Below are 72,089 nucleotides of genomic sequence, written 5' to 3' on the forward strand. Positions count from 1 at the left end.
ACACCAAAAACAAGGATTATGTACAGGTCAGGATCATGGTATCCCTGCGGACCTGCACTTCCACACTACTGTTCATCAGAAGTTGTTAGATATCACGGGGGATTCAGGAGGAGGCCAGGCATCAGCAGGTCCGTGCACCACAGGAAAAGTGCGTTTTCAGTCTGAAGCATTAACACAACACGATTTATTAAGGATTGATTGTATGATGGCATTGTCTCCAAAAAGGCCAGGCTTCTGAAATGTACTTTTTGAAAAAGCAACAAGACATTAATGAAGTCGTCAATCAAGCAAGAGGAGGAAACAAAGTTCTTCATAGCCTTGATTTAAGAATATCATAAATCAGATTTTAGCTGAAATAATGTGCGTGCGTGCGTGCGTGCGTGCGTGCGTGTGTGTGTGTGTAAAGAAAGAGCGGGGATTCAAGAAGGGTAACTCAAGGTAACTACAATTCTTAGAGAAAACTCTTAACAATACATAAAAAACCCATTGGTTCTTCAGGAATCATAAATCAATGCCCACAGCACCGAGAAACCTGCCATAAACCTGCTTCAGAAGTAAACATAAAAATGGCGTTGGCCAAGATCGTTAGAGAGAAGTAGTGGAGAAGAAACTAAGGCTGAAAATACTTTTGTTTCAAAACCAAACGCTGAATAATCAGCAGATTAATGGATATCTCTTTCTGTTTATGCTGATTGTAATCCAGAAATAAAAAATAAGAAAACATATTTCTCATATTTTTGTGTTACATTTATTCTCGGGAAAAATAATCCAAAAACGTGGAGAAACAGAAGATTAAAGACCTTCCTGAGTGGTGCGAGCTAAATACAGATTTTGCTAAGCAAAGACGGGATAAATAGTTTTGTAAAATTCAGCACAATCAGATTATTTATTATTTAATTTCAAGTTTTCCGTTTTCAGCCTGTAATCATAAGTCCTGCAAAATCTCGCCCCCGCGCGAGAATAAAGTGTTACATCATATCATCAGCCAATCAACATTAAGGATGTAATGCATCGAGTGGAGCGATGTTTATGTTTTCTTGGATGATTGTCATTTATTTTGCTCTAGAAGCAGGGATGGGCAAGCTACTTTTAATTTGTAGCCGGCTAGGCTACAGCTACTTTTTTCAAAATGTAGCCGGCTACACTACAGCTACAATTTTGCAAAAAGTAGCCAGCTACTTTGGGCTACTTTTAAAATGTAGCCAGCTTCTTTTGGCTACTTTTAAAAGCGTGATGTTATAACAAGTTAGCTGTAGCCAGCTGGCTGTAACAATATACACAAACATCAAACATACACACAAAACACTATATTACTTGCTTTACAAAGTTTTTATTATAATAATGAAACGGAGAACTGCGATATACCGACAATTTTATTTAGTGAATCCATAAATGCTTTCATTCATTCCTTGCCCCCTTCCTCCCCCGGCCTTTTTCACACAATAAGTACACGTATTTTACGATTATATTAAACATTTCTGGATCTTTTTCCTCATCCTGTTTTAGTGACAAAAGAAATTATATAAGTTTTCCGATAAACATTTGTTTTCTATAACTATTTGTTCCCTATTACTTAGAAATGAAAACTAACAGATGCTTAAGTATCAGGTACCTGGTGGAATTTTCAATAAGTAGGTTATGTGGTGATGAAAAATGTCAACCTCTTATCAAATACTGTGACAATGAACAAACAGACCATTGAAATAAATGAGTTTGCATGGAATATAAGTAAAACACTGCTTAATCTAATTTAGGCAAGCAGATCATAAGGCATTTTTTTCTAACACTGAGACTGAAAACAAAGAAAGGAACACAAACTAATTGTTTCCAAAAGCTGATAGGGTGAAAAGTATAGTCCTGGCATACTAGAATAGACTTTAATTATATAGTAGGATGTCAAATGTAGCATATAAACACTGAAATATATTTTTCAAAAATGATCTGATACAAGAATATTTTATTTTAAATCTTTAAGCTTGAATTTCTCTGTTTGTCGTTTTTGACATCCAGTCCTAAACTATAAAAACATATTTCTCAAGATTGGCTTGTGCTACAGCAGTAAAATTTTGCAGTTTTGTTTAGAAATGCATAAGCTACAAAGTGATGCATTTGAGAATATGGTATAAACATTACTTTTGATAAAATTAACATTTTTCTAAATATTTTCTAAATATTTAATTGCCACATTCACACTGAGTCGGGGGGTACCATGTCTGATTTTTTATATCTCCTAGAAATCTTGAGATATCAAAACGCCTTATGCATCAGTTTTCTTATCAGTGCCTCTAGTTTACAAAAAATCCAAAACCTTTGGTATATGACTTATGGTATTGTGTAAATTTCTTTCATCTACTTTTTTTAAAAACTTTTGTATCACGTGAATCCACAATTTACACAATACCACATACGATCATTTTAAAATAAAATAAATCTACATATTACTATAAAATTGTGATATTTTTAGTTCTGCTCCTTTTAAATCTGTGCAAAAGTGTAAACCAACACAAGGGCATAAATAATACTTCTTTTATATTTATTTCCTTCATCTCAGACTATACCCAATAACAATCAATCTCTCGATCCGATTGGTCAGTCCATGCGGTGGACATGAAACGCTAGAAGTTAGATGTCAACTGCTGCGCGCTTGTGGCGGCCGAATTTGGCCTGGAATGTTCAAGTGAGCGAGTACGCGTGCCTGAGTATAAGGTGTGCACTGTCAGCCCTGCTATTTATTCTCCCTCCCCTCGAACATTCTAGCACAGACATTCTATTTCGTCGCAATAAAGACATTTTGAACATCGCTACATTGTTGAACATCATTTCCTCCCTCGCGCAAAGACGAGACATTTTTACTGTGAACATTGCTACATTGTTGAACATCATTTCCTCCCTCGCACAAGACATTTTACTGTGAACATCGCTACATTGTTGAACATCATTTCCTCCCTCGCACAAAGACATTCTAGCTTTTACATTGCTGCCGTGCTGAACATTCTGGAATATAGATGCAAATCTACAACCCAAAGACATTATACTTTGTACACCACTAGAGTGCTACAGTCGTGAAAGTAGCCAACATGTAGCCAAGCTACAGCTACTTTCTAAAATGTAGCTACGGCTACAAGCTACTTTTTTTAATTTGTAGCCGGCTAAGCTACAAGCTACAAAATTTGTAGCCGGCTACAGTAGCTGTAGCTAGGCTACAGCTACTCCCCATCCCTGTCCAGAAGCGACAATGTTAAAAAAGTCTGCATAATCTTGAGTGACTAAGCCAGAGATGTTTTGGACCCTGAGGGTATGTGAGTGGTCGAGCACCCAAGTACCAGATGAAGATGTCGACAAAGAATGGCTTTGTAGTTAGGACGAGTTCGTAAAAGTAATCAATCTGCGGATGAATATCAAAGGAAAGAGATAAAACGTTTGTCGGGGAACATCTAAAGCTAGTGATAAAAGGAAGCAAAGCCAGAAAAAGTCCTTTACATTTTAAGGAACATTGTTTTATGTAATTGTAATGGAGGATTCACTGTATGCATATCACCATCATAATTTGAAGATCGTTCACAGCTAGTACTAACCATTGTGACATACTGAAATTAGATAACTTAGGCTTTTCATATATATGACTTGTGTAATGCAGCAACACTTGAAAGTAAACATCATCTTCCTACAGTTTTGTTAGAAACGTTTTGGATTAGTAGCTCTTTAATTTCAGTTATCCCAGACTCTCCACATAAACTATGGTGATTTCACATTCAGGTAAAATCTCATCTGTTTTCGTGATATTTTGTCCAAAACTGTAAGCACAGCATACACTACAAACATTTACTTGAGTTATGGCTCAAAAACATCTTCCAGTCTACATTCCTTAAATTTATTACATTTGGAAGCTTAAAAGATAGAACATATATTTGTATTTTAAAGTAAAGTAACATACAGTTCAACAACAGCATTTATATTGTTTTGTTTACTCTTACCAGTGTATTTGTTTGTCTGTACTTGCACTTTGTCACTCAGAAACGAAATAAGACACTGCAGCCATTGCAGCTACATCAGTTATAACATCTGTATCATGGCTGAATGAGACAGGAAAGCACTGAGAGAAATAAAATAAAAAAGAACCGGTCTGTCAACATTTTATCCATACTATGAAAAGACCGTTGTTTTCTGTTGGTTCTTGTCCATGTTGGATGCTGCTAGCAAGATATTTTCTGTGCAGCTTGTACAGACGCTGCGTTTAGCCATGTTCGCCACATACGCCCAGATGGCGATTGGAATAGTCTTTATTCAATGTAAATAGTAAAAATTTATTTTAATTTCATTAAAATTTTTTCCCTGGCAATTTTGTGATCGAAGTATTAACAAGTGTTACATGAAGGAATCTTTTGAACATAATGTGTTACTACTCGGGATATATAGTCTTTAAATGGTCGGATATGAGGACAGTTGGAAACGGTGGTACAGTACATGCCTGACGTTTTAGTCACGTGTTACCTCAAAGAGAAAATCTAATCTATTTTTTATGAAGTCTAGTCATTTTTTCCACGCTATTTAAACCATCAACGACTTCCGGTTTAGACGAATGACACGAAAGCCGCGAGGCATAGGGAACCAATCGACTGTCAAGGTTGTGTAACCACTTCCGCAACACGTGACCGAGTACGGCAATTTCATCACGGCCGCCGCGTGTTATCAAACCTCGATTCCCTGCTATTTGCCTCCAGTGCTTTCAAACCTCTTCCCCGAGGAATAGCGTAGGACTGATCCCATGAGTGCAGCCGTGGAGTTGGGTGGCGCTGGGTACACGTGGGAAAAACGGACAGAAACCTATTACAGAAAATTCTGGCTTTGTGAGTGCGTACGTACATGTGTACTGCATCTAAGAATCTCAGTGTATAAAATATTTTGTATTAGAGAATTCAATACCGGGATATTTTAGTACGAGGTGGAAAAAAATCAAGAAAAGCAGGAACGAGTGAAAAAAAATTCGTTTGTTGGACGTTCCAGCTACCGTACATGACACAATCGTGTTTTTAGAATTCTGTCATGCCACCATGCACTCTAACACGAGACTGCTTCTTCGATTGTATGGCAGATGCATATTTCTGTCTTGATTAATGCCAGTCATTTCTCAAACTTCACGAGTTTGTCAAACGTTAAGTCAGAGCTGTGTCCAGTCACGCACAGCTTAAAGAGCTGTTTCCTAGAATCAATGGCTTTGTCCATTTAAAGGATCTGGAGAAATGTTGTTGTAGCAATGCTGCTTACTTGTTTGCATATTGTTTTAATGAACATTTTTGTTGACAGATATCTTTGTTGTTGTTTCTAATTCTTGTAGTTAAATGGTGGTGTGAAGGTTAGGTAGAATAAAAACAATCAAGTGACACAGCTGATAAAATAATCTGAACAAAAATGTTAAAGACACATTAATTTTTTTTAGAAATTGTTTTACTTCCTTTTGGCGCCCATTGATCATCGCTTATAATCTTCACCGTTTTTCTGACGTCCACTCAGCCAATATTAATAAAGTAGGTTTTTTTAATATCTCTTTGATTTTCTCACCACCACCAATGTCAGCACCACTCCGGCAGTATCGCCACCATCAGAGCTGCCTTCACCTCCTCCCATATCGTCTCCTCCTCTCCCTACCCATCCAGTCGTTACTGTCTCCCCCGCCCCTCCAGTCCCCGGCAAGCGTGTGTGTTTGCTTTGCGTTATCAACCCCCTGTGGCGACAATGGCCGCTAAATTTCGAAACTATTGACAATCTGTCAGTGCTTGCAGGCTCATTGGATCGCTAACTTGCTGCAGATCGTGAAGAGCTGTTCTGTGCGGCCTTATATTTCTGCCTTTTGTTTTTAATCTTTGTGGCATTGAAAATGATACTTAAACCAGCTGATTTCCCACGAGACAATGTTTTGTCGCATTATTGCACATTTCACTCAAATGTTCTCCAGAACTTTTAAAGAAAAGGCTAAGCTGAGAGACAGAGAGAGAGAAAGAGAGAAATCTGCAGTATCTCACAAGGCATCCATTTGATTTCTTTAATTTTTTAATCAAACTTGAGAATGACGAGGCTGAAAGACCACACCAGAAATCGAACTGAGGTTAAAGAGAGAAACTCAAGAAACTGGGTCAGCATTGCATAATTTTGCTTTAATAAGCTTCTCCAGCATAAAACCCAGGTTTTTTTTTCGGTTGTTGTTAATAGTATCGTGCGCATCGCTGAGGGGAGAAAGTTGTTTCCGAGACGCATCTGATTTTGAGGAGAGAGAGAGAGGAAAAAATTGTTGAATGAACGTGAGAACGTTTTGGTTTCTGGGATACATCCATCACGCAGCCCACACTGTTATCAGAGCAGTCGTTAAATCAAAAATAATGTGCGCTTAACAGCAAATGTGAGGAGTCGTAATTCCGTGAAAGATATTTCTGGAAGTAGCAGCGTGCATGCAAGTCGTTTAAAAACAACAGTTTTCTTTCTTCGGCTAAAGGAAACAGATATCTTATTTCTCGATGAGCTACAGGGACTAACCAAAATTTTTGTCACTAAAAATGATCAGCGCAAGTGGTAGAGACATTTTAAAGTGGAGTGGGAATTAAAAAGAGTTTAAAAAATTTCAAAATATTAAATTAAATATGGGTTAGGGTTTGTGGTAAATCGATGAAGAGATATCAAATTTCAGAGATTGATTGCCTGCACTTTTTTGTTTGTTTGGAGTAAGCCTGCAAGTGAGAGATATTACTCATCGCATGTTGCCATGTCGGTGGCTTTTGCTGAGTCCATCGTCCTGAATGAGTCTGGACTTGTAGGTTCCACACCAGATCCAACTGTGGTGAATCTCGCGTTCATGTCTAAAAAGTTGATGTGAAAATTCAGAAAGAAGCAACGGTCGTAAAACTATTGTTATTTTATATCTCTTTTAATCTGCTGATGCCCATATTCTATTGAAAATACAGCATCTGCTAAGTGTATCCTTCGTCAAAACAATGCGAAGAACTGAAACAGAGGAAGGCAAGGAAATGGACGACTTAGCTTCAGCCAGTGTAAATAAATGGACGGATGGCCATAAAAGAAGGCAAACAAACGTTGTGCCAGGAGGGGGCTCAGCAAGTGCGGTGGGAGTTTATTAAATTTGTCATTGTCCACGAAGGCTACTCCTACCCACCTGCTGTGCCGTGGCCAGACCCAACACGATCGAATCTTGGACGGTCATTGGCGGCAGGCTGCTGATAAACTCGGTGCTTTAGTGAGCAGCCAGACGGCCCAGCTCCAGTCCTCCTGGAAATGGCCAAGCTTGTGATGCCGTGCATTGCTGCACATGTCATCAAGGATGAAGACTACCAGGTCTTTCTTGGTGGATGACGGTTGCTAATATGTGTTGAATTTTCTCCAGGGTAGTTGTCATCCTTGCTTGATCTTTCTTATGCTCATCTCAGGCTGCACGGATACTGTACATTTCATCTTCTTTAAAGATACAGACTAACTTTACTACCCAAACCCGCTCAAAAAAGTAGCAATCGTAACCGGAAAATATTGTTCGCAAACCAAAATGTCGTGGTTCACAATTTTCCATGTTTGACAACAGATCATGTTTCAAAATGATCTACAAAATGTAAGACCATGCGCTTAATTTGATTAAAATGATGGAGAAATATCGATGCATTCCAAAAGGTTGGGCATTGGGTGGAGGAGGGGAGTGTTCTTCAGGATGTACCGGCCTGTTTATCGTATTCTGTTTCAAGAATTTATTAAATGCTAAAAATTCAAGTAGCATGTCGAGATGATTTCAGTTTTTGATATGGAAGATCAGATCAGTTTCAAACAGTAATGACCGGAACTAGAAAAATGTCATCGGTTTCATAAGCCACTTGGGAGGGGGAGCGGAGTTCGTTGATAAAAAAATTCACAACAGGCCACTGGTCATCCACACGTAGGTTGTGCAGCACAAACATTGAGTCTTTCTTTCACAAATTTCTCTCAATCATACACCAAAACACTGTGTGTGTGTGTTTGATGCGATGGAAGGAAGAACAGAAGCAAGTCTTTCTGCGCGAGTTCTTGTTTCCTGCTGGATGCGTCTAACAATAGATCACGTGACAGAAGCGGAACCGGATGAAATACATTCCTTGTTTTTGCCAATTACTTCAGCACAAAGCTTGTGTTAAGCTCAGAAGCGATAAAAATCTGCAGCAGAAAGGTTCTTGTGTGTGATGTTTTGACAGGGTTAGGTTCCTCTGTCGATCGTTAGGGGTGAGCTGCCGGCCAAACAGATTGCGTTGCATAATCTGTATATTACTGCCATATATACGAGTCACTGTATATATATATGGCTTGATGACCAGATATATAACTATGCAAATGCATGACAGATACATTTCAGATAGCTATCAATAACGGCCATTGCAATAGGTTTATGATGTTATCCACTTAGTATTCTTTGGTGGAACTCTCATCTATTTTCAGTCTGTTTCCCTTAACAACATGTTTGCGTAAATTTCGACCTCTGGCCTTTTCCGGGGTTAGTTGTTACACATCTTCCGTTTTCTTTCCGGAAACATTTTCTTTCCTTTTTTTTTCTTTGGCTACAAGCCCGGAGGGTTAGAAAATGGGGGATACTAGAATTCTAGATATACTAGAATATACTAGAAACAAATATACCACAAAAATACGCAAGTGGCCTACATACTGACATTGTAGATATTCCTAACCCATTGCTACACTAACAGGAGGGTCCGTAGTGGACTCGACTCTGTACCAAGTAGCACCGAGAGGTCTGTGACTGGAGAACGGACCTTTTCTTCTGCCTCCATGAGAAATAATTACCTGATTTATCAGGGGTGGTAAACGCGGTGGAAGGAGAAGAATGGGCTCTGCCGTGTCCTAGACGCATCGAACCACTTCCATTCACTCTTACCTTCCTTACGACCACTAAGCTATGTCACTCGTTCTTACTTTACTGTGGCAATGATGTAGGGTAATGGCAGACAAACAGATTAGGGTGGGGCTTGCATGGAGAGAGACTTAACGAAACGAATAATTTTGCTAACAAATGTCTTTTGTTTCGAGGCCTGTGCGGTTCCTGTTCCTCCGGTGTCTGGACTGACCTTTGCATCCAAGATCCTACTTCTTTGTTTCCTTTTTTTTTTTTTTTTGGCAGGTTTGCACATTCCTTGAACTTCCTCACCTGCATGACTAGCCATGGTTTAGCATGCTGACATCGGTTTAAAATCCAGTCCAGCAATGGGTGGTTTTCACGTGACGTCATCAGTTTTTGCGAGCTGCTTCAGCGGCCATTTTTCCTCCCCTCTTAAAGCAGTGGTTACTGAAGCTTGCTGGCAACTGATCGGTTATCATGGTCGTCTGCGGCATAAAAAGGATGCGGAAACAAGCCCTGCAGTAACGAAATGTTCCTCTAGATGTATCTTTTCATAAGATACCCAAAATTATTTTGAACCAAGGCGACGAAACAAGAAAAACTTACAGAAGAACGACGTCGTCTGCTTTACCGAGAGGATATTACAACAGAAGAGAAGTGGAACAAAATACTTATCTGTTCGAAACACTTTGTTTGGCGGTAAGAAACCAGACGCTTTCCAAATTGCTAAAGTATTTAACGTTGTTCTGCATGTTGTACACATTGTGATAAATATTTTCTTCATTGTAGGTTGGTGACAGTTCACGTGATTTGAGTGAACATCAAAAAACAAGACTTGAATTATGCATGACCACGACTAATAAACTATAGCTATAGAGAGAGAGGATAAAAATGTTATTTCTTACTCCATTATTTTTCTTTTTAGACGTGTATTTGGTTTATTTTGTTTCAGTGCTGATTATTATTATTTTTTTGTAGTTAATATCACAAAAGATGTAATTCATGGGTTGTTTTATTCTTGTGTCTAGGAAAGCCAGCATATGTGAATTTCCGGAACAGCCCTTCCTGGCTTCCCACTCTACACTTGGGACATGAGCGATCAAGTACTTGCTCAGAAGCTGAGACTTAAAAAAACAGGTATTTGAGGCTTGTGTCTCGCAAAAGAAGTAATGCATCCGTCCCTACTCTACATACTGCAAGCAAGAATGGAAAATCAATCAGCAGTGACACAAGCCAGGAAGAAAAATTATGTGAAAGTGATTTTGGTTGCTCAAGTGCTTGCGAAGAAAGTTTACATGGTGACATAGAAGATTCCTGTTCAAATGATAAGAACACTCAAACAGATTTTGGTTGCTCAAGTGCTTGCAAAGAAAGTTTACATGGTGGCATAGAAGATTCATGTTCAAATGATCAGAACACTCAAACAGATTTGACTGGACTAAATATAGATGCTATCATGCAGGACTCTGAGACCAGACTTCTTGATTCAGTTAAAAACAGACAACATTGTTCTATTTATGAAAGACAGGTGTATGTTGAAGATGAAGCTAAAGTTCCATTCTACACAGGACTTCCTTCATTGGCAGTAATGGACCTTATTTTCAGAACGGTAGAGCCATACATGTCTAATCAAACACAGTCACTGTCCAAAGAGCAAGAGTTTTTGCTGTGTTTAATTAAGATCAGACTGGACTACCAATTCCAGGATATAGGGTATCAGCTGAAAGTATCCGTGTCAACTGTGCAAAGGAGTTTTCATAGAACTCTTGATGTACTTGTAGCACGGTTGTCTTTTTTGTTGCACTGGCCTTCAAGAGAAGCTCTGAAACTGTCTATGCCTATGTGCTTTAGAGAAAACTTTAAAGATAAAGTTGCTGTTATTGTTGACTGTTTTGAACTTGAAGCACAGAAACCATCGGGCCAAACCAATCAGATCCAAGTTTATTCCAACTATAAAAAATATCATTCTGCCAAATATCTGATTGGGATCACGCCACAAGGTTCAATCAGCTACATTTCAGATGCATTTGGTGGCAGGGCTTCAGACAAACACATCATTGAAAATACTTCTTTGTTGTCCAACTTGTTACCAGGAGATATAATTATGGCCGACAGAGGTTTCAACATTGAAGATGAAGTTCTTTTTTATCAAGCTAAATTAATAATTCCAGATTTTACCCATGGAAAAAAGCAACTTCACCCACTACAAGTTGAAAATTCGAGAAAAATAGCCTCTGTACGAATTCATGTTGAGAGAGTTATAGGCTTTGTTCGCAGAAAGTTTGGAATTTTGCAGTCTAAAGTGCCTATTGACCTGATGGCAACAAAGCCTGGTGATGATAATCCAGTCATAGACAAAATAGTTCGGCTTTGTTGCTGCATTGTAAATTTACATAAATCCACAGTGCCTATTGAGTAGCTATAGTGCAATTTTTTAGTTTGAAATCAGCATTTATTTTCAGAATGCATGCTTGCAATCTGTATATGTTTACATTACCAGAGAAGTTATTCTCAGATATAAAATGCACAATTACCTTACTGTACTTCGTGTTCTTTCGCACTTTATTTATAATAGCATGATGATATCCAACTGATCAGATAAGTTACTTGGTAAGTTGATGTGAAACTGTGAACAATATAGAATTTGTTCTTTGCTGGAGATGTCATGCTTTGTATGATGTTGATCAAAATATTTGCTGTTGACAGAATATTGTTAATATTTTTTGCTTATTAACAGGCTACTCAACATGTATAATTGAATCAAATGTTATTGTCATTTGAATGCAAATGCCGTTTGCTTCCTCAGAAGCTAATTCAGAGCAATATTGATGCCAGAGCTTCTTTGTGGATTTTAGATTACCTAACCAATAGTTCTTAGTAATCCATATCAGTGATGTTATTTAGATTGGGATTTTGATATGTTCCTTCTTACCCTGTAATGATTTTTTTATGTTATAGAACACAAAAATTTTCTGAAAAGAATTAATAAATATGCATTTGAATGTGCAAAAGTTCTTGTTTGATGTTAAAGAAGAAAGAAAGAAAAGGTGTGACTGGAGAGGGAGAGATTGGGGTAGCAAGCAATGAGTGAGAGGAGGTGAAACTGGACACTTAATGAAGGGGAGGAGGATTGTGTTTCTTATTGAAGGGAGAAGCCACTGCCGGGACAGTGTGTTTTAATAGGGAGAAGAGAAAAGGATTCCGAGAGAGGTGGACGCTTGTTTAAGAGTAGAGAGCCATTTGCTAGACAGTGTGTCTCACTAGTGTGTAAGAGATCGAGTACATTTTAGTTTGGAGGTTGTGTTAGTCGAAGTGTGATTGCCAAGACAGTGAGTTTTAATAGTAGATTCCGTGGATTTTTGTGATTGTGCTAGAAGAGCCATTGCCAAGACAGCGTGCTTCATAATGTGTAGAAGATTCCGTGGATTTTTGTGATTGTGTTAGAAGAACCATTGCCAAGACAGTGAGTTTGAATAGTAATAGATACAGGAATTTGTGTGATTGTGTTAGAGGAGACATTGCCAAGACAGTGAGTTTTAATAGTGTGCAAGGAGTTCGGTGGACTTGGTAAATGTGTTTGACGAAAGGAAGAGCCATTGTTATAGTGACTGTGTTTTCATAGGGTTTTTTATTTATTTATTTTTTTTTATCAATAAACATAGGCAGACGCGTATAGGCAAAATCGTTTTGTTTATTTGAGTGAAAGAGCACGCAATTGTCCGACTCCGCTGGTGTGCTCGAGAGACGCTAGCGGTGTCGTGACACAAGCCGATATAGAGCCGCTGAAGAAACGCGAAGCGTTAGGGAAGGAAGATGGCGAACAGTGCCTCGTTGCTAACGTGTGTATCACGTGAGTGAAAACGACCCATTGTCTAACACACCTACATCCCTAAGCCTTGTAAACTATATTTGTTTTTCTTTTTTTTCCTCTTAATTTATTTATTTTAGGGACGAAGCAGCAGCTCGCACTTTCGTTGTCTAAGATAATAGCATAATGAGCATTGTTCATCCGGGGTAGTCTTACTCCATGCAGTCTCCCATGGCTTCGCGGAGCCCTCACGTCAACGGTAACCAATCTAATTAAAAGACAGAATTTGTATCTCCACTCTCCTCTCCAGGATATGTAAATCTAATCGCTGGGGCGGTCAGCAGCTGCTAATGAATCGTTTTTGTCAGGACATTAGCTGAGAGGTCAGAGAGAGGAAACTGCGAGGGTAATGCGAAGCCTCTGAAAAAGTGGTTTTGTCTACGCATGTGTTTGTAACGGCAGGGCTTCCGGCTTCGTGATCTGCGCTTGGCTGAAATAGAGGAGAGAAAGACAAAAATGGCTTTAAGGAGCTGGGAAAATAAATACTTGTAGAACAAGGTGGCAGCTTTATTTCTTTCCTTTTGTCTCTTTCTCTCTCCTCACTTCTTCTACTTCTGTGCACGACTGTATGTTTGTATATGTATACCTTGTGTGCGGGTGTGTTGTCCAGACTGGGTGTTTCTGTGTTTTTGTTTGTGTGTGTGTGTGTGAAGATGTACAGTTTTTTTTCCAGAAAGGGCTTTTTCCGTAGCATTCTCTCTTCCTTACACTCTCGTCCCGTTCATTACAGTTTTTTAATGATGCTTGAGGTCCCCTCATCAACACATTGTGGACAGTGTGACTTATTGGTTCAGATCTCGTCTTTCGCACACACGATTTTTCTCTGTAGGAGACAGCGATTTGTTAGAGCTAGAAAAGAATGTGATACAGCCTTGGTTCCACCATCTTTCCTTTCCTCACTTTCTTACTCTGTTTTCGTGTTTAGATTTTAAAACAAATAAATAGTCACTTAGACGAATATTACGAAACAAAAACCAACACACGTACTTCTCATTATTCTAGCATAGCAGGAATGACGGTCTTACTAAGGTCATAGGTCACTGTCTTTTTGCAGGTCCCACCAGGACAAGGCTCGATGATGATGATGAAGGTTTCACCGAACTACCCTGCAGTGGAGTAAAACTATGACATATCAACTTGTTGTGTGCCAAAAACACATAGAAACTTCGCATCCAAGCAAACTTAATTAAAGATTAGTACAGTTTGGTACCCGATCAGCTCAAGGCCTCCCTGTAAGTAATCATTGGTAGTTTATCCTTGTTTGTATGATGGTCGTTTTATAACCTTATTCCTGCTCATACAGGTTGGTCCGTAAAGTCCAACTAATATTTCAAAAAATTCAAAATTTATTTTCGGTTTCAGATATTAGAACATCAACATTGGAAAAAAATATTGTTAAAATAATTATAGCACAACACTGGAACCAAACGTACAAAATTTTATTTTGAAAATAGACAGTTCGTAATATAGTGTTATATCGTGTTAATGTACAAATGTTTGAATGGGGTGTCCTGTCCGTGGGAAAAAAAATCAAGAAGGAGAAAGGTTCACCACTACTCATATTGAGACAAAGAAAATAGATTGTGCGTTCACAAAATGCATACATGCACTATTATCAAATAACGAATCAGCAACTATTCATCTAATTTATTGTGACATAATGGTTAATAATTCTGTTAACAAAACTTTCAATAAGTATATAGTTATTAATGCATTCTTACAAAAATTAAATAAATACTCAAAAATTATTAATCTTTTAAATAGTAGTGTGACTTTTGCCTCCCCTCCCCTCCCCTTTATCCGAATGGGAGAGCTGGGAACATGCAAACTACAGGTATCTATCGAAACTCGCGGATCTGACATTATTCTGGGCCTAGACAAAAATATCGATGTTGGAGGCTTACATTTCGCAAGCTGAGTGAGGTTATCTGCTGGGAGTTGGGGGACTGGTGTCTGGACATGGTTATAAAACATGCACTCTGCGGGACCTTTAACCTTCAGCACAGGAAGTCGTTAGGGAGTAGTTACTGCAATATTAGGTTTTGTCTGTCCTCTGTGGCTTGCAGTTCTCACTGTCGGTCCGTGAGCATTTTTCTGGGATAGTGGCTGATTGCAACAATCGATGCATTCGTCGACGAAAGTGTGTGAGTGAATCGAGTGTATGTGAATATTGCTTGTACATACCCAAAACTCATTTTATAGAGAATAACTATAGTAATCAATGCTAAAAACAATAAGAAATTAATATAAAATGAATATAAAATAATTAATATAAAGAGCTGCTGGCTCTGGAAACTTTCTTTGCTCCCATAATGGAAAAGGAAAGGGTTAACTTATTAACAAAGGAAACAACAGGGACTGCGAGATGTGAGCACGTGATTTTATATCACGTAAATTTTGAAACTGGAAAACTCAAAATAAACACATTAAACCGAATATTGCATTAGCAATATAATCACTTACATTTACCCAAGGTATTAGCACTCGCAACCAATAAAAAAAAAGCACAAAAACACAGGAAAGAAAAATTATTTGGTTAAACGCACGGGGTGATGTTCACACAACGAGAAACATCGCCACACTCACCAAGACAACACGTGGGTCACAACATTAGTAGTGAGGTCACGTGGGCACGCCGACAAAATCCGAGGCAACCGACGAAAATCGAGACAAAGTTTCGAGGAAAACCGAGGTTTAACTGTAATTTGTACTTTTTCTTGTCGTCGTCAGCCTGCACTTACTGTAACATCTACTTGCAACGCACGTGCAGCTCTCGACAACCACATCACAGCCTCCTCTTACCACATGACATGGGTTGTGCAGGAAAAAACCTGAGACAACTTTAAGCTGTTTGCGTGAGATAAGTAAGTGCCATATTTATGTTATACTCAGGTTCCCTGGGATACTGGGTCTGACGTCATCGCTGTACTCCTAGACTGACCACTAGTCACGCGCTTTCCTGTTTAATCCTGTCAGGACCGGTGTGAGCTTGAGTCTGCGAGTGTGTCCGTGTTGTCTACGTTAACGGTTGTGTGAAGTATCTCCCTCTGCCTCTGTGTGCGTGTGTGCGTGTGTATGTAGGAGGATGTGAGCGCGCTCGAGTGGAATCACTTCCCTTTTCAAAGACAATGCGGCGACAATGGCGATTGATATGTAGAAGTTGGAGTTTGCAGACCTGAGTCGTCCCATCAAGCATCGCGAGGAACATGGATCCGGGCAGCCTGCATCTGATGCACCTGTCATTTCCTTCCATCCTTAGCATTCACTGCATGAGATAAAATACTGAATACTGGATACCATTGTAATACAAAAAAGGGAGGCATCAAAGAATTGTTTGCAGAACGACGAATATAGTGAACAATTACCCAGAAAATTTTCAAAACACACACACAGGCACATGAACGCACAAAACTCGTGCGCGCACACGCAGACGTACACACACATACACTCTTGAATATATTCTTACTATGATCGCATGACAGTAGGTAACTGCACTATACAAAAACGACTAATTGGAGCGTTTCTAACTGGTCTCGCTCTCTGCACTTTCTGGAGTGAAAATAAACGGGGCTAATGGTGTGTAGTAGAATCCTCCATTGCGACGGGAGCCAGCCCAGACGACTGGGCAGCACGAGAGTAAAAGAGAGAGCTACTAGACTGACCCCCTGTCATGGCACTGCACTGAGAGTTGACAATTCCGTCAGCAAGAGGAAGCCAGCGGCACGGAGGGTTGGTAGGAGGGTGAGGGCAGCGACGGTAACGACCTTTCTCCCAACGGTGTCAGCTGCCCTTGCAAATCAGGATTTCACGTCTGGTGGCCCGCAAGAAGGCTCGGTTCTGGTGTGTGAGTGTGTGTGGGGAGGAGGGGAGGCAGGAGGAGGGAGGGTCAGGGTGGAGCTAACCCGGGCTTAGCTTCTCTCTCCCACACACCGACACTGTATCGTTACATCCCGGCTGCATCGATCTGGATGATACAGCATAAGCTAACAGTTTACCTACGCATGCACGCGCACGCGCACGCTTCACGCATTGTGATTTTGAACTGCCATACACACGCATATGATTGCTTCTTTCCTCTGCTCTCTCCTTCCTTAATTTGTTCATCATCTTCAACTCCTGCTTTCTTTATTCCCCCACTCTCATCTCTCTTTCTCTTTCCCCTCTTCCTTCCTTCTCAGCATCTTAAGTCTCTGTTAGCAGCAGCAGCAATAGGAGTTTGTATATTTTTACATTATCTTTCACAACCTGTTGACCAATTCTTTTATTGCAATTGCACTTTTTATTTTTTGTATTACATATGATTTATTTCTATGATCAGAGATAAAAAGTTTGGGAGTTTTTTTTTTTAGGACTAACACAGGACAAAAGTAAAGTATTAATAAAATGTTTGTTCACTGCCCTGAAGATAGCATCGTTCCTTTGTACGGTTTAGGAAAGTCGATTTCCTGTTCCTCCTTGCCTCGTTTCTCCCGCCGCCCTTCATATTAAGCGCGCAATGAGCTTGTGTCAGTAGGAAAACAAAGTGCCTGGCGGTACGAGAACTACTTTCTTCAAACCAAGTGATGGATTAAGTCATATTTACAACTTATCGATTCCAAGTGAAATTTTTAGACAAGACACCGCTGAAGAAGAAGAAAAAAAAGGCACAAAAAATTAATTTCCTTTTCTTACTCGTAATCATGATCGCAGCCAAATATTGAGGCATACTTTTGGAAGGTCTCAAATTTCACACTTTTATGCATATATTTCTCAGATATTTGTATTATAATGATTTATATATAAAGAGAGAGAGAGAAAGCGCATGTGACCTCTTTTGACTTTTAATCTCATTACCCTCGTAACAAGAACAACGCTCTCAGATTTGATTTTGAATTGTTTTGTAAAATATACCTTGTGATATTCGTCTGCATCATGATGGGCTCGCATATCACATAAAAATAAACAAAGACAGAATATAGAGCTCCTATAAGCCAGGTGTCAGTGCAGCTTGTCTCGCCACAGAACTGTGAACGTTCACGCTCACTCTCTGACTCAGTGCAGGTGTTCGGAGAGTCTGGTCACAGTGCACCGCTTCATTTCCCTCCCGTCGTCACGTGGTCATCGGAGCCGCTGCTAATGAGAAGGCGACTGCGCATGTCCGCACTCTCCAGTTACCATCTCACGCCTGACTGCACCTTCTGTGTGCTGGGCACGACTGACACGCGGACCTCTGTTTTGCTGGGTTTCCACAAACAAGAGATGGACTGTCGGAGCACTTTATTGACTTTTTTACGGCATTGGCGTTGCTACAGGTGTAAATGCAAGGTAGTGCCTCTAGGGGAAAGAGGAGTGGGGTTTGTGCGGACACCTCCGCTTTTGCAATTACAGCTGTAAATTTTTATATTCTTGCTTGGCACTTTCACGACACTTCGGGGTATATTTGCAGGACCACCTTTTAGCCAAAACGAACGAAATGCAGATGGTTTATCTTGATTGAATATTGTTCTGTGACATTAATATCTGCTTATTCCTAACAAAATATATGTATGAACTTATCAAGGAGATGGGAGCACTCACACACACATGGACTGAACCACACTCGCAAGCACGTGCACACACACACACACACCCCTCGACAAGAAGGTGGACTGACAGACAGGTACACAAGACCTGTCATCTGTGATGTCACGGAAGATAAAATGTCCGGCTTTAAACGCAGCCTAATATCATCGCCGGAAGCAGCCGCTGAAACTTTGGGTAGCAAACACTTGTCTGGCATGGTCTTCATTGAACGAGCGCACCCGGTGTCTGCAGCTTTCAACTGGATTCCAGAGACAAAGCTGGGGGTTCCTGCCGCCCTCCGCACGTATCTCCTGCCACGCAAAGGAAAAGTTTGGATCGGCATAAAATTCCGCATGCGCTATTAAGCTTCCCTGTAGAAAATTCTTGACGGTTGGCTGGGTTCCTAACTTAATAATGAGAGCAGAGCAGGAGGGTGCCAATACTTGAAGTCGTGATATATAATGTCGTGCTGCTGTTGGTGCCGCGCCAATCAATAAGCGTTTCTTTTCCGGGCTGCTGGTCCTGTAAGGTGCGCGCAACGTGTCACAACCACTCACTTGCTCAAATGTCAGCGCATTCATTCATTCAAGTCTCAGTTCCTCTTGTTCTCTTTGTTCAGTTTGCATCTCTCCGTTAAACTGACCCTGAGTTAATAAAATGTTTGGGGGAGACGGTTCTGCAGTGAACAAGATGCTGATTGGCTTCTTGTATACTTGGAGAAGACGTGGACCTGTTGATCCTTTTGCCTACTGCTCCGTGTGTGTGTGTGAGAGAGGGGAGGGAGGAGTATATTTGTTCTATTTATAGATTTGACAAATACAAGAGAAGATAAAATAGTGATGGCGTGTGACAGAAAGTAAGACAGAAGGATGAAAAGTTGAAAAGGATAAATGTTTGAAATAAGAGTACATGGAAGAAGCGTTGCCTGTTCATGCAGAAATGCAAAACTCTGATAAAATACAGATGTGTTATAATATTCAACGGTATATTTTCGTGTTAATGTTCAAATATTTGAATGGGGTGTCCTCTCTGTGGACAAAAAATCTAAGAAAGAGAAAGATTCACCACTACTCACTTTGAGACAAAGAAAATAGACAGGATTATTCAAGTAAACGTGCAGTCACTTTCTCTCTGTCCTCTTCATATTTTCGTCTGCGTTTTCTTATACATCCTTTCTTTATCTTCTTCCATGCTTCCTTACCATTTCATTGCTGCTTACTTCATATTGTGGCACAGGCTATGGAACATATATAGATAATGATACCTTGCGACACACAAGTTATTGAAAATTCACGTTTTGTGATTACTAATAGTCAAAATAATAATAATAAACAACTAGAGTGTGCAGTGATGCAATAGAGTAAGCAATTGCTTTATTCTTCTTTTGATTTTCATCAAAATCATCATCATCATCTTAATCATCATCATCATCATCATCATCATCATAATAATTTAAAATAGTAATGTTTCACAATAGCCATGCTGTCTGTAACAAAACCTCCATTGACAAATAACAAAATCAGAACTACATTACAGTAACTGACACAATTTCAGTTTGACAAAATGTCTTTCTTCAACAAATCTTTTTTTTTTTCAATCCTTTCATCTTAGAGCTCGGCCTTTCCTCTTGGTTTGTCGGAGTCTGTACTTAGAATGCAGCACTCAGCGTCTGTCGGCCGATAACGAAAGCAGGAATGTGGAGCACCGTAGACTTCGGTTAGTCTCTGGCACGAACGAAAAAAAAAAAAAACTTTCGTTAACATTATGGACAGTCATCGATTGAACGAAAATGCCGGGTATTCCGACTGTTTTACGGCGGTCAAAACGAGTCAGAAATGTCATTTGTCGGGGGAACGCTTGCTGATGCCAATGCTGTTGCAGCGGCTGGTCAGGGGCAAGGCTTGGGGTGGGGTAGGGGATCATTTCTGCTGTATATATAAACCAGATTGATCAAAAGATAAATTAAGGGGGAATAGAAGGTTCTGTGCATCGATAGGGACAACACGGAGATAATATCCCAGCTGCAGTCGCCACACGAACGGTTGACTGTGTGAATGCGCGGCGAATAATAGAGATGAATATGAAACAGCAGAGGCCAAAGTCCGTCTGGCAGCGCAGCCTTTCCGGCGCTGGAGACAGGGGAAATTATCTAGTTTTCAACCACGTCACGGAAATGGGATCCTCCACTAATGCCAGTTTGGATGCATCTGGAATATTGTCAGTATCTTCACATTTACATGTGGTGCGATTTAAATAGGCTTACGAGAGAACTTCAGTCGGGATTGGAATTTAGCCACGCTATTCCTTGTGCAAGAATGTTCTGGAGAACATGCAGGAAGAGCTAACGAAAGATAGGAATCACCAGACTGCTGAGAATGAACAATATCCTGCTTCACGAAATAAAAAGAAAGAGAAGGTAATAACCAGGGGAAGAGAGAGAACGGAGGGAAAGGAACGAAGGAATAAAAGGGAAAAAAAGGAAGAAGAGGGAAAGGGAATAAAAAAGTAATAAAAAACAGAAAGAAAAAAAAAAACAAGAAAAGATTATAAAAAAGCGGCAATTTTGTGTTGTTTTTCCTATCTTATAAGCAAGCAAAGAAGCAGAAGACTAGAAACAAATGTCTGTGTGTAGACAATATAAAGGTGATGCTACTTTTGTGTATTACGACTTCCTGAAGGTACTTATGTTTGACATGAAAACTATTCAAGTAAAAAAAAAGGTAACACTTTAGCGATTGTGTTTATTGATACGATTCCGGAGATGGAAGCAGTCTTGACATATTAGATAATGATAAATCAGATTGGTTCATATATATATAATTATAAATATTATATTTAAATATAGCAAATGTGTGAACGAAAAAGTTTGAAAGAGACGACAAGTTTTTTCTTCTTATAAATCACCATCAGAGACTGATTATAAATAATTTTCTCCACAAAGGTCTAAGACCCATTTCCTTTCCTGACAGACGAAGTTTCGTACCTATTCGATGATGTCTGTTTGCTTACGGCAAAAGCTTTCCCGGTGACGGTTTATTTTTAAATTTTCTCAACTCGCTGGTTGCAGCAGAATAATCTCTCCCTCCAAATACGCTGGATGCACGCATGCGCGAATGTCGCCATGCGGATTTGTAAGAAAGCCATGAATAAATGAATGCCATTGCTTACATTAGCACCAGCGGCTGTAGGTCTTTAGATGTGCGGCTGTTTCCGTCATACTGTGTAATGAATACAGACTTAGCATTTTAGTGGGATGCAATACTCTTGGCTTTTGAAAAAGGGAGGAAGTGAATAACTGTAAAAGTTTATCACGTTGACAAGTTTCTAAAGGAATAGAATATAGTTCGCGAAGTACACGACCAAAATTAAGATTTTTTTTCATAAGATCCAGGTTTATCCTAAACGGCATCTTCATATATGAATATAAAAATTGTGGGGGAGAGACATAAAGATAAAAAATAAAATTAAGACAACATAATTAAGCCATAATAGGACAGACTTGTAATTAGTCTTACTACATCGTGATAATATATAATTTGACTTAATAAAACCAAAGACGGTGGGATGAGATGCAAGCAGTTAGGAAGGTAATAAAATAATAATAAATTAACTAATTATTCATGCTTATTCTGTTCTTACATCATGATTGTAGACTACATCGAGGTTTCTTGCCCTCGCAAATGCCTTTTATTCTTTAGTGAAAATCTTATTGATTTACTTCAGTCAAGAAAAGATATCTTTTCCACTCTAAAACAACCTTCAGCGACATGGATTACACACAGATTCTCATGAATATTCATGACAAAGAATACTGACTCTGCTAAAATCACTTTGACCTCGCATAATAGAACTTGGCTGAGAAAAGACTGGGATACAATTTTAAATTTAAAATCATGAATGCCCTCTGCTAGATTCTTCTAGTTTAAGTATAGATATGCTAATTTTTTTTCCTTTCCCATAAACGTATAAGCTAGCGTCTTCTTTAAATTTACATTTTGACTTGACAGTGATTAAAATACAGAAAAAAAAACAAAGAAAGAAAGAAAGAACGAAAGAAACATTAACAATGAAAGAAAACAGTTACTCCTTCATCACACTATCATACACACATATTTCCGAGATAACACACACACACACAACCAATTCCTTTAGCGGAGTTCACTACCGTATCCATCGTGACTGAGAGAGAGAGAAGGAGAATCCTTTATCAGACTGCCTGTCGTTTGACCATGTCTCTAAGCAGAATGCGTGTCCACATTATCACTTCCTGGCGCCATCTGTCGCTGCCATTGAATGCTGAAAGGATTCTTCGGTGCCACTGTAATTTTCAACAGCATCCGGTTGACCATGCGCCATTACGAAGACGTACAACGGCAGAAGCTGTGTCTTTGAAAGATGCATTTGACCAGGTCACGCTGCCAAAAACCGTTTCTTAACCGGAAAAATAGCTTCGACTGTAAGTCTGGCCACAATTATCTCTGAAGGCCACAGGAAACCAACAGCTTTGGAGGAGAGCGTTTGGTGCATTGGAAGGTTTGGTCAACATGGTGAGCTAGGTAGAAACTTGTTTGCCAAAACATAAACCACAGCTGCAGTCCGATTGAAGAAGTCATTCAGGGCAAGTGTGAAATGCAACAGAAATATCCTGATGGCGATGTTTACAATTTAATGTATTTAATGAAATTACAAAATAGTTGACTTGCTAAGATCTACGAAAAAACATTTCTTATTTCTATGAAATGTGGATCACCAGATAACACAGTGTACCATAGCCGAACAGAATTTCGAGATAACATATGGGATATGGAAATCATATATTTTACACACCTATATAATACATGGGACCCAGGTGTTTTCAGTATTCTGCACGACTGTGTTAAAGTCACGTGCTAATACTACATTTTTAATGGAGATTTTGTGCACAAACTGCTGTACACTATTTTACAACACTGATGTGAATGTGACACTGATGTAAAATATCATCGACAGGCACACCGATGCCCTTTTGTTCCACGTTTATTTTTATTGTGTTTAAAAGACTTCACTAACAATTTAATTTAATTTGTGTTCTTGTAACACCCAGCATCACTACAAAGATAAGTTGCACTCTGCGCTGACCGGTAATGATAAAAGGAAGACAATGGAAAGTTAGACACACTGAACAGATGCGGTGAATGCAGCTTGCCATTACACGAATCTTCGATAAATAAAGTTCTGCATCCAAAAATATCTGAAATTTATTATGACATCTGTTGGGAAGCTCAGCTTGCAATCGTCGGTGCATTGTCTTAACTTTCGCAGACAGAAATATCGTTCTATCAACACAACTCTTGTAAGAGCAACACGCTAATGGTCATTGTCAGCTGAGCTTCCTGGAGGATACCTGATGTCAGTCATGTCAGACCTTGTATTGCACGAACAAGCTTGTTGTGACAGCTTGACATCAACACTTTGTGAAGCAGTTGTAGGGAGGTAAGCAGAGTGTGAAGTCATTTCCGGTGTGTACATCTTAAATGTAAGTAATGGCAAGATGGCGCACGTGTGACAGTAGAAATAAACTGGCACAAAAAAGACAAAAAGTGGCGCAGACACCGAAATCCACAACAGAAACTTAGCAAATATCATAACAGATTTACTGATGAACATTAAACAAACAACTTCACGCAGATCAAGGACAACTATGAAAGTGAGGGGGAGAGCAGTCACCCTTTAGTCAGGCGAAGGGACATCACTCTCCTCAATTAAATATAAAGAACAAATAAGCTGACCTAAGAATTGCATAGAATATTTTTAATATTATAATGACACAAATAATAGCATTTTACAACAAAATGTAAGAATAAAACTGAATGTAGTTTTGCACTTTATGACAAAGGCAGACTACACAAAGACATGAAACTATAATAGTCCAGCATACAATGCGTGTGTGTCCTGCAAGAAAACACTGTGCTTTGTTTATCATCCTTTTACAGACAATTTGACTTAAAATTATTACAGAATAAACTGTTCAAATACTTTTACTTTTGTAAAGAAATAACGTGTATTAGAGTAACTCGTGAAAATTCATTTGCAAATGGCATTTACCTGCTCTATTGACATTGTACTCTCCATGACTTGAAAAAGAATGGCCAATGTGCATTTATCTTTAATTTCAAAAAATATCTAAACAGTACGCTGGAAGTCATGCATATTTGCCTTTGATTCTAGCTAAAACACAGTTGGATTTTTTTAAAAAAAACCAATGACTAATTGCTTTAAAGAAGCACGAGTGTAATTGTGCAGAGGCAAATGGGATGAATAATTACTTTAAACTCTCCTGCTGACACTCAGTGGGGCGTGATATATCCTAAATATGTTTGCCAATATTTCTCTGGCATTTTCAATAGTTTGCCCAGCTCAGATTAATGTATATTTAAAACTTCTCTTAAAGGATAATGTTTTACGAACAATAGGCTTCTCTGGAGAGAGAAAAATGTAAAGTACACAACTTTTAAGGGACTTTGCACAATTCTGTAGAATCACTACATTTATCTTTTGCACCAGCCTCAAAGAATGTAAAGTTTATTCATGTACAAGGGTCAAAAGTATGAGACTATGATACAGCCCTTGTACTTAAAATACATGGAACCATGCGGTCACCCTGAGATGCAGTGAATAAACGGAAGTAATGATAACTTTTTTGCAGTATTAAATACATTTCCTCATATTGTCAAGCTTACTCAAGGATCTCCCAAGTTATCTTCTGATGTCACTAACCTTATTCTCTGGAGATGGACAGAAGTAAAACTCGCTTGCAAACGTAAATAAGTGACTGGTCTTTCCATTCCTGACCTGCCAGCCACCGCTCAAGGCAGGTCTCGGTGGCAAGTGTCAGTCACTGTGTCAATCCAGTTATTCACCCGTTGATGGTCAGTACCATCAGACCAACAAAACCGGTCGTCTGCTGGTTCCAGTCAACAGACGCATGATGACTAATAACAAAAACCTTTGAAATCCACTTATATGGACAGCAACACGAAAAAGAGGTCTAAAATAAACACTTTCGTGAAGCAAAAGTTGAATAGATTAATTCCTTCTTTTGAGGTAGACCGATCCACTCGAAGTGAGATGGATGTGGGGCAACATGCAAATACGACCGTTACATCGGCCCCCGACACCATCACCTTAACCGTTTCTCTAATCCATAGCAAGATATAATAATCAGCCGTTATTCATCACTTAACGACGATTATCTAGACAACACCCTGAAATGTCAGCTTACAAAAGTTCAGACGTCGTCAAGAGGGATGGTAAAGTAGGTTTGCACAAGAACTCTCGGCTTACAACAAACAGAACCGCAGGACCAGACTTTGCGAAATGTCATTGGCCGCCAGCTGCCTAGCGGGTGGTGCGAGTGGTTGTAGGTGTCTCGCTGTATTCCTGGGGTTCTAGGGGTTTGACCTGCGGCACAAACCAGTGGGACCTCGTCCTTGCTGCACCTTTAACAAGTCGGGTGTGGGGTGGAAGTGATGGGGAGTGTGTGTGTGTGGATGGGGGGATGCACTGCTATAAATGTACTCAGGCGGGCGCCATAGGCTTTACACACTGTTGCAGACTGTCTGGCATTGAATAGCAAGAGAATGGCCCGTAGCTGACCTGCATATCAGTCATCATTTAATGTTTCTAGCCTGCTTTTGGCATGCACACCCCTTATGTAGATGTCCGCCGTGCACAAATTTATTTTTATATTATTAGTGTTTGTGATTACAGCCAGTTGTGAAATTTGCTTCGTGATCATAATCATATGAATCAAAAAAAACAAGCAATGAACATTAGGAAGGGCAAAGAATATGAAGCCCGTCAAGTAAGCCACTGTTAAATGAATGAGTAGAGTTTTTAGACCATCAGCTGTAATGCTTAGCAAACGATGGTACTTAAACATTTTACATTCCTGCTCTAAAGGTATTTAACTTACTATCATGATTGATATATTGTGTTTAAAAGGCATTTTATAAATATAAAGTCTAGGTCTTGATAATGGAAAGGAAATCATTACGAAAAAGAATATTTCATTTACATTTTGGATCCCCCAGAAGATGACCTTCTGACACCAATGTAGTACATTAAGGACCATGTCTCAGGGATGCAGCTTTAATGCAGGATGAAATATATTTTACTAATTTCCCTTTGACAATTGTTCAAAAGCTTAATTTATTACCTGGACAGCAAACTATGTGATGCATTCTGGGTCCATACCTGAGCTCATGGAGCTCTTCCTGTGTTGCCTGACGTTAGTGGCGTAACGCCTTAGTTTAGGTCCGTTTTTAAGGCCTTTTAATCTGGGAATTAGAACAGGAACTGGTTAAAAAAAATCAACAATAAGAAACTAGTAGGAAGTAGGCCATTGTCTTTGTTTTTGCATCCTCGCAACCTTACATCAAAGGCGAAAGGGTTGGGTTTTTTTTTTTAGGCGGTAAAACCTGTGAAGATTAGCGAGCGGGGCTAATGTACCAGGTTTTAAACGGCTAAAATTCCTTAAAGAAGAGAGGAACCGAAAAATGTCAGAATCGTGGCGAAAGTTAAAAAGGGTCTTAAAATGGTTTCCTGGAGGATGAACTATAGATTTTGTTTTGCAATTTTAAAATTCCAACAGATATCTTCATTTAAAAAAAAATATTTAAAACTTGTTCTATTTCAATCATCAGCTTATTAGGTTTGAACAACTTCACAAAAGCTGTTTTTTAATCACTCAAAAACCGTCTCAAGTGATGTATTCGTAATACTTTTAAAACTGGGTAAGTTTCACATGATCATTTTGGAAGGGAAAAGCCGTTTTGTGTAGGTTGTCTTTTATAAATTAATGTTTTTGTCAAAATTTAAACAGTGCTTAGAAATAGTCGCCTTTTCCCAACAAGAAAAAAACTTACATGTAGGAAAATATTGGTGGTAAGGACCGAATTCCATATAGAAAACACTTTATAAATTGACCCACATAGGAGATAAGCATCTTAACAAATAATTAATCAGAATCTACATCTCTCCCAGCCAGACATTCCAATAGCCATCCTTAATACCGAAAGAGAGTAAGTTATCCTGGAACTACACTATCCCCGAGGCGGTCCACTATAGCGACATCGTTGATATTTATAAGCATTCTTATTGTGATTTTCTCCATCTTTCCTGCAACGATAGAACAGGGTTAGTCGATATCTAAGTACTTAATGGCTTAGAATACCAGTGCACCACCCATCGCTGCCCTTCTCTCTTATGGATGGAGAAAGGTTCTCTCTTCTTTTTAATATCAGAGGTTTTCTCCTTTGCGATAAACTGTCTTCAGTCTGGTACATCTTTGTAGAACTAGACAGTCGTCTCCGGTTTTTTTTTTTCCTTTTCTTTTGTTTACACCCATTTCGACATCTTATACCCACGTTGCAGACTTCTTGAAAAATTGCAATGATGATCGTTCATAAAGGTTATCAAGTTCTTTACATCATTAACCATCACAGCTCCCACCCAAACACCAACACCCTCGACGTCTTCCTCCCACAACTCCCATATCCCCTCAGTCCCTCCCTAGTGAAGCCAGCATGCTCTGAAATGGTTAGCGCTGGGAAAATGGAATTAGTCTCGCAGTCTGAGAGTAAGACTTGCTGTCATGCGCACTCGCACCCGTCACCAGCCCTCGCGTCAGTCTGGTGGGCAAACGGCACAATTGGTCTCCAAGGCGGACTTTTCTCCTGCCATTTCTTGACAACAAGCTTAGCCAGTTCCTGGACAAATGTACTTTTAAGTCCTCGTAAGGAGAACCTATTTCCTTTGTGAAGACTACCCGACTTTCTTTTTTTCAAATCATTCGAAACCTGTTCGCTTTTTCCCGTAAGGACAGAATATCAACAATCAGAAATCAGTGCCCAGCGACCGAAAAAAATTTCTAATTTAAACACTTTAAGGCCTTAAATTTTTTTTAGATAGAAATATCTTTATATTTAAATAAAGTAAGCAACACAAATCTGGATTTTGAAGAAACAAGAAAAAGTTTACTTCGTACCTGTTTTTGGTCTGAACAAAGATCTTGGCGGTGGTGGTGGTGGTGATGATGATGATGATGATGATGATGATGATGATGAATATGTCGGTAATTTCCTGCCTTGATAGTCTTGTCCCCCCGAGCTATTTTATTATTAACGGGAAACAAGTGACAGCCCCGTCACGGACGTGACAGCTGCCTGTGACAACACTGACACCAGTGCCGACACTACAGCCTTTGGTGGCTTTCTCTTGCCGTCAGAATGTCTCTCCACAGTCCGACAGGCGCCAGACTGGGCTTCCTCCCTGTCTCTGCTTTATTTTCTTTTATTGTTCGTAGAGGATCGATATAAAAAGATCCTTTCGTGGTTCGCTGTAAGATCCCTGTTCACTCCTGGTGTGAGTCCTGTTCACAAGCAGTTTGAGATACTTCCTTTTTTGTGGCAACCAGACTGATTTTGTATATAGTCTCTATGTAATATCCAACATTGCATACATTTATTGACGGGCAGCTAAGGTTTGTTTTTGTCCTCCACAAATTTCATGGACTATCTATAAATGTCTTATACACATGCTACTGCAAACCGACAGGAAGCTTCTGGATCCTAACAGAGATGTAATACACAGAGAAATCCTCTCAGTGTCTTTGTTTACATCATGCATTATTTATCAGCTCGCCCTTTCCAAAACATGAGGCTTACCATGAGCTGTAATTATTTTACAATAAACATACAAATAGTAGTTCTTAAAAACAAGTTTATAATTGCAGAAGGATCGCAAAAGCAATGAATTCCTTTGACTCGATAATTGTCGTCTTTTGAAATGAACAGAGAACATCAGTGCTTAAGGAAAGTCAAACATTATTTTCAAAGAACTTAAATAAACCATGGAGAATGTAGCATAATAAATTGAATGGTATTTATCACAGGGTTTGAAGTGGCTGTAAGTTCACTTGGAGCCGAGAAACTGTCTTTTTTTTCCTGGCAGCTAAGTAGTCGTATAAAAAAAAAGTTCGTTAAATGCGTTGTTAGTATCGGTTAACACGGGGGAACTAACACTTCTTGTAAAGATATTGGATAATGATTGGGTTAAATTGTATACCAACTACCACCGACGAGACATTGTGCCAGTCTTCAAGTGTAAGAGACGGAATTGGTGTAAATAATTGGAAAGGAAGTTTCTGGAAATCGAAATGCACACGATATCTTTATGCCATGTGTAAAAAGTGCTTTTGCCCGTAATATTGAACATATAAAAACATAAAAGAACACCTGGAATTTGATCGTACATTTGATAAAGGTTTACAGACATGACAGAGGGAAAACGAGTTTCCAATCTACTCTCATCTCGCACGCACACGCAAACACGCAAACATCCTTCGTGATGATGCGAATTAAGACTTCGTCCTCCGAGAAACTTAAAACCTTAAACCAAACAATGAAACAATCCTCAGTAGAAACACTTCAAATCCCTGGTTGAAAGATGTAAAAAAGAGAGAAACAACGACATTATAGGCTTTGATCATTCCTCCTCTTCCAGTGCTAGCTTGAAAGTAGATGCAAATAACATCATTAGAGATATAACCGTCTGTAAATAACAGGCCTAGCTACAGAAGAGGGGAAGGAACTCCTGCATTACTGAAAGGTAGAAGGAGTGCCGAAGAATAAGAAGATACAAATAACAAAACTGCGTGATATGCAAGGGCTTAGAATTATGTCTTCCATCATCATGATTAATGGTGATAGCATGACAAGCACTGTGACCTGACCCACGTACCTGAACAATTAATTAAACCTAAAGAAAGAAGACACAAAATTGATCTCTTCGCAACATCGGGATACATTTACAAATATGTAGTTCTTAGTAAAGAAATTATTGACAGCAGCAGCAGCCAAGATCGGAATATTCCATTATATAGATAAGAGCTACAAGACACTGTGCTCTAAATAGGGATAACAAATGTGCTCACCTGCTTAAAACTATAAAGGTTCGTTCATAAAGACAGAAAAAATACATAAGACCAATTTCAAATCCTTATCTTACATATTTTTACAAGACACAAGTACGACAACTATTAAATATACAATACAGCGGTTGTCTACTCCTGTTGCTGTGCGACCCAGCCACGTGACAGAACCAGGGTATCTTAGCCATAAATAATGCAGGGGTTTAATTGGCTTCATTATGGAGTAAACAAATGGTCATGAATGTAGCCTGTCTGTTTGTCCAGCTTAATATCTCGCGAACTAAAATAGCTCTCTTTATCTTTCCTTCATCTTTAACATTCGTTTTCTCAGGAGCGATTTTCTTTTCAGGTCAGGTCAACTTCCGTGTTCAGATCGGTGAACGATTTATTTAAAAGAAACACTAACAAGTGTGCTTACATTGAACCGTCATCTACTTAAGTAACGAGGTATACATTCTTGCTCAAAGAATCGCCTACAACTGAGAAAAGGAGACATAAAATAACACACACGAACAAAGATAAAAATGACAAGAACAGGAACAGAAAATTGGACATGCTTTAGAAGCTCATGGTTGTAGTTTCAGTACATCAGAACAAGCTTGTCTATCGTTAATTATTCTCAGGCTGCTGTATTGTCGCAGTAATAACCTGTACCAACACACTATTGCAGCTCACATCAGATTTCAGGGCAGGTTTCGACGACAACGAACACAGCTCAAAATGACTGTTCGCAAGCCGCGAAACCCGGAACAAAGTCTGATAGTTCCCGAAGCTCAAGTTTCTGGTAACCTAGACGATCTCTTTGGAAAACAACCAATGAGTTACTGTTGTGTTTCTTCTTGTGAAAGCATTGCAGTGATATCGCATACAATCACATGCATACTTGCACATACACACACACATCACGTACGCTCACACAAACACGCACGCACAAAAAGTATTACAAGATGAGGTGGAAGATAGAGGACAGAAAAAATAGTCAATGCACGCAGAAACAGAAACTTCAAAACAAACAAACAGATACAAACAAAAGAGGAAAAGGAAGGGGGAAAGGGACGGAGAGAACCTTTGGACGCAAAATTCGAATCGCTTGGCAAAAAAAAAAAAAAAGTCGATAAAAGCGACAGGATAAGATGAAGGAAGGAAAATTACTTTGTGCTGGAGTGAATAAAAATGCCATCTGCCCCTGATCGGAGGCAGGACCAAAGCTGGTATTTACAGAGAGGTCAAATAATATTTGTCACTTGTGGTTATCGCGTGCTTATTGACTTACCGCAGATCTGACCACGCGCCTGGGGATCGCCTTTGACGTCCACCGCTGGGTGGATACCCGCCCCTTGTGCTCATCGAGGGCAGCCCCCGTGCCCTTTTATTTTGTTCTTCCTGTGACAGAAGGCACTGTTCGGGGGACGATGGAATAGTCTTCAAAGAAGCCGAATGATCTCAAATCTTCTGTCAATCTTGAACTGGAACGCCTAGGTGAATTTCGCTAAATGTTCTTTTCATGTCGTCTTCTTCAACTGCAAATCAAATAAAACACAATGAAATTGAGTTTGTGGCATCTAGTAGGCGGTGCACATTGGAATGTAATAATTTAAATCTTGAATATGTCACCTTTAAAATACAGGCAAATCTGGATGTTACAGTAAATCCAACATAGCAGTGTTTAGGCAAGATGGGTAAAATGCCCAAAAAGAAGTCAACATTCTTTGCTCGGAGGAAAAAATAATCTTGATTTGTCGGAAGTGGAATAGAAAAAATGACTTTTATCAACAAATATTCATGTAAAGATCAAGCAGGAAGAATTTATCAGCAATACTGATTTGCAAAACTCATAGCCATATATTCTGAAAAATTCTTCTAACATATTTGTGCTAGTTACAAGCAAGTTTATGACAATATTTGGAATTCTTAATCTTAATATTTCGTAATATTCCGATTGTTCATTTTACCAATCTTTTATATCGTATATGAACAGATGATGATGATGATTGATGATGATGATGGGTTAGAAAGTTCTCCGTCACCTTACCCCGCTGACACCAGCCGATCCGGTCCGTGGTATCATTATAATTGAAATAAATATTTCATCCCTTAGCAAACGGTGCTTCTTGACATTAGTCACGAGACCAGCATCATTGAGCCTTCCTTTCAACCACCAACCTGGTCTGATTGCAGTTCTTCTGATTAAAAAAAAATGTAGAAACCTTACTTCACACTCTACCTCTCATTTGTCAGCCACTTTGGGAGTAGAGGATCGTGCAAGGGATTAAGTCTGCCATTGCTTGTTTTCATCTCTCTTTTCTTCTTGGGATGTGTGCTCGAGTGTGTTCCCTTCTGTGTATGTGTGAGAGATAGAGAGAGAGAGGGTGGGGTAGAAAGGAGATTATGAAGGCAGAGAGAAAGACTTTACCACAATAGTTATTGTTCCACAGAATATTAAATTACGACCCTAGGGCATTTCGAGCAAAAGTCATCCCATCAGAACCATCCATAAATCTATGAATCAGTGGATGTCTGCGGCACTGGATTCGTTGTTAGGTGAAGGAGGATGAGTAAACGGTACCCATGGCAGCCATTCAGTCTCCGGCACCAGTCCAGTACCGGCGAGGTCTCGTAAACACGGTAAGTACATACATCTTACAGTAATTATTTCAGTGGTCCGGGGCTGCTGAACGATGACCATAGAATCGAAGGACAGTTTAATTTTCCCACGGCACTAAGTATGTACTTGTCAAAAGTTATATGTTTATATATCCCATGGCCATAAAAACAAGGTCTGACTGACCAACAGGGAATATTTTTCTGTATTCACTTGTCACAGCCAGGTTACAATTGTTGGCTGTCTAGGAACGAAAGCTTGGTCAGTATTTATTGACTAATAGATGTTTTCGTCGTGACAGATGGCTAGACTTAAAAGTTATTGATGCTAAAGAAGACTATGAGAAAATGAAATGTGAGTAGTAAAGGATGACAGTAATTGCTGTTAGAAACAAAATACAACTTAAAACAAACTTCTTACTCTCTCGTGAACTTTCACACTTTGCTTATTTTTAAAAAAAACAATATTATATAAATAATAATTTACAGCAGTCAAATTGAGAAAGGACACAAAGTAGAAAACATCCATTTCTGCTCAATTCGTTATTAAGCTTATTATAGGATTTTCGTTAAAGCTCTATATATAAAGTCTTCAAGTATTTTCTTGAACTTAGATCGTTGAACTCTTGGTAGTGAGGGTGGGAATATAGAATAAATGGGCAACTAAGTAATAAGGGAATTAACAAAGCCTTTTTATTTGCATATTATTTGCGTATTATGTGTGTGCTCGTTGCCGCTAATACTTATAATGTTGTTGCTGCTGCTGCTGCTGCTGTTGCTCTGCTGCTACTCAGCTGCTGCAGCCTCTAGAATCAAGAAAACTGTAAAAACCGTCATGACGACAGGAGGCACTAAGCAAAGTCGCTCCATAGCTGTCGCAGTTTGCATTGTCTGTACATTTGCTCTCCTAGCCCCTCCCACATCCACTCCATGCACCACCAGCATCACGACTGTCGTTGTCGTAATCGACTATTTTATAGCTGCAGACGAATCTGTGCCGAGAATGATGGATGATTGCACAGATTTTCCTGCAATGTATTTGTTCCTATCCCCCACCCCACCCTTTCCCCCATCTCTCATTCTTTTAAACGAGGCACTCGTTCTGTAGGAAAAAGCTATTGACCTAGATAGATGACAAGTAGACTACAGAACATCCACAGTCACAGACAGGAAGCTAAGACATGGCAGTCTGCTGCGTCATTGTCACGGGACTGTTCAAGTAGGATGAGGGAGGAGAGAAGAGAATCAGTCTGGAGTAGACTTGCCTTCCCTTACTGCCACGAGAGTTCCCTGGGGACTGACCAGGGTGACCCTTTTTGACAGGTTGTTGATGACTGTGTTGTGATTAGCGCCATTAGTGTATTTTCGGGACTTCTCATCTGGTTCCCATTCACGCTGGCACAGTTTAAATTTCCCAGCAGGCCTGGCAGCTTGTCTGTATGAAAATCACATGTCCAGGACCCAGACTTTGATTGACATACCAGAATGGACAGTGTAGTGCTGCAGATGAAAATGATGTCGAGGGAATAGCAGAAAATCAAAACCGAAAAGACTGGAATTGTGCCTGGATAAGAACCGCGTACTGAAATATGGATTTCTTTTTTTTTCTTTTTTTTTTTATCTTTTCTTTTTTTTTTTTTTTTTTTTTTTTTTTTGGTAGCCTGCTCAGGAACATTCGACAGATTCGACACAAATAGAAACATTTTCTAACTGGTAGTTCTCTTTCTTCCTACCCCGCTACCCCCTTAACACCAACCCAAATTCGTCCTTCAATTTCAAATTCACAGTTTCTTAAAAAAAAAGCTTTTATGCTTTGTGATGATTCAACAATTCGGTAGCTGTGTTGTCAGAGATAGTTTGACTTTTACGATTAGCATATAATGTATTTTGTATTGTTTTAGAGAGAATCATGCCTACAAATAACACCATATGCCGTTTTTATTTGTAATTTTAATGTAGTGTGAAAGGATAAGAATGACAAATGTAGTCGATACATATATAATTCTTGAATGGATAACTCTGAGCTACTTTTTGTGAATATTAAACCCATGGGTTGATAAATAAGGGCTACTAGTTGCTGTATTGTTATCTTTTTATTTATCATTACCAGGCAGTGCTCTTTAGAAAAAAGATGAAAGAATTATGAAGCATTCAACCCACAAAGAAAAAGGTTTCACGTTAGAATATATTATAACAGGATATATTGATAACCTCCGTAAAACATAGTTTCCATACAGTAAATTACAGATAAAAATTTTCACTTTCACTAGCTACACTCATTAACATTCCTTACCTCATACATCATAATCAAGATTGCTTAATAAGCCAAAAAAAAAAAATTTCTGATTTTGATTGTTTGCTGTCCTTGCTTTCCATTGTACATATTCTTGAAAACAACTCGATGTTTTACAGAACGATCTCTGATCTTGGATGGCAACCTGCTGCACAACTTTGCCTACAACCCTGGACTAGAACCCGCGGGTCTGGAAGTGAGGGTTAAGGTGCGAAGAGCGGCAGCACGCCATTGTGTTGCGCAAAGGTCTGGAGCTCGGTTCCCAGGCTACAGCAATGGCAGCTTTATCGACACCAGGCTGGCTGCTCGTGTTTCGCAATCTTCCTGCCTCCCTCGCCACGTGTACACATCCACTGAGTCTACAGTAATGACACAGTCACGCCCTGCCGGCGAGCTAGCAAGTGTGTCACGTGCAAAGGCATTTATGTCACATCTTGCACGTGCAAAACAGGATGTGGCCCATGCAAACTCGGAATCTTTGGAATTTTTTCACTCAGCGCTTTTTTTTTTTAAACTTTTAATGTTTAGCTCACAAGAGATTGATTTCATTAGCGGAGATAAGGAAGCTTAAGTAAGAGGTAGTAAATAGTGTCAGCATGAAGTGTTACCATAACGATTGAAAGATCTTGTATGTGGGTCTTAATGAAGTGGTGATTATTGCAGTTTTATTTAAGAAATTTGTCCAGCTCTTAATTGCGTGGCTTCTTTTCCCTCGTCTTGTAAATAGATATATGAGTGTTTGCTGTAGCTGTTCTTTTTATTGTTTCTCCAAAATCTTTATTATTAGTTGCATTAGACAGTAGCTTTAATCATCATCATCTCGAGACGAACTTCAGTTTTGGAGACACAATCATAGACTGACAACGGTACTAAAGAAGAATTTTGATCCTTCGATATTAACATATGTGTGGACACAAAGAAACACAGACACATACAGAGAAAGAGTCTTACAAGGACAGGTCATCAAAAGACTTACAGTCGTCCCAGACAGTTATGACAACCTTTTCACAAAAAGCATGTTGTACTAAACTGATAGACGAAATATTGCAAAGACCTGTACCCCTTCCAAAGTCCTGCCAAACAACTAGAGTACAGCCAGCAAGCTGGCATAGCTACCAACACCACGGGAAGAGGTCTAGTGAGCTCTACGCAGTCGGAAGTAACCTACACTACCGCTACACTGCAATGTTGGGAACAACTAAAAATTTTCTTCCTGGACTGTTAAAAGAATTCCGAAACGCAAAGATCGGCTCAAAGAATGGATGGCGTCTCATGCAACATTCCTTTCAAAGAAAGAATAAAGTAAACAATACCAAAACCATTAAGTCAATAGCTGGTTGTTTTGTAATTGGTACCCACCCTCCCCAAAAACGAGTATCCAGACATTAGACAATAAAACCTAAGGAGGCTACTTCAAGTATCCAAACTGGCGCACAAGGCCAGTGACTTTGCACTGAGCACGATCTCCACCCCAGTGGGGCAACAGTAACGTACTCTCTCATCACTAAAGCAGAACAGGCTGGTCCGGTTTACCCACGTGACCCTACACGACACTCTAAGACTGTTTTTCACAGGACTTAGATGAAATCGACCTCGAGATGGAAAGAAGAACAAACTTAAAGGTGCATAAACTTAAAGGAATTGAATGGATTTTGAAATTAGGACCTACTCACTACTGATTAATACACCCAGTCAATCGTTTCTCCTTTCCAGTTGTCACGCCTGACATACCTGTCCGTCAACTGGAACCAGTCACATGCATGCATGGATAAATAAAGTCATCAAAATTTGCTACAACAGTAATGTTCCATTGGTTTCTCGGTCTATTATAGAAGTTATAAAAATCAATTCATTAACTGATGTCAAAAAAAAAGGCAATTGAAGGGAGGAGAGAGAGAGAGAGAGAAAGGGGTGAGAAAGCTCCTTAAACATTGTAATCCTGGCTGAGCTCACGACCAGAAACAGCAGCTGAACTGAGTACTTAGCATCTGAACTTAAAGTCAATATTTTCAAACCCTTACTGAAAATAATATATTTTTTAAAAAAAACTGACATTCTAACACAGTCCTCTTTAGCTGCTATTCTCCTGATTTTCATGCTTATAAAGATGTTTTTCCATTAAAAGCTTTTTCAGATGCATTTCTGAAAAATCTGGAAAATAATCAGTGGCTAATATGATATCCTTAGGATAGGCTAGGCTACCTTTTTCAGCCTGGTAACAGGCAGGACAGCAATGAGAGAGGCGGCATTAACCGAGGTCTTAACGCTCTGGTGAAAAGTATAATCTGAAGAAAGACTACACCAGGCCAGGCGATCAAACAGCCTTTACAAGAGCGTTTGTAAGAGCCCTCCAGAAATGTTCGATCCACGGCGATCAATGTTCCCGGGATCGTTAAACAGATTGCTTCGGTATTTTCCTGTGCCCAACTGCGTTCAAATAGTAGGGCTCGGGGTACACAAAGGAAGCGGTAGAAAGACGACATATTGAGTAGTGGGCGGTGATGCCGAGAACCAATCGACCCTGAAAATACGGCCCTCCTGACGTTTCACGGCACAACACCATAAAACAAACAAATAATCTTAAGTAGACATGGAGATGAAATATCCTTAAGGGTACACAATCAAGAAAATTTGAGAAGTAATGTTTACTTAAAGAACAATAAATGAATTATGAAAAAACGTATTATTGGACAAAATTTTGTTATTTTCTATTTTTAGTGATTTAAAGCTGCTGTATATTTGATATTTATGTGATATGTTTTAAATTTATTTGTAGGATTCTGCCTTGACTATTTCTCTGAACTTCTCTTCCTCTACGTTTCAACCAGACAAATACGCTCTTCGTCTGATGACCGCATCCTAACTATTCCTGTCACCAGAACAACAACAACAACAACAACAACAACAACATATTTTGTAAATCTGGCCCTGAGAAAAAAGGAGATATCTAACATCTCACCCCTAAACGACCTGAAAAAGGTTATGGACGACCTTTACTTTACCTTTTTAAAACACATTACATGTATGTACACGTTCAGAACGGTTTTTAAAGTAGCAAAGTTGTTTGCTCCATACCAGTTATGTACTATAATTACTTTTATTTATGCGATCACACAACAAATAACATCACCAGATCGAGACAGCAAAACAGACAAAGGCGATCTTATTAAATTTATTTTAATATGAATGGCTGCACATGGCAGTTTGATGAATCAAAGTTCAAGCGGTATGCTCTCTCGAGATATAAAAAACTTGAAAATTTTCCTAAATTAACTTTGTTACCTCAGAACGAGGCTCGGGGGCGACGTCTCGACCAGCCATTAGGAGTTCTTTCACAATCGGGTTGGCATATATATCTGAGTTATCACTGACTGAGGTAGTCTTGCTAGCATTATCGGATGAACAACTCGAGTGGGCTGCATGAGCATTTGCATCTCATCTCCATACAAAATTTGTCCATAGCTTCACAGGCGGGCATTCTTTATGAACAGTTTTATGTGTAAAACAGGCGCCGCCAAACTTAAGTGCAGGACTGGCTGCGTCTTTACACCGCGTGGGACATCTTAAAAAAGCTTATTCATCTGGATGTTAAGACCAGTTCACAAGATGCGGTGGTAAAATAAAGCATCAAAGAACCATTCCAATCTTTTGAAAAAAAACAAACAACAAAAAAACAAACAAAACAACAAACAAAAGCAACAAAAAAAACCCAAAAAAACAAAACAAAACAAAACAAAAAAACAAACAAACAAAAAACAACAAAACAACAACAAACAAAACAAAAAAAAAAACCCAGAACATGGGATTTTGTACTCGTGAACCCATCGAGAGCCGTTCAGATGTTATTTGTAGTGACTGAGATGCCTCTCAGAGGAAATTTCTTGACCGAAATAAGATGAAATCTTTTCTTTCAGAAAGACTAGTTTGTGACCACCCCTTGCAGTCACTCTTCAGTAGACGCCCTTGTACACTCCTTAAATTAAATATCCATCTAAAGTTAGTATTACAATAATCGCAGTAAAGTATTTTAAAAATTTTTACACATAAAATCTGCTTTCTTAGCATCTGCTTTAAAAATTCACTCTTTTAAACTGTTTGCATGTTGTTTAAGCTTCGGCATTTTAGTCAATTTATTTTATTTTATTTTTTTTATTATTTTTTTGCTATCAAAAGCGAAGCTGAGACGCATTCCACACAATTTAGAACAGCTTAGAAAAAACCTCTTAGCTAGTAAATTGTTATAAATATGTATACCACGTGATGCTATGGTAACTCTGCTATTCTCTATCGTAAATGGACATTAGACTGACAGGCGTTAACCATTTTGATTGATAGAGTGACCTATTCATTATACTGGACCCATGATGTGCAATTTTAAAATTAGTTTTGATGGGCCACTTATGGCGAGCTGCTGAAGGGGATGTATTGACTGCCCGGCACGAAGTTGCATGACGATGACTAGGGGTCGTGTGCACGAAGGTGTCCCCCCGCTAACAAGATAGGACAGAACGATAAACATGTCTGTGAAGTCACTATGACAACTTAAGCTTTCAAGACGATTACTTTCAACGAAAATCAATCTCGACCAGCAGCAGATAAGCGATTACGGAAATATTAGAGCCAGAATCGATCTTTAGAGATATTATAACATTTTTTTTAGAAAAATAGTTATGCAGTGATGCAAAGATTGCCTTTTTACTAAATTAAAATTTGGTGCATTGAAATATGAACTGTCTTTGGCATTGGTGGGAAGTAAAAGAGATTTATTAAAATTTTAAAGTGTAATTCGTTCTCCAGTTTATTCAAGAGTTATTGCCAAGTTGTTTTTTTTTTTGCATAATTTTTATTGCTTTTAAAAGAAGTATACGTCCATAACAACCCCAACGGGAATAGTTTATTGCACTGTACATGCGGGACGATCAGACAAACATCACTCAGGGCATCAGTTAGCCAGGCTCCCATCTTCGCTTATCGTCGTATTAATCATTGTATCACGTGTTGTTTGGTGGTCACGGGGTTTCATCCACTGTCCAGTACCCGGGTACAAGCAGCACTGTACCAATATAAACTGAATCTGACCTCATATAACAAGTAGCTGCATGTTTTATTTGTCTTGATGGAAGGGTGGATCGGGGGAAATACATTCTAGTTGTAGAGTTTGCAATCCCTTTTCTTCTACATGGTAGGTCAAGAGTTGAAGAAAACCATCAAAGGGGAAAGAAAGAATGAAAGATTTGCACACGGCGACTGCAATAGTTCCCTCTTTCAGCACTTATTCTTGTGTCCAGTGTAGTTACTGAACAATGACAACTTTATTCTAAATGACCCTGCTCCCATCTCGCAGTTAGTTTCACGCTAGGATCACGAAACATCCGAGAGGCTCTTCAATGAAACCGAGAAGTCCCTGTCCTCTTCCTTTAGTCTCAAACGTGTCCTCGTATTCTATGTTATTTCGTGCTCATTACAAAGATTCACAGACTCTCCTCCTCTGGGGATTTTTCTAAATTGCTGCAGCAGTTAAGCTCGCCTCGGGGACAGACTGTACAGAGAAAACAACTGCCCGCCGCCTGTTTGTGCGCCTACACAGATATTTGTCTCCAAGGAAACACTGGCGGAGACCTGGCCTCGGTGCCAAGGCTGGGTCATGGTGATGGGGAGGAGAGGAGCTGGGTGGTATGGACCTCTTGTCCTACAGCACGCGCGCTTTTGGAAGGTAAAGTTCTTCCAGACTTGAAGCAGACCATTCATTAACCAGTGAACGTCCACATCACCTGCCTCACTAGACAGGACAAGCATTTCGTTAACCCCTTAGGCAGTCATGTGATATTATAGCTGTGTTGTAAACTGTGCACCCGAGACAGATGCCCAGGCTGCTTTTGGCTAGCAAGGCGGTGAGAGAATAAAGAGAAGCAGTCCTGAGGTCAGACTAAGCAATTCATACTGACACAAGACTAGGGGCCAAAGATTGCATCACATTATCCCAAGAACAGACATCTCAGAGGTATATGTATATATCATTCGAAATCAAAGACACATCAGCTTTTACGCCTCCTGTTTCCCCTATTAATCCCTCCAATATTGTAGCTTAAAACAAGCTTCGTTGAAACCGATTAATGCCAGAAGCCGACAGTTAAAAAGCTTTATCATAAAAAAGGGAAAAAATGATGGCATTTCTCTTTCTGTCCCACGGGGCATAAATCGATCATCCATCACGAAAAGCAGTCAATAACGAACTGAAACTGAAGGAGACAGGGTGACAGCTGCAGGGTTCATGTCTTGACCTTTGTTTTTGTCTCTCGTCCTTACAAGACCCTCCATCCTCTTACACTGCACATCGACTGCCACTCACGCAACATTGTCTTTTAAGTTTGTGTCCAAACCTTTATGTCAAGGTAATTATAAAACAAACCTCTTTAAAACGCGTCCCGAAAGAACTAAAGAAATCAGGTTTAGACTAAAACTTTAATAGCTGCTCGGTTCTTTTTAAACTCAAAAATACCTTTCATACCTTTCCTCTACGTTTGTCAAACTTCCTTACGTTTTTATTGAACTTAGAGGATTGTGATTGTTAAAGCATCATATCTTCAAATTTAAAAACCAGATGAGGAGTTTAGCCAGAGAACACGATGAACAAGCTGTCTGCACTATAACATCTCGGACATAGGGTGGATGGCTGTCTGTCTGCAGTGACCAACGCTTAGCCTCTTGCCAAGTTCTCTGCTGTTAGTCTCGGCGAGCCTAAACGATGAATGAGACTAAACCGGAAGCTTTGTACAAACCTGCCTCGTTTTCGTAGTCAACTAGAAAAAAAATCGTCTGGCATCAGTCCAGTAATACAAGTTCGTGATAAGACTGGGAAATATTCTGTGTGTGGGCCATAGCACCGGACACAAGTTCAAAGAACGATGTGTGCGTTTGCTTTTCATTGTCATTCTACTCCACAATGATGTCGTTGGGTCAATTGAATAAAATTCAGACCACAACAGTTTCATATTTCTTAAGTCTTTTATCCAGCTTAAGAATGAAGAGTGTAAATACATTAAATGTAAAAAAAATATAGTTTCTTGTTCTTTAAATTTGTTTTCACTTAGCAGGACATCCACATTCAAACACTTTGGATCTCGTGGCTAAAAGTTGTGTCGAGGACTATTGGCAGCTGCAACAATTCCATGCTCGCACTATGAAACTCTGGGACTCTGAACTTCTCTCGATTACCCTTACTCATCCGTCTCCACTTAGAATATCGTTCTTGCCAAAGTCAAGTATTTTGCGCTGCTGATCGATAAACGCGGACTGGAAACTGGATTTCGGCTTTTTTGCGCTGCGTGTGATCATCCCCGTTATTTTATTTGGCACGATACGCAGTGATTCAAATCACGATTTTCTGTAAATCCACAGAATGGCAGAAGGAAAATACCCAAAGGTATCAAGGGAATTTTCAGAGTCGTGTGAGGAATTTTCAACAGCTGCAAACAAGAATTAAGTAAAATGCTGATCTTTTTTAATGTAGTCGGAGTATCCTGTATCGATGGAACCCACAGAAAGAGTATTTGAGTTTGCCGTCCTCTGGTAATAATGGTATAGTACGAGACGAGTATCCACTGGAAGATTACTCAAACAGACACCTTTAAAGGCAGGGAAAGCTTTAAAAGATCTTTGGAAAAATTCCCCATCAGGAAGTCCTTTTAGATGATGGCAGCAAGCGCATAATAGATGGTGTGTACCCGTGCACGAGTATCACGTGTGAGTGTGCACACAGACCATTGTGCTGTCTTCCAGCGGGGGGAAAAGGGAAGGATATGGTGAGGCCAGGCTTCACTCCCATCCTTTTTTTCCTCCAGGTCTCTATGACATCATCCTTCTTGTTGGCCCTCCTGGTGTCTAGCGCTCTCACCACTGCTAGGTGCACACGTTCGCACTCTTAACGAGCGACAAAGTGGCGGAGAGCTTTTAGGGCACATGGTCTCCCCTACTCTGCTTTCCTCCCTCCGTTCACTCCACTACTGTCGTCTGCCCTGCAGCGTTTCTGAGTGGTAAACAGTTCTTGTTCTGGCGACTACTGATGGAGTCTAGCACAATGTGGGTTAGAGCACTAAACAGTCTGACAGTTCTCAGCTCGTTTAATAAGTAGAATTTAAACATACATGACTTCTCTTTGGAATGTAAAGAAGATTTAACTTAAGGTAAGAGTTTCCAACTGTTGAACGAAAATTAAAACCAAAAGACAGTGCATAAAGACGGAGAGAAGGTGGACCAGCGTGCAGAAAGACAAGTATAGAAGGTAGGGTCGCCGTCAAACAGGTATCCGCAGGTGTAAGGACAAACAGACTAGTATAGGGATGTGGATCGATAGATAAATATTGACAAAACTTTTATTAAGGATGACCAATCCTTTTCGCAATGTCTTCGCGTGGTTGTCACAGCAAACGTGTCCAAGTGTGACCAGTTAATGTCAATTCAAGCAATTCTTAATTATTTTCCACCATAAGGTGAAAGCCGGCAAGTACTTAAAGGGCAACACGAGTGCAACGGTTTTTTTCTGTACGATCGGGTTCACTAAATTTGAAAAAAATAATTTCCCGAAATATGAGTACATATTTATACTTAATCTTCTGCATATCTTCAAACATCGGCATTCTCACTGCTACTAGTAAAGCAGAAGAAAATTACTCTCCTACACCCGAGAGTTTCTTTCTATGTAATATTTGTAACAGTGAGTCCAGCAAGTATGTTGTACTTGTCTTCGAGTCAGATGAAGAAACATCGTTCAGGTGGTCGTATTCAAGAAGAAATTTTTTATTTTTTGCCCAGAAAATTAACCGAGGGATTTTGGAAATACAACCCTACAGATTTAAACTGTATATAGAAGCTTCTGCCGAAGTTAAAAAAATTATAATAAAAACTCCAAACGGAGTTCACTAGACAGACTGGAAACTAAATCTTCTCCAGCTCAAAATTTAATGGACAAGAAGTTGCAGGGTACGTTGCATCACTATTAAGTCTCTGTTACTAAGTGGACACATTTGATTTAATTTATCTAGGTGTTAAGAACATTAAAACACATTTCAAACGTTTGTTTGTCTAAGATAAACTTTCTTAATGTTTTTGTTAGATGGATAATTTCTAGCATTGCTATCATTGCAATTTTATTTTATAGTCTTTTGTATAGTTGGCACTGCTGTGGGTAGAAGATCAACGATTTCGAAATGTTTTGACCAAAGTTTTGTGTACGGGGTGGGGACGAAATTTAAACAAATCAGAAATTTGTATAATTATACAGATATTTGCAGAAAGTTAATCCACTGGTATTTGTAGCCATTATCTTTAGGAATTATCTTAATCTGAGTGCCGAAGAGAATATTTAGCAACAGCACATTGCGTCCTGGTCTCTTCTCTTTTGCCGCGGTTTGCGTCTTTTCTTTTCAAAAAGGTAGGAATGTTCGGAGGAAAAGGTAATAAACATTTCACAAACGTTCTTTGCTCATACATTAGGAGAAATAGCCGCAAGCGCGTGCATTTTTAAAGTCTGGACAGGTTAGCATTTTGTAATCATCCGAATACATTCAGAATTACTAACGTTCTATTTTTTAACCTCTTGTCTGTGTGTTTATAAAGGAAGCCTGTTGGGGTGGGGGTGGCTTTTAAAAAAAGTTTGAAGGACACTTCATGAGGTTACCTTCCACGATGCCATGGCCTCTACGACCATGATGTCTCATAAAGATTTTGTTGGTTCTGGAAGCTCCTTTGTACAAAAAAAAAAGCTACAAGTTATGCGCTGGTGGCGCTTTTAATCATTGAGAATATAAGTTTCAGAAAAAGACAAAATTAATTGCATGGATAAAATCTTTGAAATTTGCGGTAGTCCAAAAGTAGGTTTATGACTAATTAAAAAAAAATGTCCCGCCTCAAAAGGCTAACCGCAACATGACTTCGCAGACATTTATTTAAAATTCCTATATATGTGTGTGTGTGTGTGAGAGAGAGAGAGAGAGAGAGAGAGAAACTATCTATAAAATTTCACTGATGTGAGTAAAAGGTAATACTAGTACACAAGATTTAAACTCAAACATTTTCCTGTGCAGTCTGCAGTTGATCTTGTTCATTGAGAAGAAAGAGACAAATAATGTAAACAACTGAGTACAGAAAAGTCTCCGAGCTTGCCGTTCTGTTCCACTTTAAAACAGTGGTCAACGCTCATAAATCTTTTTCTTTTCTCGACTTTAAATATATATTTTCTTGACTGCATGTACTTCGGAATACCTGATATCACCGGAGAACCAAAATCCCCGGATGATATTTTTTTTCTTTTCTTGTGTTCCTTACGCCAACAACTTCCAGTAACAAGACCTCGCACCTAGGCAATCAGCATTGCTTCCGTGAAAAAAAAATCATTCTCTTTAATCTCTGCCTCTTCCTGAAGTGCTAGGAAAGGAAAGAAAAAAACTACCCCAAGAAAAGCTTTCTTCTCATCTCTATTCCTAGATACGGAAATTGATACTTTTGTAGTCATTGCAGAGTCCAGGAAAAAAAGACACTAAGCCTCATCTTGCGATAACATAAAGAGAGGTAGAATGGGTGTTTGCACCTCTGCACTTTGTGAGGTAAACATTTCTGTTAATGTTTGTACATATTTTTTGTGTATATAATAATATATACGCTGTAAATATTATTTGTAAGTATGCTTTATGTATATTGTTTGGTGTATATATTTCGTGTGTTGTGTATATATATATTGTACATATCCTTTCAGCTACTTTTAGAAACAAAACTTTATTGACTTATTGAAGATTCTATGCAATGACTAGGCTGCAGACGGCATCTTTGCTGATGGCTTTCACCTTCTTAAGATGAGTGACCACACTCTCCCGTCTCTTCACTCATTTAACATTTCAAATGAATCTCAAATGGGAAACCATTGTGGTATGTTTGGCTTACAACTACATGTATTTCAAAACGGAGGGATACAAATGAATGCCCACAAAGTAATATTTTTTAATACTAATTAGTGCTGGAAGGAGATATAGCTCCAACACATCAAGCTCCTTACAGTCGTCGACACAATCATCTTACCGGGTGCGCCACCAGGCCTCCCTGACGATGATGATGAGCACTGACGACCTGCAATAAGATGGGTTAATGCTCGCAACCCTGAGACATACTGATGTACTTCACTTGACACAAACACAGCAGTACTGTGTCCAAGTAACTACAATCGATAGTCACAGGCCCGGCTTCACCTACTCTCGAGACTTAGAGGACATTAAATTTAAAGGTTAAAGGTTACAACCAACCCTGCTGAATACGTATCAACACTGGAACATAAATCTCTGACCCGTGCGAAGCTAACAATATGTGAATATTAAAAAATCTCTATACAGTCTGTAAAATGAAGCTAGTGATGTAGTCTTGTATTGAACTGGAATGGAAAGGGAGACAATTTCAAGGGAGAAAAAACAATCTTTTGGATACAAAACATGCACCTTTCTGTAAACAAGGAATTTATTCGAATCGAGGTCAGTTGCAAATAATTAGTTTTCTTTAGTTTAAATGCCTTCGCTAAAATATCTGTCTGCCTTTGTGTAGAGATGTGGCAAAAGTAATAAAATCTTGCTGCAACTTGTATATTTGCTTCCGGCTGACATTTTCAATCTTTTCCTCGGCAAAGCATCTATCGAAAGGAAATTATAAGGAGGCTGTTCTTTGTGGTTACTGAAAAGAAGCATCGGATGCTCTCTAGGGCTTCTTAAGAAAAAAATACTCCAGTAGCATTTAAACCACTAATGAAGAAAATCCAGGAAGTCCAAAGTCCTGTGTGAATAGAAAGGAGAAAATAAATGTGTCCGTATTGAAAATTCCACCTAGTAATGATCTTTTCTAGCAATGGCTGCAGAAGGGAATTTAGGAGTTGACAGGATGCCATTTCTCCTAGAATATTCTCAGCTTGGTTCGACTAAGATTGCGGGAGAGATGCATCATGCCATAAATTCAGAATGAAGCAGGACAGGTTCGAGAAGGACAGTAATACACTTAGCTCTGGCACTTGCTCTGTAGGACTCTTTCTTAGCACTCATGCTTCAATACTAGGTTAGATGGCCTTACTCCCTTATGGAGATTTTTTGAAAGTAATAAGGTTACTCTATATAAAGGTATGATGTCACCCGATTCCTTAACACCTTTTTCGAACTTTTTCCATCAAGAACTTGGCATTGCCAGCTAATAAGTTGAAGAAGAAAATGAAGCATTCTGCAAGATTTCAAAACAATGACACCTTTACTTAATCAAAATTATTTATATCAGAAGACATTGCTAACCAAAATTAGAACATCCTTCCTAATTCTTTCTCGTCCATTTTCGCTTTCGTCCTTTCGGCATTCCATTCCGTTCATATCCCAGGCACTTAAATCTTCCCCACCCTGTTCGTTTACTCCCACTCCTTTTTTTCTTGATTTCTTTATTTGCTTTCATGCTAGAATTGTTACTTTCATTTGCGCTCAGAGAAAAAGTGGATTAAAGTTCAGGAAAGAATCAGGATGGATAGCCAGCTTCCTGCTGAGCAGTTCCTGAAGGGAGAAAAAACCGGAAAAACAAAGCTTTGGGGAAATCGTTTCATCGTTCAGATCGTCATAAAAGTCTACCTAAACCAGAGTAAAAATAGTATTGGTGTTTTTATTTCTGATCAAGTGGTTTGGACAAAGAGGCTCTTTCCTAGAAAGGTACTTTATTAACAAAGTCGTTAGAGAGAGTAAAGTCTCTATTTCAATTGGAACAAATTGGAAGCAAAGCTCTTACTTTTTTGTATAGTTTTCAGAGACCGTGTTCTGTACTTTGGAGGCAAAACAAAGTAGAAATAGTAATGAAGGTGGATGGGGAGTAAGCTAGACACCAAGGGCTGTAGTTATAAAGTAAGGATACACCTGGGGTAACATGGGGAATTTAAGGGAAGCCATCTTGTTTTCGAAGTTATCAAACTGTGTCGAGACCCATCTTTACACCTGCAGCCGTATTTATAAAGTGGTAGAAAAGATGACCAGGTACAAAGAAACGTGAAGAAGTGCCCTCTGGCTCTGGGAATCGCATTATATTTAAGTAAACAAGACTTGGTTTACAATTGTACCTTGGGGAAGGACTTGCACTTGGTTCATAACTACGGCCTCACGAAGGCAACTAAAATGACTGACGTAATAGACCGGGAGGGGGAAACTCAATAAATAAATACAATAAATAAATACTGATTAGACATTTGTGATAATGGAAGTAATATAATAACTGAACTTCAAAAATATTTCACTTGCAGGTGTTAGTGTGCTTACCTTGGGTTGAAAAACCTACCTAAAGTACATTGACCGAGTGACCTACGTTCCGACTAATTGAATGATGGTAATCAAGAGACTAAATGAATGAATGAGATAAATGGACAGTACTAGGAAGAAGTAAAAGATAGAGCGACCTATAAATTTCTGTGTGTTCATATCCGCCCCAAGCAGATTTACAATAGACAACAAATTGCTTTAATTATATTTACTGAGAACGCGGCGGTAACATTAAATCACACTAAATCATGGCAGAAAAAACAATCATGGCATGACTTCGATCTTTCTGTAGAAATAAAGTTTTATTTAGACCGATGCTTACATTGACTTTCTGCAGACGCTGCCTGACAAACGATAATAGATGTGTGCCACTGCAACCACAGCAACCCTCTGATTGTATGGAAGACCGCTGAAGCCAGTTCCAGTATCCCGACAAGCCTGTCACGCTCTCATTAAAACAAATATTTATGTAAAAATTCAAAAAAATTCGATGTGCACTCCGATGGGAGGGGAGGAAGACCAGTATCAACAAAACACCTTCTGGGAGGTGAGAGGAGGAGAGGGGAAGGGTCAAAGTGGTGCATAATGACTAGGATGTCACTAAGTTAAAGAAGACTTTGACATTTGCAATGTGGGTCACGTGGCTGATGCAGGCTGTGACGTTGCTGCAGGTGGGTGGATGCGGGGTAGGGGAGAGGTGTCAATCAATATCATGTACCTAGGGTGTGCATGCAATCCTTTTCTTTGTTCACGCGCTGCTTGCAAGCAGGTTTACTTCAGCCTGAGAATTTCTATTTCGCGCATGAGCTCGCTTGTAGTTGAGATACTCAGATCTCTTGCTTTTCACCTTTCTCATCTGCTGCTCTTAAATACACAAACAGAGCAAAGTTCGGTTTCTCGTGATATCAACCTTCATAGCGGTTACTTTCTATATTTTTAAAATTCATAGATAGAAGTATATATATATATACCGGTAAATATTATGTACATTTATGTATGATCGCACCATCCAATCAGGATGTGTTTACAGCTGAAGAGAGTTCCCTGAGGCATTGCCAGTCCTTGCACCTGCTCTCCCTTCCGGACACCAGGCTGACCATCATAGGAAAATGAGAAAAGGGTGGGAGAGAGAGAGAGAAGGTAGTAGATTTCTAGAAGGGAAGCATTCCATACAGAGGTACCTACAGGTAGGTGAAAATGCTCTGACTGTAAAGTCTGCTACTCAGGACGTGGTCAGACTGCTTGTTCATTAATCATTTTCTACCATCCACGCTTGATGTTATTTCTGTGTTACGTGTACTTTCTACAATTGATGATGATGATGATGATGATGATGATGATGATGATGATGATGATGATGATAATAATAAAGTTGGGGCTTATAAAGCACATAATCATGGTCACAAAGGACCATGCTCTCGGCACTTAGGACAAGACATGGACAGAATGCAACAGACGGAAGGAGGAACAACTTCACAGACAGGACAAACTTAAAGGACACAAAGAGAAATCAGGGAACAAGCAACTCTTTATGAGCTATTGAAAAAGCATAGATAAAATAATCCTGCACCTTGTTGCTAGTTCTATTATAAATTACTCACACATATTTATGAAAATGTGCATGCTGTTACATGATGTAGACTGAAGTATAAATCGATACACACATGACACATAATATATATATACACAATAAAAAATAAACAACAGTATTCTAATGATTTGTAAGCTGTAGACATTTCCTTCAGACGTCTCTGATGGATGGCGATCCATGACGCCCTAAGCCAAGTATAAGAAAAAGGTAACTTTGATATATCCTTGTACATCACTTCTTCATGACATCGACTATTATCTGATGAAGACAGGTGGGATGAGAATGAGGTTGGGATAGTGGGGCATTCGATTCTCGCTAAGCCAGAAAGTATTGTAAAGCCTAGTCTAGACTGGGTGGCCAGAAAAAAAAAGGAAAATAGGAAAAGCTAACCCAAGATCTGCGTACACAACATCGTTCATCGGAGTTGGTACCATTTTATGCAGATGAACCCGATGAACCTCATGAACCACACTGTTATTACTATTTCATGACCGTCTGCTCAACCTGTCGTACACAGAGTACATAAAGAAGTCAAATTTGATGGCTTCGGTTATTTGACAAGTCACTCAGACAACAAATTGATGTACACTATGTAGGAAAAGCCCACAGAAAACATGGATGAAAAGTCAAAGAGGTCTTCAAAATCAATGCTTCCAGGATTTTCATGGTAGTCAGTATTGTGTGACATTGTCAAATAAACTCTGACATGCATTGAAAATATTACAGTGATCTGTTCACGAATGTGTGTATTATATATATATTTAAATTTGTGAAATTGTGTTTCTTTGCTAATTTGTTGAGTGTACAGCCTAAGCTGAATGCTTGTTGACAGGACTTGAAAAAGTAACACGTACAGCATCTAAAATTTTATAAACATTTACAAAGGGCCCTCGAAAAATAAAGTTTTCCTTTTAAAGTTCGTTTTCATTTTACGATATGTATTTGCAACAGCTAAAAAAAAAAAAAAAAAAAAAAAAAAAAAAAAAAAAAAGAAAGAAAAAAAAAAAGAAAAAAAACTAACAGGTTTTTTTCTAATTTATTTGGAGAATATAGGTTAATCAAGACTCCAAATTGGATGACTGCCCTTGGGGTACGTTTGCTACTATTGAAAAATGTTTTTTTCAACTTCATTCAAACATCGTCTAAAGAAAATATGAAAAGAAGTATTCAAAACTATACACCCGGATCTCAGTTCAGCGCTCTTCTACTCCCCACTTAAGGGTGGGCGTGGTACCTAGAAATGGAAGCCTAGTCGGGTAAATGAAGGAGGAATCTACTCCGGAAGTGTGCGTGCACAGGTCTGGCACGCATGGCAGGCGGTATTGGCGTGTGGAGAGAGGGAACTGTGTACTGTACTGTATCGCCAGCTCGCGACGGTATACAGAGGTAACGCAGTTCAGGTCACGTGATCTAGGCCCGACATTGATCTCCATGGCAACACGCGTGAACACATTCGTCATGAAAATGTCAGTCGCATGATGCACACGACAATGATGAAGGTGGCTGGGTAATATCCTGATGAGTGTGGGCACCATTCTCTCTCTTTCTCCCTCCCTCTCCCGCCACACACACGCGCACGCGCACATCATCACGCATGCGCATTAGCGTGTGAGGGAGGGAGAGAGAAAGAGAGAAGCAAAGATAGACGAGAAAGGTTTTAGAGATTGCACACGAAGATTTAAGTACCTGGAAGCTCTACTGACTAATTCTCTGTGCTCAAACAGCGAGTGCGACTACAACAAAGGCGATGCATTTACATGATTTACAGCTGTGATTCACTCTGTGACGACGGATGCCGCGGGAGGGCAGGAACTCTCACAGAGAGTAATCGACTTGACTGGTAGGGGCAAGTCAATACCCGGCATTGCCATTCTTTTAAAGTTGATGGTCTCGTGCTAGTGCTCGATGCTCGCAGCGATGACAACGAAAATGATGTAGTGATCATGTCGTTATGATGATGATAGTGAAGATAAGGACGCAGAGGCAGATGATGAATGATGATGAAGTTGTGAATAGAGATGGTTCTGCAGGCTTCAAACACATATATGGCCCAGAGATTTGATTGATACCCTTCCTCGTGGCTCAAGACCATGTCCTCCCCTTCCTCAACACTCAACAACATACTCTTTGTACGACACAATATTTCTTATTATTAACACCTCGACATAAGCTTTCTCAATATTCAACACTCAAGACAGACACGAAATGATTATGGTGGTAATACTCACGTTTAGTACCCGACCGGCCAGGTTGAAGTCGGTCTGAACAACGTCTGTTGAGGGTCGTGATGATTGTTGATGCGAATGGAGATAAGATCATCGGCTTTGTGACCATTCCCAGCTTCTTCGTCCGGCCTTGCCTGTCTTGTCATGCAGCGTGAATAAATTTGCATAGTCTTTGCGTGCAGGCAGATATATTGTGCCATCATCTTCTGTCGTCTGCTGCAGTCTTCCATGGCCCCATGGTCAGGGTGTCGAGTCTGATAGGGTACAGGTAGTAAGAACGACTTGCTGGGTTTCTTTCGAACGATAGTACTTTGTCCTTTTCTTGTGCACCGGGGTATTGTGTATATATATTGTACGTTCATGATTGTTTACATGTGCGTACATACATTCGCGCGCTGCCTCGTTTTTGGTTTTGAACGATAATATTGGTGACAGTGAGATGTAGCAGGATACGAACTCCCTGTTGCCAGTAAGGAGATAAACACTCACCATCACCAATTCAATGTTATTTTTTTTCTACAAGGTTCTTCATATTCAAATCTTTGAATAAATCTCTGATGGTCTGATATGTGAGTCATCTTGTTGTCTGCACATTACATTTGTTTACAAAAAAAAACTTTCCTAGACTGCCCTGTTTCGTGGATTTATGGAAAAAAAGTCCCTCAAAATCAATACAACGTTTTACCCTAACGGTCTGTGTTCATACTCTTTCGGAAAAGTCCTATTATCACTTTTTTGAGTTGGCATGCATGTAAGCTGCGAGTTTTTATCTCACGCAACTTTCACACCGCCGGAAGGTCAGCTTCAGGTTTTGTTGTTTGTTCTGTTTTCAAAGCAGACATCAATATCTGGGTACGTATCAGTCAGTTGCAGCAGGCAGCCTCCCCGCGGATACCACGTCTGCCAGCTGCCAGCAACAAGCTGAACTGCCGCATCTGCTGCACAGCATGTCGCCAGCGCGTGCAGAAGAACCCGGCTGTTCCTCCTTCGACTTCCTGCAACATGCAGCGACTATGGATGACGTGGTAGTCTCGCGCATGCGCTGTGCGGCTGACGACGCCAAAATTCTTTCGAGAACCGTTTCAGCTGTCTGAAGTTGTTGCCTTGGACAGGTGTGCGTTTTATTGCCGCCCCTTGTCGTGGAGTGGTTTTCTGGATGAGACAAAACAACAAACAACGTGAAGTCAGCTAGGAACATTTTACAGATTTCCATTTATTCATAAATATTTTAAGACATTCTGACAATTTCATTACTATTTAATAATAATAATCGGAAAATACATAACGCCACCTGTAACGTACTTCCCTTTTTGGTCTCGTATAATATTTCTTCCTCATTCTGTCCATGTGGTATTATTTATTTGCCCGACCGTTAGTCCGTTCATCAAGCTCTCTGTGGCTTTTCACGCATAAATGTAAGGGCTCTTCATGTCCATTATTTTCTGGCTTGTCATCGGTCACGTGATTAGCTCCTACATTTTTTACGACCAGCTGACGCGCAGATGTCGACATATCAGTCACGCACAAAACTTGTTTCGAACAGGGTTTTTATTTCTTTTTTTTTTTTTTTTATCAGCAAGGGATTTGACCTCTTCTCATTTAACAATCAATAAGGAATTTCCCACTTATTGTATGGAGAGCAAAATGGAAAATAGCAATGTAATAAATGATGAAAATAAACCAAAAAAAAACTCCCAAACCCTTCGAGCTTTTCTATTTTTAAATCATTTAGAATCGTCTTGAACATTTTTAGGTGCCTAAAGATTCCAGATTCATCGGTTATCCGTTGGCAGTTTGATCATTAACACACCACCTGTGTGGCGTCTCTGTGTCGGTTGCACTGTGTCCTACTTTTACTTACTAATGTCCTCTACACACATACACACACCACCACCACCGACACCACCACATCAACTTTCGAGACATTTTGCGAGGGTTCCAGAGCAGATGGCAGTGTCAGCTTAAGAAGAATGATCAGTTACAAAAAAAAATCTCGTGCTAGTTACAAGACAAGGACAACAAAAACACAGTTTATGGTTTTTGTTATTTCCACCTCGCCGTTAACTGCAGTCTTTCAATGCTTTCAATGCCGGCTAACCCTAGAAAAAAAAAAAAACTAATATTTTTTCCTTGCTGTTCAGTTGTGTATGTACAACCATGTTCTGCTTTACAACGAAAGCTTCCATAAAGCCGTTTCCCCATAAAGTTATTCTATTCTGGTTTCTGAAAAACACTTCTAAAGATAGACAACCTACGCACCCACACACACACACACATCTGTAACAAAGCTAACGACTCTACCCTTTTACAGATGTCGTAGAAAACCTAAAGTAACCCGCATGGTCAATTTAGCCGCCTATATCGGTCTGCGTTTCCTCCTCGTGACGATGACTGATGTCAATGGGTAAGTCAAGGTTGTGGTGTGTACGACCGATGATAAGCATGGTGTTGAGGGACTGAAGGTTCGATCACCTACCCACCCACCACTACCACCACTTGCCGTGTGCGCGGGTGGCGGATGAAGCCGCTGGTGGGGCAAGGTCCCGTTAACATGATCGATTGGCGAGAGGCTGGCGGACGTTGGACAAGTTTTATCAAACGCTGAGAGGTTTCGTTTGCTCTGTGCTGCACGCTAACAAGTGGTCTAGGTCACAAACAGAAAGAGAAAAGAAAAAAGGTTAAGAGAAGGAGAGAGATGAGAGAAGGGACAGGCATCTAGAAGCGCTCCATCAGTTCCCGTCCATCCTCTTCATCCCACTAAGCCCATCATTTTCAATCATTTTGATTTGTTCGTATTTTAGAGTATGTGAAATAAATACGGGAAGAACATAAGTATGAAAAAAACATTATTGATGCTCCAGAAGCAAAATTCTATATTCCTGCTTTACACACGCAGGTAAACAATCAAGACCTCTTTTATTTTTCAGCAAGTCATGCATGCTGTTTGTTCTCCCCACAACCACTTTCCCACAGCCACTCCCTTTTTCGTCTTGAGCCAATTCTCCTAATCATTCTCAGCTTCAGCATTGCAACATTTATTTATTAAAAACAACGATTTCCTTTCCACAGAATCGAACCACGCGTACAGCATAGTGAAAGGAAGTCCACACAACAGCTGGCGCGGTGTGTGATGTGTTCACACTAGCTCCATATGTCACGAGTGCTCATATTTCCCTAAAAGTCTATTTTACATTTAAGCTTTACTTCTTGGACAACAATCATCCCCAAATCTTTCGAATGCTGTGGTTAGAAGGGATGACATAGGATGACGAGCATCGTGAGAAAGGTCACGAACACCAGCTGACACGGAGGACAGGGGGTTACTAAGTGTCACGCGCTGACAAGCCCACAACAGCTGTGCAACGGTTAGAAAGTGCTCTCTGGTCGGCTATCCTAGCTATCCTAGCCTCCAGACCTCACCATATGGTCAGGCTGGAACAAAACGCCAGCGGCCTGTCCGCCAAACTGAGGCTATAATATGATAAGACACATGCAAATCCAAAACGTAGGAAGAATATTGCAGACAACAACAACCAAAAAAACTTGTGAATCTTGTTTCGCTCTCTTACCTTCTTCTGAAGTCCTTCCTGTGTTTAATAAACCCCGACCGCTAGGGTTTGGTGGCATGTAAGAAGAAGAAAAGACCAAAGAAGAAGCACTGGCACTCAGGGGTGATGAAGGATGCCGGGAGTATCGAGATGCTGTCCAAGTTCTCCCTCGTCAACCAGTTCCGTGCACAGCGTCCTTCGCATCGAGACGAGAGGACCGCCCGACGCATCCAAGCAACAAGTCGTGCGCGGAGCACAGCTGCGACATCTGTTAGCATCCACCGCCTCGCCTGTCTCTGTCTCTCCCTCTCTCTCTCTCCTCCATGCTGTCGCGCGCTTTCTCTCCGTGTCTCTGTCTCCCTTGTCAGCGGTCTACGGTGGAGCCTGGCGTGTTGTGTGTGTGTTGTCTCCCATGCTCCAGGCGTCTGCCCCTCCCCCTCCCGCTCGCTTTGGCGTCGAGGCTGCGGAGCTGGCGTGCATGTCGCGTGGCGGAAAGTCGTCATGGCTCGCACGGAGCTTGTCGGGAACATCCGCGTGCTGCTGAGATTCACTGCTCAATATTTCCATCCTATTTTTTTCTCTCTCTCTTGTTTTCTCTCTTCGTCGGTCCTCCCCCCCCCACACCACCACCACCCTTCCACTTCCCCCAGCTACACCGACCACCATTACTCTAACAATGCCGTTCGGCCCTCAGAATCTGGAAGGTCCTGTCCGGCCAGAGGACTCAGCCAGCGCTGACACCGGCAGGCTAACAACTGCCGCTGCCAGCTCCCAGATTGGAGATTCCAAGGCTCGCCAAGCTGTCCAGGTGGGCTGGCACGTGACGTGTGACGTCACGGAAGGCAGTCCCAGGACCTGGGTGGCAGCACGTGCAAGAAGGAGGAGAGGTGTCGGGTAGGTGGGGGGGGGGGGAGCGAGGCGTGGGACGGGAGCGAGAGAGGCTGGATGGGAATCGTGTGGGGTGGATGGAAAAAGGGGGATGAAGAGCAGCAAGAGTGCCGCTGCAGTAAGACGAGAGCTGTCGAGGGAGACGCCGTAGACTAGAAGACATGCGACAAGCCGCAGTCCTCCTCCATCGCCGCACCCTCTCTGTCTGTCCCTATTTTTTTTTTTTTTCCTCTTTTCCCTCGCTCGCACGCGCAAGGTCTCCACGGCGGGTGGCCAACAAGGCGCCGCAGGATGAGAGTGTGTGTGTGGCCGGGGCGAGCTGGTAGACGCCACCCGTGCCACCTTTGCTGCGAGTCCCGGCACTGGCGCCCTGCATCCACACAGAGAGAGAGAGACCTGCGTCACTGACGGCCTCCATCCCTGGCTGACAGACTGATTGACTGCATCTACTGGTACCGTGTACTACTACTACTGCAAGTCATGGCTGGTGCACAGCCTGGTAGACGCAGGCTCACAGTGCAAAACAGAAATCGATGGCAGGCCAGCAGACGACAGAACGAGACCTTGGTTGTTTGGGGAGGAGGGATTGTATGTGGGGGGAAGGTAGTGAGGTTAGTTAGAATATGGCGTCCTAAGGGCAGTCACTCACTCACTCACAAACCACACACAACCACTCTCTTTGTTACAGTAGTATTTTCGTAGTTAAAAATATAGTTTGCTTTTTGTTCTACAGATTCTTACTACCTATTCTTTTGGGCTGTATGGATAAGTGTTCCCAAACATTTGACTTCTATTTCATCATACCTCGTTATTGTTCGTCTGACAAAGGTAAAGTTTGATGAAAACATGGAGCATTTACCGTTACCACCGCCGTTACAGAAAAGTAAGAGAAAGCACCGAAGTCGGGGAAATCCCGTGACGTCATGCCGTCTGCTTTGTCTAGTCGCTACCCAACCTGGCTGTAAACTAAATCCCAAGCCCTAACCCGACTCTTGCTCCAAGTACTCCCTCCAAAGCGATTCTGAATTGGTTCTGTGACTCCGCCCTATTTGTGTCCTCCCAGACGGTAAGACTATACTGAATGTGTGCAGCAAACTAAATAGTACATAGACATGTAAAGGTTACAGCGAGTTCATATAACATTTCTGTAGACAAGCAAAGAATGGAATTAGCAGAAACCTCACTGATGCTTAAGCCAAAAATAAAAATCCAACTTAGTTGTCTGTAGTCTTCTGCAGTCAGACGTGTGAAGCGGGGAAGAAAGCAAACATATGCCCATGGTTGGCTCACACACACACACAAACTTGAATTCGTTCGTAGACAAACACCGCCACACACACGCGATGTCTTTGAACAGTTCCTCGGTTGACGAGATGCTAGAGCCACCTGCTGATTGGCTGGCTCGGAAGTTATCGCTGGGCATGCGCGAGACGGTTCGGCGAAGCCAAGGAGTCTGCGTGCGTGATTTTCAGTACTAGACGAACAAGTTATCACACACACTAAAGAGAGATAGATATAGAAACACACATATACAAACAACTACCTTCCACGACAACTACTCTCCATCTCAAAAGCAAGGGGGATAATAAGGAAAAGATGAAGCCAATCTAAAACTTTGCAATTCTTGACCGGTGAAGACCGACTTGGTCCTAGTAGCTACCCTCCCGTAATTCTTACGTGCTACTTCAAAAAAAAAAATCCAGCAAGAATTGTCATGCATCTGACTCCACTGGAGCAAACAAATCCTTGTGTGCAAATTACAAACAACACGTCTGCTGCGGTCGTGTGGGTAGGGGTGAGGTCGGCGCATGCGTGGACTGTATGACAAAGGATCAGATGGACACCAGTAATTTCGGTGCTGCGCACAATTGAATTTTCCTGCGCAATACTGGATAGTGGGAAGGGGGGGTAGGGGAATGGAAAAGCGGGGGAAGATGGGTGTGATGGTGTGGGAGGAGGGTGGTAGAAGGTTCGTGCAGCGGGGCGCCGGACAGAAGAGAGCCTGGCGCCACAAGGAAGGTGTATGGTGGCTCTCTACACCACTCGTTCTTGTCTGACACAATCCGGCTCTAGGAACAAACTATGTTGTCTGTCGCTGAAAGAGAATCGAAGACTCTGTTTAAAATTACAATGATGTTGTTGGGGAGGACATATTGAAAAAAAATCAGGGTTTGTGACATGTGGACTTAAAGATCTGTGTGACTAGAACTCTTCCACTGTAACTCGATTTTTTTTTCTATTTCTTTATTGCTTCTTGCCTCTGGCATTAAACACTGGAAGTGAGTTAATTTGGCACCTGCGCCGACATAGGCTGTTCTGTGCTGCTCTAGACTACAATCGAAGACCTCTTGTGAACTTTAAATACAGTGTTTCTGGTAGAAACGTGGAAACACTCGGGGCTTGTGACATGCACACTAGACGAGCTATGCCACAATTCTTTTTGTTCCTTCTCTCACAACGGTTAGCGCCAGTCACCAATACAGTGAGGATTGGCTGTCCTGGGTTCAGCTCTCGTCTCAGGCAAGCAGTTCTTTCCTGCATGTTGCATCTGTTTACAGGAATGGCTGCTTTACCGTGATATAACGTTAGCTGCTGGTCTGCTTCGAACACCTCTTTCAATCTTCCTCTGCTTCTGTTTCTCTCTCTCTCTCTTATTCATTTTCTTCGTTTGTTACATTCCCACACCAATTAGGAAGAGGCAGTCAGCTTCTCATACCTCATGGCAATGGATGCATAGATGAACCATCTGCGAAGGTTTTATCGTTTTATAAAAATGATAAAAGCGATATTAAAACATCGTCGTCGTATTTAGGGTTCGGTTCGATTTCGTGTCTGTTGTCACGTGCAGTCCAGTATTGTGATCAACACAATTATAAGTATCTTGTTTCCTCCGCCTTAATCATCCCATCCTGCGAAATAACCTCTTTGTGTGGAAACCAATCAAGCAACTAAAGTGTCTGTTTTATATTAAGTAAATTTTCTTTTTTATTATTGTTTCTATGCTTATATACTGAGCACTGTCTGCCCAAGCTCGTTGGACTAGCCTCAGATCTGTTAAGCATGTGGTATATATTACATTAACAACAACGATGACGACGATGACGACGACGATGATGAGGATGACGATGAACTTTTCCATCTCTTGCAGCAAATGCTGGTTCTCTTAATGTATCTGCGACTGGCTTGTAAACATCCTCGCAAACAGGAGCACAAGAGCCACAGATGGCGGAAGCAGGCGATGACAAGGCCTCGGTTAGATGAGCTCCTTGTAATCGTCGGCAGCAGCAGCAGACGGCTGTAGGGTGGACAGACCTAGGGCGCTGGAAGAAAAGTGAGTGACAACACCTGGTACAACGCTCTATCCCTCACATATTTGCTAACGTTCGTCACGATCGAGTTCCTTTACCCATCTCTTGTGATACAAAGACTCAACAGCCAGGTGCAAATAAGCACAGAGGCGGGATAAGTGATGGTCTTGTTTATTTGTTTTTATTGGGGGAAGGGTATATGCAGGTGGGTGAGGTGAAAAAAGAGTCGATGTGTTTATGCTAATGCTAAACTGAAAGAGAGCGTGTGTGTGTGTGTGTGTGTACGTGTGTGCGCGCATACAGAAACCAAAGGCCTTGTCCTCGGTCGAGAACGAGGTCGGCATTGGCGATAAAGCGCAACATCAAACTAATGTCGTCGGCACGGATCGTTAATTTTCTGCCCTCGACGACAGAGGACGGGTGCGGTGTATCAACCACAACCCCACTGAAGCCTGTCGGTGATTTGGCTGACTGAAAGATACCACTCAAGCATGAAGGATGACAAAGTGCTCCATCAAATTAGCCAGTACAAAGAGCCCTTGCGCCATGAAAGCCCGGTAAATGATCGTCAAGTGCTCCCATCTCGACCATGTCGCAATCCTGGTCCTGGTAGTTAAGCTGACAAGTAGACAACTGCGCGATGCCTGGCTTCTCATTTACTTCTGGAAATCATCATCATCGTCGTCGTCATCATCATCATGTTTCCTGAGTTAGGGAACTATGTCCCCACTATGTCCCAACCATCGTTGGCCATCTCGGGAAAGCGGATAGCCGAGTGTGATAGAGAGCTGTTGTCCGAACTGAGCGGCGCCCAGGTTCGATACCCGAGTAGCGCAGCAAACTTTCCCCAGTTGACAAAGGTGACGGGAATGTGTACCTGATTCCACTGATCAATCATTCTGTCGAGATGTGCCAGAACAAGTCTGCAGTTGGTTCTACGCGTCACCACCTGACCCTTGGACCAGAATCGATAAGAAAATCTCGTCAGCTTCTCGTTGACTGTCTTTTCTCGGAAATCAAACTTTGAGCAGTTTGGTGCTTTGAGATAAATAGCAGCTCGAATGTAACAAACGTATAGAGAGACGGGAAGGAATGCCAAACAAATACCAAATGCATAGAAAGGATAACGAGATCTGAACCCAGGACAACAAATCAAAGACAGAAAGATTTTGAAGTGAAACTTTCTCACCTCATCACGATTCTTCACATTTCTTTGTACGCCCTGGATTTTTCTCTCCCAAGACAACGTGTCGTAAGTTGTGCTCATCCCAATACGAGCAGAAGCTTTCAAAATGCGGCGATCAGCAATTTTTAGAAAAATGTGCCACCAGTCCAACAGAAAAAATATTTATTTAATTTTTTTTTTTTTTACTCTAGTCGTGTATCTGCTGCTTCTCCAACCACGAATTTGTGTTCCTGCGCTAATGAAACGCAAACGTTTACTCAGCCTGGATTGATAACATCGAGGGAACTAAAACCGAGATGTAGAAATGCAGCAGCTACAGGATCGAAGGAGGGTCAGCAACTCGAGAAAGGAGGCGACTTTTTTAAGAAGATCATTGTAAGGCTACCTGACCGGTGCGTTACTAGCATAGCGCCCCTAAAATAACATCAATGCCTGACAGAATGAGAAAATACAGGATAGATATACACATCAACAAAAAATTCATTCCTTTGTTTGCTGGTTTATTTGTTGTTGTTGTTGTTGTTGTTGTTGTTGTTGTTGTTGTTGTTGTTTTACTCATTCGTTTGTTAATTTGTTTGCAAGGCCTGAAAATTGGAAGATGCCCAGTAGCTGGACTTGTAATAAGTTTTGAATTTTCCTATTTAAGAACAGTCTACTGTTTCATGGAACAAACTGCTGCATTTCCGAGTGAAATTATTTAAAGAGTTAAAGACCTTAGAACTTATGTTTTATATGAGCGAGGTAAAGGACGGCGGAACCACATGGACCCAACTGAAGGGCTTTCCAAAACAGGTTCTGCTAGCGAGGGGTTGTTGCGGCCCTATGCTCCTCGAGGAGTAAGGACTAAACTAAACTAACTTCTTTGCTACCAGAATGTGGTTTCTGGGCAGTTTCTACAAATGTAGATGAGCAAAAGTAAACCGGAAGTTCCTGTTTACATTGAGTCCCATCTTTTGCTCGATGAAAGATGTTAGCAGTCCAGAGAGTGCACAGTCCGTAATGCTACTGTATAATCTTCCTCGTTATCTTGTGTCTAATGTTTCGGTATCAAAGCAGAGTAACATAAAGTGTAGCCTCTCTCAAATCAGCCAGCATTCATCATTTAAAAAAAAAAGAATTCTGGCACGGAAACTATCACTCTGCTGTTTGATTTCTCTTGCCATTCTTTTATCTTAACCCTAACGCCACGTAATAGCCTTTCGTCTCGTTTGCTTTCGTGTTGATTCTTCCTTCTGTCTACCCGTCCAGCCACACGTATGTCCACACAATCACATGCACACGCACCCCCTAACCCCTCTCCCCCCACCACAAGGCAGGTATTACGACAGCTTTCAATTCCCCCTTCCACATCTCTATTTTTCTTTTCATTCTCTGAGGCTTTGCGATTAGATCGTCCAATGCTGGTGTAAAGACGAAATTTTCAAAGTAAATACCGGAACGGTAATGCCCTGGCGGCTCTGTTTGATCTGCGCCCGGCACGGTCTCTTCAAGCGGAACACGGTCCCCCCGCACTGGGAGGCAGCCAACAAGAGTCCATTGACATCTCTGCTGAGATATACATCTGGGCTTCAAGATGTACTTTTAAAATACTTGTACAATTAGTGCTGGCTCCTCGTCAAACCCTCGTTCCTATCATAGACAGCTCATCAGCACAATGTACAGGAAGATTCCATCTGTCTTCAAATCGAATTGCGTGTATTTGTGCGTGTGTGCTCGTGTGAGAACATGATTTCATGTTTATATGGGGTGGGTGTGTCTGCTGTTGTGTTTCTTCAACATAAATATATATAAGATGTCTTGTTTTTATTGTATACTATCATTCCGTCAGTAACTACAGGATTTTCCTTTTTTTTGTTTAGTTTTTTTTTTCTTATTCCCCACAGCGATTAAGTATCTTCAAGCAGCGACCTCAAGCGGATTGGACTTAATTGCACGTGCCTGTAAATATGTCAGTCGTGAAGTCAGGTGAGAGCGCAGAACTAAAATGACGGAGGCACGCGCGAGTTAATTGTCCTTGTCGTCTTGCACTGGCATCATGGCGGGCTGGCGCCAATCAATGTTCTCCTGTCACAACGAGGACACCAGGGTGCTGCCTGCACCACGTCGACACCGCTGATGGCTCGCTGAAGTCACATCTACTGGTGAGCCATTGATTGTTTGAGCACTTGGCGTAGCCGGCACTGCCGTCTCTGATTGGTCGAGAGCCCGGAAGTGTGGAAAAGCGAGAGAAAAAAAACTGCAATGTAATTGATCACATTTCCTGTTCAAGTCTTTGTTTGTGTTGTTCTTTATTTTTTTTAAATCCTTAAACTGTGACATTATCCATCCGGTTTTATATGAAAGTTGTTTGTTAAGTGTTGTTTACTAGCATTCTCTGGTCGAATTACTGGATGAGTTACCACACTCTGTCTGTTTCTTTCGTATTTGTGGGCATACATTTATTTGTCTGTTTGCACAAACTTTATCTCCATCTGTAAATAATAGGGTTTATACACACCAAGAAATGTTATACAATGCCTTTAATATCCTTTTCTTGCTGTTGGTTGTCTGAGAGGAAAAAAAAACTTAAATTATTCCTTGAACTGTGTCACTTCATTTGTGTGGTAAGTAATACTCGTGTTAGTAGTCTGTCCTTCCCGCCATTCGTCACGTGACTACCAGAGCGCACGAGACTACTAAAATCTCCTTTGCAGAAGAGTGATTGTGTAAGCGGAAAAGTTCCCGTGAGGCAGAGGGCGCCGTTAACCAAAGTACCGGGCCACCCTGACGAAGGGAGATCACTCAAAAGCGTTTGACACCACCCACTTGTGTCCTGTCTCTGAGCCTGCGGGCCAAGCAACCGTCGCAGATCCTGCAAAACTATACCGAGGTGCCGAGCCGAGATGTCGGTTAGAATCAAAATTTGAAAGCATGTATCCTTTTTTTCTCTTTCTTTCTCTCTCTCCGTCTCTGTGCGATGGAGCCAAAGGCGCTGCCAAAGACACTGCATTCTTCTTGGTTTTTGTTTTGTCTTGTCTTCTTGGTTCCCTCTCCAATCGTCGTTTCTTGCTTTATCTTTATATTTCTGTGTGACTGAAAAATTTCGAGCTTTCATGTGTGAACTTGAACGATTTGGCTCCACTCCCCACTCCCTACATTTCTTTCTCATCTCTTTCCTTCTCTCTTACACGCACAAAGGAGAGCTGATGATTGTAGAAAAGAAGAAAAAAGTGTGAGAGAGAGAGGAGACAGACTAAATGCTGCAAGAAAGCTACCGTTTGACAGAGGTGGAAGCTGTCCAGTACTGCAAGTAGTTATTTCGGTGGAATAAGACAGAACACGGATCCGAAGGGGAAAAAGCTTGTCAGCGAGAACCAGCAAAATCTCATTGATTCATGATGTTTTAAGATGCACCCTTTATCTTCCCAAAAGACAGTAAGAACGTGCGATGGGTTCGTTTTCCGACCTTTTCTAGAGCTTTGGCGGTCAAAAGAAGAAAGGAAAAAAAAAAACCCCAAGACGATGACAAATGGGAAATATTTTTACCAATCTCAGAGATAAGTCCTTTTCTTCTCCAAGTGCTCAAAAATTATGAAGTAAAATATTTCCGTCCATTAAACCTATTAATGTCTTAGGTTTCACCATACTTTTGTTTTCGAGCTTGCTGGGCTGTAGGTGCTAAACATTTACTTGCTTTGTATTTCTTTTTTTTTAAAGATATTTCTCAATCCAACCGACATTTTCGTCTCGCAGCGGATAGCTTCGGGAATAGAGATTTTTACATTTTTTAAAATGCTTTTAAGTAGTAATTGAGGGTTTAAAGGCTTTTGTCTGATGCGTGAGACTAGTTTACATTGCTCTAGGGTCTGCGCTTCCATTAGGTAAATAGCTGATACGTGGTTCTTAATCGCCAGTGATAAGTAGATGCTAATGTAGGTAATTGTAGAGAGGAGCACAACAGAAGGCGGATCAAATGTTGAAACCTATATTTCTCAATTTAACATTGCATGTTGGTAAGAAATGTCCATGGGGACTACCTTTTCCTGAGATATGATAGAAATATTGTGTCGTATACTCCGGCATTTGAATCTTCAATTTAACTGGCAGCCGGTGTATGACACGGATTTGTCTTGGTTTGATGTGAGCGAGTCCTTCGCTTCCTGTCGTCTCAGGAGAGTTCGAAAAGCTTAATGCATAGGAAGACGTGGAGATACAAAGATCGGATAGCACAGAAAATCCGAAAAAAGCTTGTGGGGTGGCTGGGTACGAGGAGGGAGGGTAGAGTATTGCAAAGCACACGCAATACATGTTAGGGAAACTCAGGGAAGGAAGAAAGGAGGAATGTTAGAAAGAACAGAAGGAACTCAGAAAGAAAAGACGAAGTGAAGCAGGAAGGGAGAGAGAGAAGAACAGCGATCCAAACACGATGATGATGATGATGATGATGATGATGATGATGATTTTTGGGTTTTGTTATCGATGTCTCCAACGGGGTAAATATACTTCATATAGAAATTGCGACATACCTCCATACAACCAATATGGACAAAGTCGGAGTTTGCTATGAAACTGATGAGAACAAGAGAAAGAAAGAAAGAAAAATAAGAGAGACTAAGGGATCAAGGAAGGAAGAAAACACAAGCATGAGATGGCAAGGGAACGGGCCGAACATGAACGAACTTGACTCAAATGAAGCTGTAGATAGACAAGTTTGCAATAACAAGATTGCAACAATTGCAATTTTAAGAGTTGACGACGGAAATCAGCCGAGGACAAAGCTAATAAAAGATAGCGAGGACTTCAAATATGAAACACCATCATGTCGTGTACAGAAGCAAATCCTCCACTGGCTTCCTATCAGCCTCTTAGTCCTCCACAAAATGTGTTTTCTTCAGCAACAGAACAATGCATTTCATCCCCTTTTCACAGAAGGCATTCAACCATCTTCTTCTGAGCTCGGTCCAAAGTATTGAAAACACTTGTCTTCAATTTTGTTTTTTAAACTCGACAGCTTACAATATCAGTATTCGACTGATGAATTAATGGTCATATAGAGTTTTTTGGTTCTCAATTTGGTGTTTAATATCTGGACTTTGCTGGTATTTCAAAGGGTAATGTCTAAAGTGTTTGGGTTATATACTGAGGTACATTTGAGTAGGTGGGAATAAGAGCCTAAATACGTTTGTTGGAATGGGAAACAGGAGCTGTAAAGTGCTTCCCATTTCTATAATGTGATTTCCTTCTTTTTTTGTTTCGTTTCGTTTTGTCTTGATTTTCAATTCGTTTAGTTTCACTTTGTATCGTTTCCTTTTTGGGGAGGGAATAGACTTTTTATCTTGGGAATGAGGAGTCCACAAGAGTGCTGTTTGTAGATATTTCGTGAGTATAAAAGAAACAACCAAACCTGTGATTTTAAGCGCTTAGTAGTTGAGAGATTACCTAGGACTCATTAGTTTTCATGGGTTTACGTTTACTTCTTTAAATTCAACAAAATCAGCTTATCAAAATAATAATCTTAACTGTCAAACAAGTCTTTAAATAAAAAAAAGAGCACCTTTAAAAAACATAGTTTATCTATGTCTGTCTGTCTGTCTGTCTGTCTGTCTGTCTGTCTGTCTGTCTGTCTGTCTGTCTGTCTGTCTGTCTGTCTGTCTGTTTGTCTGTCTGTCTGTCTGTCTTCCTTACTCAAGTTTTTATTTTTATACTATCTGCTTGTGTCAATGTTTTAATATTTCAAGTTATTCACGGTTTAGTCTCCAGATGAACGTTGTGCGCTTAGAAAACATTTATTGTAGGAAAATTTTATCTCATCAGAGTTTTATTATTTTGCACCGATAATGGTTCAGAGCCAGTCTAGGCTACGTATGGTTGGCAATCATTGCTGGCAGACATTAGAGGAGTAAGATGATACAGACAAGAATATTCCAGGGTCACACCAACTCAAACATTGTGTATCAAAATACCACGGGAATGCTAGTCTCCGAGCTGTTCATTTCGACTCCATGATCCAGTCTACCTATTGCTTATTTCCTTCGCTTTCATTTTATAAATTAATTACTTTGTCTAGAGGGATTGCGAGCTAATTTACTTGGCAGGACAGTCTCCATGGCAACCAAAGACGATAACGTTTGCATGCAGCTCAGGCAATTATACAGTATTTAACATTCCACGTTTCGTTGCTAGATTGGATCTTCACTGTCTGTAGCTCTGGTCGTCAGTGAAATGCTAAACTCGTAAACACAAGGAAATGTGAAAAAACTGAACTATTCACCACCCCACCCCTCTCACTCTCTCTTTCTTCCCTCTCTTTCCATTCCCTCCTTCATTCTGTCTTTGCCTGCCACGTTTCTGAGTGTTTATCTCTTCAGCTGTATGTTACCAATTTTTCTGATTATGTATTCGGATATTTTTAGGGTGTCCTGTTATTTTACTAAAAATTAGTTATCGAGTGAAAAAAGCTGATTATAATCACATTAAAATAAAATAAAGGCATTGTGTTTGCATCATCTAGTCTACCTCCATATATTCTTTCAGATCGCTGGAAAAAAACCAGATGGCATATACTACAAGCAAGAGCCGCCTATGGCTGTGTTTGCCAAAACTCTTCCCGTCTCTCTTCGATTAAATAATTAAGTGCCTGATAAATATGTTGCAGTCAACGACCTCAATACATTTGATTTGTTGTCCTCCGCCATCCATTGCATGTCTACCCAAAATGGATTACCATTGAATCCATCGCCACATCCATGCATCTAGTCGCTTGGAGCAGTCATTTTTTCCCGATTTACTTAGATAACTTGTGGCAGACTTGTCCAATTTTCTGGTAGATATTCCAGATGGCAAATAATTAGGAATACTGACTAGTGTATTGCTCGTAATATTTTTTCTCAGTCGCTTATTTTACTCCGTTTTTCCCCTGCTCGCTGAGTGGTATTTTATTGTGATGTATGGCACACAGATATATGCCATAAACATGGAATTATCTCTGGAAATGTCAGTATAAATATATTTGTATTAATTTATAAACCATCTCAGAGTTTATTTACATGCATTCACAACTAGTCGCAACCATTTCATTAGTGTCTGTTTTTTGATGCTCCAGTGGAACCAACGGCCCTGCACTAATTAAAATGAGTCGAAATAATTTAATATGAATTTTTCACGAATGAAATATGTTTGGTAATAAGCTCGATAAGTTATATGAGATAAATAAAAGAAATAATACTGTGGAAAATGCTCACAATGCAGAATCGGATGAAGCTGAACCACGGACCTGTAAAACAGTTATCCATAATACTGTGTATCAACCAACCATGTGTCACTGCAAATAATGTTTTAAGGTATAATAAACTTCCGTGAAAGAGCTACAAATAAAAGAAAGAAATTGTCAGAGGAGCGGATGAGTGAAATTAATGTTTTGTGCCATGCTAGCAACTAAACAGGTGCCACGTGCAGAAAAAGAACAGCTTGCCCGAAACGAGATCTGAACCCAGGACAGTTTTATCCGAGGAGGTTAACAGAAAACTGACAATGAATGAGCAGCCATGTGAACTGGAATGAGAGGACATGCGGCCACCTAAATCTGTACTGAGATCATGTAACCAAAATGAAACTATCTCATGTAATAGAGGAAATAATTTAGAGATGCATTTTATGGGGAAGTGAGACTAATAGCTAGGCGAAAAGAAGCCAGTGAAAGAAGGACAATAAATTAATCGTTAGATAGCCACAAATTACAAAGTAATTAGAAAGTGTTTTATAGGCGCTTTCCTCAACACACCCAGTCATTAACGGGTATGCACATCTTGTACAGAGAGAGTTAAATAAGCATATTGACACACATACACACATATACGAGAGAAGAGAGAGAGAAGGGGAGAACGAAGGAAAAAAAGAGACCTCGACTTCATTTGAATTAAAATTAAAGTATAAATAATATTCCTACTTCCCAATCTTAGTACATATGGAACATTGATGCTTGTGTGTGTGGTTCTAGGCTCACCAACGGTGGATAACAGGTTTCAGCCAATGATAATGCAATATGGTGTATTTTAATAATACTGGATGGAAGCAGTTTCGATATTTCAGTTGTTGGAGATGAGGAGGAAGACTATCCCACAATACGTTCTCCAAGTACTTTGGACTTTATTTAAATACTTCAAGTCTTAGAATAATGTTTTAAAGTTTTATAGAAGCTTGTGCATTTTTGTGTAAAATAACAGAAAGTGTGTAGATGACAGCTTACCCTTGAGTATTTTAGAGACAAAGATGTTTTTGTTGCATTTCAAATTGCTCCTTTAGTATTTTCATGGTTATTAGTTGAGTCTCAGATGGTGGATTGTCAAGGGTCGTTGAGATGTATAAAAGAGTCTTCTGGAGTGAGAATCAAAGAAAAGCTTGACTGTTGAAAGCTGGTGAGTTGGTTGTGGCAGCAATGAGCCTAGGATTTTTTACTGTGTACTTCTGTTACTGTATCAGAGTACTGATGAGGCTTTAGCAAAGTCCACAACCAAGGCAGCAGGTGAGAGATGGAGAGACTGGGAGAGGATGATGGAAGACAATCAAAGCGCACACACCATTTTCACGAGTCATTAATATCTAATTCATGTCATCACATCCTAGTAGATTAAAAAAAAATGTAGTCCCTACGGCCTGGACATCAAAGAACATCCGCCAGAGAAATAAATGTGTGCAGTTGGTCGTGACGACACATCACGGTGACAAAAATACACCTACTACGTCACACCTTGACTTACCCGTTAGGCTCATTACTTATGTTTACCCAACTTCATGACCTCGGTAAAACGGGACTCGGCGGGGTCAGAGCCTGAAACGAATCGTCTCCACACGTCCGTCTGTAGCGTGCTGATCTCCACGGCAACAGCAAACACTCATATTTGAGCGCGCTTGGGCAAACCTCAAACAACCGCCGTGCGCACGTGACCGCCTGCGCGTGCGCGAAGAAGGCTGTCGTCGAGGGTGGGCGCGATCAGGTGAGGAGGGCGGTTGCTAAGGAGCGTGCACGCTTGAAAGGTAAGCACACCTGGCGGCATCGATTGCTGGGTACAACCTAGCGATACCTGTAGGCCGCTCAGTACCACGTGTGCTTGTCTAACATCAATGACACAATAAGGTGGGAGGAACGCAAATTTTTAATTGAAGAAAAAAAAAAAAAGTGAACGTAGACCGTTTATCGTAAAGGAACAAAAAAAAAAAAAAAGGAATAAGGTTAGCGTCATCGCAACAGTCTTGAGTTATCGTAAATATCATCGGCGTTTTCAGACTTTTGCTTCAGGCCTTCCTGACACCGTTGTAATTTTCATCGACGGGCTTGGTCGACTTGTCCAGGACCTGTTCTTTCACTTCGTGCCTTCCTTCTGTCTTATCGACCCCCTAGCTGGAGCCTGCAGGCTTATTACTGTGAGAGCAAACAAACGAACGGTAACTGCGGCTAGCACGGAGCAACGCCCTGCTGACCTTTGTAACGTTGCTGCAGCTTGGCGAGGCGCAGTCACGGCCCTTGTCTTTCCTCGCCACTTCTGTCATTCACGTCGGGCACCAAGTAGCAACCACTCTCATGCAATGTCTGGGCTCACGGCTGGTTTTGTAAACCAATTAGACCGTCTGACACATAAAGCGGGATCCTGGCAATTCCAAGATGGCTCTGGAAGGCATGATGGGTAACACTGGCGGTAGACTATAAATAACATCTGTAGTATATGCAAGTAATGGCATTGTTTGTTTTTTAAAGCAGAAATAGAGAAGGGTTGTTGCTAAAGAGTTCTTGTAAGCGGATAAAAGAAAGATCTCGATGTTTAGCCAATGATACAGAGAAATCATTACAGAACCATTTCCCACAGTAATCGAAGAACTCTTCGGGTTCATATCCTCATCTGGATGGTTTTGACTCCTGAAGATGGTTTAATGAACACTGATGTGTGAGCCAAGACCATCAACAAAGTATAGTCGAGTGAACCGTACATCAAGCAGAGGATTACAAGCTTGAGCGAAGAAGTAATACCGTCGAATTTCACATTATATAACGAAGCAGTAATACTATCGTATTACACATTATGTAGCTTGTAATGAAGAAGTAATACTTTGTATTAGACCGTGTAACATGTAACCCTGTGCAACGCTCCGCACTGCAGATCGAAGTTATATTGACGATTATTATGGATCATCATCACTGTTCTCATTATCATCAAAGCAGAACGTTTTGTCAAGTGTGTGTGTGAGAGAGTGTGTATCTGTGTGTGCTTGCGTTCGTGAGTTCTCAAAGCAAAGCCCACTTGTCAGCCACAGAGGACTAACAGTCCCAGTGTTTGTACCGAACCCTAGCACGACAAGTCCGGCACGACTCCCACTGCCGCTGGCTCATTTTCTAACGGTCAGCACGCGCACGAGACGGCGCGAGGAGCAAACAAACTGCCAGTCAATTACCAACAACAGTTGGCGCCCACCCTACACCTCTGAAACGTTCAACAGCCACCCTTGTGACAGCCACATTTTATTTCTCCTTCACCATCCATCGCTAAGGTTTTCCCTCCACTGACACCCTCAACCCTACCCCCCACAACATCACAACCCACCCAGCGACTTCCATCATCGCTGCAGGTTAGCAGCCAGGCGGTCGTGCCGGTAACCACGGAGGCCAGAGAAACCCATCCGAACAGTTATTGAACAGCCTGCCATGACGATATCGGTCTCAGGCTCGGTTGAGTTGGGAAATACCCGGGTTCACAAAGTCCACAGATTTGGGCTGATAATATGTTTGTGAGTCTGGTTCTAAAATATGTTCCTGTACACACAGGGCACAGAATCCGGAGAAGAAAATTTCCCTTGAGTGTTTTGATAGGCTTTCGACATCTCTAATTTTTTTCCCATGCCTGCCTCTTTCCATATTTT

This window comes from Pomacea canaliculata, linkage group LG3 (assembly GCF_003073045.1).
Source record: "Pomacea canaliculata isolate SZHN2017 linkage group LG3, ASM307304v1, whole genome shotgun sequence".
Classification (NCBI taxonomy): Eukaryota; Metazoa; Mollusca; class Gastropoda; order Architaenioglossa; family Ampullariidae; genus Pomacea; species Pomacea canaliculata.